The following is a 72,089-nucleotide window of genomic DNA, read 5'->3' as shown; positions in this document are numbered from 1 at the left end:
TATACTGTCTGATGTAGTTATATTTAACCTGTAATCTATAAAATATACTGTCTGATGTAGTTATATTTAACCTGTAATCTATAAAATATACTGTCTGATGTAGTTATATTTAACCTGTAATCTATAAAATATACTGTCTGATGTAGTTATATTTAACCTGTAATCTATAAAATATACTGTCTGATGTAGTTATATTTAACCTGTAATCTATAAAATATACTGTCTGATGTAGTTATATTTAACCTGTAATCTATAAAATATACTGTCTGATGTAGTTATATTTAACCTGTAATCTATAAAATATACTGTCTGATGTAGTTATATTTAACCTGTAATCTATAAAATATACTGTCTGGTGTAGTTATATTTAACCTGTAATCTATAAAATATACTGTCTGATGTAGTTATATTTAACCTGTAATCTATAAAATATACTGTCTGATGTAGTTATATTTAACCTGTAATCTATAAAATATACTGTCTGATGTAGTTATATTTAACCTGTAATATATAAAATATACTGTCTAATGTAGTTATATTTAACCTGTAATATATAAAATATACTGTCTGATGTAGTTATATTTAACCTGTAATCTATAAAATATACTGTCTGATGTAGTTATATTTAACCTGTAATCTATAAAATATACTGTCTGATGTAGTTATATTTAACCTGTAATATATAAAATATACTGTCTGATGTAGTTATATTTAACCTGTAATCTATAAAATATACTGTCTGATGTAGTTATATTTAACCTGTAATCTATAAAATATACTGTCTGATGTAGTTATATTTAACCTGTAATCTATAAAATATACTGTCTGATGTAGTTATATTTAACCTGTAATATATAAAATATACTGTCTAATGTAGTTATATTTAACCTGTAATCTATAAAATATACTGTCTGATGTAGTTATATTTAACCTGTAATATATAAAATATACTGTCTGATGTAGTTATATTTAACCTGTAATATATAAAATATACTGTCTGATGTAGTTATATTTAACCTGTAATATATAAAATATACTGTCTGATGTAGTTATATTTAACCTGTAATATATAAAATATACTGTCTGATGTAGTTATATTTAACCTGTAATATATAAAATATACTGTCTGATGTAGTTATATTTAACCTGTAATCTATAAAATATACTGTCTGATGTAGTTATATTTAACCTGTAATATATAAAATATACTGTCTGATGTAGTTATATTTAACCTGTAATATATAAAATATACTGTCTGATGTAGTTATATTTAACCTGTAATCTATAAAATATACTGTCTGATGTAGTTATATTTAACCTGTAATCTATAAAATATACTGTCTGATGTAGTTATATTTAACCTGTAATCTATAAAATATACTGTCTGATGTAGTTATATTTAACCTGTAATCTATAAAATATACTGTCTGATGTAGTTATATTTAACCTGTAATCTATAAAATATACTGTCTGATGTAGTTATATTTAACCTGTAATCTATAAAATATACTGTCTGATGTAGTTATATTTAACCTGTAATCTATAAAATATACTGTCTGATGTAGTTATATTTAACCTGTAAAATATACTGTCTGATGTAGTTATATTTAACCTGTAATCTATAAAATATACTGTCTGATGTAGTTATATTTAACCTGTAATCTATAAAATATACTGTCTGATGTAGTTATATTTAACCTGTAATATATAAAATATACTGTCTGAAGTAGTTATATTTAACCTGTAATCTATAAAATATACTGTCTGATGTAGTTATATTTAACCTGTAATCTATAAAATATACTGTCTGATGTAGTTATATTTAACCTGTAATCTATAAAATATACTGTCTGATGTAGTTATATTTAACCTGTAATCTATAAAATATACTGTCTGATGTAGTTATATTTAACCTGTAATCTATAAAATATACTGTCTGATGTAGTTATATTTAACCTGTAATCTATAAAATATACTGTCTGATGTAGTTATATTTAACCTGTAAAATATACTGTCTGATGTAGTTATATTTAACCTGTAATCTATAAAATATACTGTCTGATGTAGTTATATTTAACCTGTAATCTATAAAATATACTGTCTGATGTAGTTATATTTAACCTGTAATCTATAAAATATACTGTCTGATGTAGTTATATTTAACCTGTAATCTATAAAATATACTGTCTGATGTAGTTATATTTAACCTGTAATCTATAAAATATACTGTCTGATGTAGTTATATTTAACCTGTAATCTATAAAATATACTGTCTGATGTAGTTATATTTAACCTGTAATCTATAAAATATACTGTCTGATGTAGTTATATTTAACCTGTAATCTATAAAATATACTGTCTGATGTAGTTATATTTAACCTGTAATCTATAAAATATACTGTCTGATGTAGTTATATTTAACCTGTAATCTATAAAATATACTGTCTGATGTAGTTATATTTAACCTGTAATCTATAAAATATACTGTCTGATGTAGTTATATTTAACCTGTAATCTATAAAATATACTGTCTGATGTAGTTATATTTAACCTGTAATCTATAAAATATACTGTCTGATGTAGTTATATTTAACCTGTAATCTATAAATATACTGTCTGATGTAGTTATATTTAACCTGTAATCTATAAAATATACTGTCTGATGTAGTTATATTTAATCTATAAAATATACTGTCTGATGTAGTTATATTTAACCTGTAATCTATAAAATATACTGTCTGATGTAGTTATATTTAACCTGTAAAATATAAAATATACTGTCTGATGTAGTTATATTTAACCTGTAATCTATAAAATATACTGTCTGATGTAGTTATATTTAACCTGTAATCTATAAAATATACTGTCTGATGTAGTTATATTTAACCTGTAATCTATAAAATATACTGTCTGATGTAGTTATATTTAACCTGTAAAATATAAAATATACTGTCTGATGTAGTTATATTTAACCTGTAATCTATAAAATATACTGTCTGATGTAGTTATATTTAACCTGTAAAATATACTGTCTGATGTAGTTATATTTAACCTGTAATCTATAAAATATACTGTCTGATGTAGTTATATTTAACCTGTAAAATATACTGTCTGATGTAGTTATATTTAACCTGTAATCTATAAAATATACTGTCTGATGTAGTTATATTTAACCTGTAATCTATAAAATATACTGTCTGATGTAGTTATATTTAACCTGTAATCTATAAAATATACTGTCTGATGTAGTTATATTTAACCTGTAAAATATACTGTCTGATGTAGTTATATTTAACCTGTAATCTATAAAATATACTGTCTGATGTAGTTATATTTAACCTGTAAAATATACTGTCTGATGTAGTTATATTTAACCTGTAATCTATAAAATATGAAACCTGCTTCTTTTGCTTCTTGTGTTGTGTGTCGAGACTTTGTCCATTTTGTCTAAAATCCATTTTCCAATCCTAATAAATGTGAACCGTGTGACTCTAATCCTGTACCTCTGTGGGTCCTCGAGCAGGGGCCGTCCGTTGTTCCAGAGATGGTCCAGCGACTCCGAGGCCCCGTGTCTCTGGACAGCACCAGATCATTGTTGTCGTTGATGTGCAGGTACAGAGTCTGTCCTTTCAGTGTGAGCAGTGTGTTATTACTGCACTCCCACTGCTGGAGGAGGCTCTTCTCATCACAGTCAGAATACACCAGCGTACTACCCTCTGTCTTCCCAGAAACCCCAGCACACTTCCTGTTGTTGGTGTAGTAGAGACGTCCACCTGACACCCAGCGTGCCAGGTCCTGTCTAATGCCACTTTCTGCATTGAAGAGGTTGAAGGGACCGTCTACAAAGAAAAATTACAACAATCACTAACCAGCATTGACATAATAGGCAAACATTTGAACACTTTAATTGAACCTTCTATCATAAGGACTTTTTAACAGTCGTAGGGCTACATAACACTGTTATAGAGCTATATTACACTGTCATAGGGCTACATAACACTGTCATAGAGCTATATAAAACACTGTCATGGGGCTACATAACACTGTTATAGAGCTATACACCACTGTCATAGGGCTACATAACACTGTCATAGAGCTATATAAAACACTGTCATAGGGCTACATAACACTGTCATAGAGCTATATACACCACTGTCATAGGGCTACATAACACTGTCATAGGGCTACATAACACTGTCATAGAGCTATATAAAACACTGTCATGGGGCGACACTACACATTTAAAAATAGATCAGCAAATGGTTATGACATTAAGCTGCCAGTACAAGACAGGACAGGAGTTAGAGATAAAGGTCCTCTGCGTCCTAGGATCCTGCCTTTCTAGGGAGGTTTGATTGATGAACAACATACCTGTTTCAGGTGTAAACTAATAACCAATGAGATGAACAACATACCTGTTTCAGGTGTAAACTAATAACCAATGAGATGAACAACATACCTGTTTCAGGTGTAAACTAATAACCAATGAGATGAACAACATACCTGTTTCAGGTGTAAACTAATAACCAATGAGATGAACAACATACCTGTTTCAGGTGTAAACTAATAACCAATGAGATGAACAACATACCTGTTTCAGGTGTAAACTAATAACCGATGAGATGAACAACATTCCTGTTTCAGGTGTAAACTAATAACCAATGAGATGAACAACATACCTGTTTCAGGTGTAAAGTAATAACCAATGAGATGAACAACATACCTGTTTCAGGTGTAAACTAATAACCAATGAGATGAACAACATACCTGTTTCAGGTGTAAACTAATAACCAATGAGATGAACAACATACCTGTTTCAGGTGTAAACTAATAACCAATGAGATGAACAACATACCTGTTTCAGGAGCCCCCAGGGAGGTTTGATTGATGAACAACATTCCTGTTTCAGGTGTAAACTAATAACCAATGAGATGAACAACATACCTGTTTCAGGTGTAAACTAATAACCAATGAGATGAACAACATACCTGTTTCAGGTGTAAACCAATAACCAATGAGATGAACAACATACCTGTTTCAGGTGTAAACCAATAACCAATGAGATGAACAACATACCTGTTTCAGGTGTAAACTAATAACCAATGAGATGAACAACATACCTGTTTCAGGTGTAAACTAATAACCAATGAGATGAGCAACATACCTGTTTCAGGTGTAAACTAATAACCTATTCCAATTGAACTACTGAAAGAGCTGATTCCTGTACTTGGACCTCCTATGTTGAACGTAATAATGTGTACAAAACTCACTTTTGAAAAACCAAAAAATGAATCTGCCTACATCGAATATTCCATTCCTCTCAAACATTTTTGAAAAAGCTGTTGCGCAGCAACTCACTGCCTTCCTGAAGACAAACAATGTATACGAAATGCTTCAGTCTGGTTTTAGACCCCATCATAGCACTGAGACTGCACTTGTGAAGGTGGTAAATTACATTTTAATATCATCGGACCGAGGCTCTGCATCTGTCCTCGTGCTCCTAGACCTTAGTGCTGCTTTTGGTACCATCGATCACCACATTCTTTTGGAGAGATTGGACCCTAATTCGTCTACGTGGACAAGTTCTGGCCTGGTTTAGATCTTATCTGTCGGAAATAATCAGTTCGTCTCTGTGGATGGTTTGTCCTCTGACAAATCAACTGTAGATTTCGGTGTTCCTCAAGGTTCCGTTTTATGACCAATATTGTTTTCACTATATATTTTACCTCTTGGTGATGTCATTTGGAAACATAATGTTAATTTTCACTGCTATGCGGACGATACACAGCTGTACATTTAGTGGAACATGGTGAAGCCCCAAAATGTACCTCCCTGGAAGCCTGTGTTTCAGACATAAGGAAGTGGATGGCGGCAAATGTTTTACTTTTAAACTCGAACAAAACAGAGATGCTAGTTCTAGGTCCCAAGAAACAAAGAGATCTTCTGTTGGATCTGGCAATCTTGATGGTTGTACAGTCGTCTCAAATAAAACTGAAGGACCTCGGCGTTACTCTGGACCCTGATCTCTCTTTTGACGAACATATCAAGAATAATTCAAGGACAGATTTTTTTCCATCTTTGTAACATTGCAAAAATCAGAAACGTTTTGTCCAGAAATGATGCAGAAAATTAGATTAGACTACTGCAATGCTCTACTTTCTGACTATATTACTCCAGTGCTAGACTCTCTGCACTGGCTTCCTGTTAAGGCAAGGGCTAATTTCAAGGATTTACTGTTAGCTTACAAAGCATTACATGGGCTTGCTCCTACCTATCTCTCCGATTTGGTCCTGCCGTACATACCTACATGTACACTACGGACACAAGACGCAGGCTTCCTTATTGTCCCTAGCATTTCTAAGCAGACATCTGCAGGCAGGGCTTTACTGAAGACTGATCTCTTCAGCAGGTCCTATGATTGAGTGTTGTCTGGTCCAGGGATGCGAAAGTGAACGGAAAGGCACTGGAGCGACGAACCGCCCTTGTCTCTGCCTGTCTGGTTCCCCTCTCTCCGCTGGGATTATTTGCCTCTGACCCTATTACAGGGGCTGAGTCACTGGTTTACTAGTGCTCTTCCATGCTGTCCCTAGGAGGGTTGCATCATTTGAGTGGGTTGAGTCACTGACTCCTTGCTGTCCCCAGTCCACCTGGTCGTGCTGCTGCTCCAATTTCAACTGTTCTGCCTGTGGCTATGGAAGCTTGACCTGTTCACTGGATGTGCTACCTTGTCCCGGACCTGCTGTTTTTGACTCTCTCTCTACCATACCTGCTGTCTATAACTCTGAATGCTCTGCTATGAAAAGCCAACTGACATTTATTCCTGAGGTTCTGACCTGTTGCACCCTCTACAACCACTGTGATTATTATTATTATTATTTGACCCTGTTGGTAATTTATGAACATTTGAACATCTTGGCCATGTTCTGTTATAATCTCAATCTAGCACAGCCAGAAGAGGCCTTTCTAGGGAGTTTTTCCTAGCCACCGTGCTTCTATGTCGCTTGCTGTTGGGGTTTTAGGCTGGATTTCTGTATATCACTTTGTGACATTGGCTGATTGAAAAGGGCTTTATAAATACGTTTGATTGATGATCAACATTCCTGTTTCAGGTGTAAACTAATAACCAATGAGATGAACAACATACCTGTTTCAGGTGTAAACCAATAACCAATGAGATGAACAACATACCTGTTTCAGGTGTAAACTAATAACCAATGAGATGAACAACATACCTGTTTCAGGTGTAAACTAATAACCAATGAGATGAACAACATACCTGTTTCAGGTGTAAACTAATAACCAATGAGATGAACAACATACCTGTTTCAGGTGTAAATTAATAACCAATGAGATGAACAACATACCTGTTTCAGGTGTAAACTAATAACCAATGAGATGAACAACATACCTGTTTCAGGTGTAAACTAATAACCAATGAGATGAACAACATACCTGTTTCAGGTGTAAACGAATAACCAATGAGATGAACAACATACCTGTTTCAGGTGTAAACTAATAACCAATGAGATGAACAACATACCTGTTTCAGGTGTAAACTAATAACCAATGAGATGAACAACATACCTGTTTCAGGTGTAAACTAATAACCAATGAGATGAACAACATACCTGTTTCAGGTGTAAACTAATAACCAATGAGATGAACAACATACCTGTTTCAGGTGTAAACTAATAACCAATGAGATGAACAACATACCTGTTTCAGGTGTAAACTAATAACCAATGAGATGAACAACATACCTGTTTCAGGTGTAAACTAATAACCAATGAGATGAACAACATACCTGTTTCAGGTGTAAACTAATAACCAATGAGATGAACAACATACCTGTTTCAGGTGTAAACGAATAACCAATGAGATGAACAACATACCTGTTTCAGGTGTAAACTAATAACCAATGAGATGAACAACATACCTGTTTCAGGTGTAAACTAATAACCAATGAGATGAACAACATACCTGTTTCAGGTGTAAACGAATAACCAATGAGATGAACAACATTCCTGTTTCAGGTGTAAACTAATAACCAATGAGATGAACAACATACCTGTTTCAGGTGTAAACTAATAACCAATGAGATGAACAACATACATGTTTCAGGTGTAAACTAATAACCAATGAGATGAACAACATACCTGTTTCAGGTGTAAACTAATAACCAATGAGATGAACAACATACCTGTTTCAGGTGTAAACTAATAACCAATGAGATGAACAACATACCTGTTTCAGGTGTAAACTAATAACCAATGAGATGAACAACATACCTGTTTCAGGTGTAAACCAATAACCAATGAGATGAACAACATACCTGTTTCAGGTGTAAACTAATAACCAATGAGATGAACAACATACATGTTTCAGGTGTAAACTAATAACCAATGAGATGAACAACATTCCTGTTTCAGGTGTAAACCAATAACCAATGAGATGAACAACATACCTGTTTCAGGTGTAAACTAATAACCAATGAGATGAACAACATACCTGTTTCAGGTGTAAACTAATAACCAATGAGATGAACAACATACCTGTTTCAGGTGTAAACCAATAACCAATGAGATGAACAACATACCTGTTTCAGGTGTAAACTAATAACCAATGAGATGAACAACATACCTGTTTCAGGTGTAAACTAATAACCAATGAGATGAACAACATACCTGTTTCAGGTGTAAACTAATAACCAATGAGATGAACAACATACCTGTTTCAGGTGTAAACTAATAACCAATGAGATGAACAACATACCTGTTTCAGGTGTAAACTAATAACCAATGAGATGAACAACATTCCTGTTTCAGGTGTAAACTAATAACCAATGAGATGAACAACATACCTGTTTCAGGTGTAAACTAATAACCAATGAGATGAACAACATACCTGTTTCAGGAGCCCCCAGGGTGGTTTGAATGAAGAGCATCAGTACTGTTATCATGATGGTTGTCATGGTCCCAGTTGGGTTGTGACTGACATACAGACGTCCTGCAGCAGAGTGGAGTGTTCTGTACGACTGGGTCTGCTATTTAATAACATGACAGTCTCTGTCACATGACAGCTTTTTTTTCTCTATCAACGACATTTCAACACTTTTCTAGTGAATGGGAGGTGCACTGACACATTCGATCAGCCAAGATGTACTCACTATGTCAGGGTTTACAATTCGCAGAAAACACTGTGGTGTTTAAAAAATATATGTTCTGTGTATTTTACGCGAACCACAAGTCATGAGACAATAGTCAATGTCTGAGCCCCAAATAGCATCATATTCCGATATAGAACCCTGTGGGCCCTGGTTAAAAGTAGGGCACCACAAAGGGCCCTGGTTGAAAGTAGGGCACCACAAAGGGCCCTGGTTGAAAGTAGGGCACTACAAAGGGCCCTGGTTAAAAGTAGGGCACTACAAAGGGCCCTGGTTAAAAGTAGGGCACTACAAAGGGCCCTGGTTAAAAGTAGGGCACCACAAAGGGCCCTGGTTAAAAGTAGGGCAATACAAAGGGCCCTGGTTAAAAGTAGGGCACTACAAAGGGCCCTGGTTAAAAGTAGGGCAATACAAAGGGCCCTGGTTGAAAGTAGGGCACCACAAAGGGCCCTGGTTGAAAGTAGGGCACTACAAAGGGCCCTAGTTAAAAGTAGGGCACTACAAAGGGCCCTGGTTAAAAGTAGGGCACTACAAAGGGCCCTGGTTAAAAGTAGGGCACCACAAAGGGCCCTGGTTGAAAGTAGGGCACTACAAAGGGACCTGGTTAAAAGTAGAGCACTACAAAGGGCCCTGGTTAAAAGTAGGGCACTACAAAGGGCCAAAGGGCCCTGGTTAAAAGTAGGGCAATACAAAGGACCCTGGTTAAAAGTAGGGCAATACAAAGGACCCTGGTTAAAAGTAGGGCACCACAAAGGGCCCTGGTTAAAAGTAGGGCACTACAAAGGGCCCTGGTTAAAAGTAGGGCACTACAAAGGGCCTTGGTTAAAAGTAGGGCACTACAAAGGGCCCTGGTTGAAAGTAGGGCACTACAAAGGGCCCTGGTTGAAAGTAGGGCACTACAAAGGGCCCTGGTTGAAAGTAGGGCACTACAAAGGGCCCTGGTTAAAAGTAGGGCACTACAAAGGGCCCTGGTTGAAAGTAGGGCACTACAAAGGGCCCTGGTTGAAAGTAGGGCACTACAAAGGGCCCTGGTTGAAAGTAGGGCAATACAAAGGGCCCTGGTTAACAGTAGGGCACTACAAAGGACCGTGGTTAAAAGTAGGGCACTACAAAGGACCCTGGTTGAAAGTAGGGCACTACAAAGGGCCCTGGTTAAAAGTAGGGCACTACAAAGGGCCCTGGTTGAAAGTAGGGCACCACAAAGGACCCTGGTTGAAAGTAGGGCACTACAAAGGGCCCTGGTTAAAAGTAGGGCACTACAAAGGGCCCTGGTTGAAAGTAGGGCAATACAAAGGGCCCTGGTTAAAAGTAGGGCACTACAAAGGGCCCTGGTTAAAAGTAGGGCACTACAAAGGGCCCTGGTTGAAAGTAGGGCACTACAAAGGGCCCTGGTTGAAAGTAGGGCACTACAAAGGGCCCTGGTTAAAAGTAGGGCACCACAAAGGGCCCTGGTTAAAAGTAGGGCAATACAAAGGGCCCTGGTTAAAAGTAGGGCACTACAAAGGGCCCTGGTTGAAAGTAGTGCACCACAAAGGGCCCTGGTTAAAAGTAGGGCAATACAAAGGGCCCTGGTTAAAAGTAGGGCAATACAAAGGGCCCTGGTTAAAAGTAGAGCACTACAAAGGGCCCTGGTTAAAAGTAGGGCACTACAAAGGACCCTGGTTAAAAGTGGGGCAATACAAAGGGCCCTGGTTAAAAGTAGGGCACTACAAAGGGCCCTGGTTAAAAGTAGGGCACTACAAAGGGCCCTGGTTAAAAGTAGGGCACTACAAAGGGCCCTGGTTAAAAGTAGGGCACTACAAAGGGCCCTGGTTAAAAGTAGGGCACTACAAAGGGCCCTGGTTAAAAGTAGGGCACTACAAAGGGCCCTGGTTAAAAGTAGGGCACTTCAAAGGGCCCTGGTTAAAAGTAGGGCACCACAAAGGGCCCTGGTTAAAAGTAGGGCAATACAAAGGGCCCTGGTTAAAAGTAGGGCAATACAAAGGACCCTGGTTAAAAGTAGGGCACCACAAAGGGCCCTGGTTAAAAGTAGGGCACTACAAAGGGCCCTGGTTAAAAGTAGGGCACTACAAAGGGCCTTGGTTAAAAGTAGGGCACTACAAAGGGCCCTGGTTGAAAGTAGGGCACTACAAAGGGCCCTGGTTGAAAGTAGGGCACTACAAAGGGCCCTGGTTAAAAGTAGGGCACTACAAAGGGCCCTGGTTAAAAGTAGGGCACTACAAAGGGCCCTGGTTAAAAGTAGGGCACTACAAAGGGCCCTGGTTGAAAGTAGGGCACTACAAAGGGCCCTGGTTGAAAGTAGGGCACTACAAAGGGCCCTGGTTGAAAGTAGGGCAATACAAAGGGCCCTGGTTAAAAGTAGGGCACCACAAAGGACCCTGGTTAAAAGTAGGGCACCACAAAGGGCCCTGGTTAAAAGTAGGGCACTACAAAGGGCCCTGGTTAAAAGTAGGGCACTACAAAGGGCCCTGGTTAAAAGTAGGGCACTACAAAGGGCCCTGGTTGAAAGTAGGGCACTACAAAGGGCCCTGGTTAAAAGTAGGGCACTACAAAGGGCCCTGGTTGAAAGTAGGGCACTACAAAGGGCCCTGGTTGAAAGTAGGGCACTACAAAGGGCCCTGGTTGAAAGTAGGGCACTACAAAGGGCCCTGGTTGAAAGTAGGGCAATACAAAGGGCCCTGGTTAAAAGTAGGGCACCACAAAGGACCCTGGTTAAAAGTAGGGCACCACAAAGGGCCCTGGTTAAAAGTGGGGCACTACAAAGGGCCCTGGTTAAAAGTAGGGCACTACAAAGGGCCCTGGTTAAAAGTAGGGCACTACAAAGGGCCCTGGTTGAAAGTAGGGCACTACAAAGGGCCCTGGTTGAAAGTAGGGCACTACAAAGGGCCCTGGTTAAAAGTAGGGCACCACAAAGGGCCCTGGTTGAAAGTAGGGCACCACAAAGGGCCCTGGTTAAAAGTAGGGCAATACAAAGGGCCCTGGTTAAAAGTAGGGCACTACAAAGGGCCCTGGTTAAAAGTAGGGCACTACAAAGGGCCCTGGTTAAAAGTAGGGCAATACAAAGGGCCCTGGTTAAAAGTAGGGCACTACAAAGGGCCCTGGTTAAAAGTAGGGCACTACAAAGGGCCCTGGTTAAAAGTAGGGCAATACAAAGGGCCCTGGTTAAAAGTAGGGCACTACAAAGGGCCCTGGTTAAATGTAGGCAGACTACCTGGCTAACGGCTGGCTGTCAGACTACCTGGCTAACGGCTGGCTGTCAGACTACCTGGCTAACGGGTAGCTGTCAGACTATACCTGGCTAACGGCTGGCTGTCAGACTACCTGGCTACCGGCTAGCTGTCAGACTATACCTGGCTACCCGCTAGCTGTCAGACTATACCTGGCTACCGGCTAGCTGTGAGACTATACCTGGCTAACGGCTAGCTGTCATACTATACCTGGCTAACGGCTGGCTGTCAGACTACCTGGCTAACGGCTGGCTGTCAGACTATACCTGGCTACCGGCTAGCTGTCAGACTATACCTGGCTAACGGCTAGCTGTCAGACTATACCTGGCTAACGGCTGGCTGTCAGACTACCTGGCTAACGGCTAGCTGTCAGACTATACCTGGCTAACGGCTAGCTGTCAGACTATACCTGGCTAACGGCTAGTTGTGAGACTATACCTGGCTAACGGCTAGCTGTCAGACTATACCTGGCTAACGGCTAGCTGTGAGACTATACCTGGCTAACGGCTAGCTGTCAGACTATACTTGGCTAACGACTAGCTGTCAGATTATACCTGGCTAACGGCTAGCTGTCAGACTACCTGGCTAACGGCTAGCTGTCAGACTATACCTGGCTAACGGCTGGCTGTCAGACTACCTGGCTAACGGCTGGCTGTCAGACTACCTGGCTAACGGCTAGCTGTCAGACTATACCTGGCTAACGGCTAACTGTCTGTTAAATAATTCATACTCTTTCAGGAACACACACTTGACCCTGACCCCAGGGAGTGAATTTAGTCTGCTGTGAAAACACAATGCGAATGCTCTGATTCATCCTTGAGCACACAGAAAGAGAGGGATGTGTGTGTGAGAAAGAAGAAGTGGTACCATGGGGCCCCAGGGAGCTATGGCCTTCACCACCCTGCACCCTTGAAGACGGGAAGGACAGAGGGGACGTGATTCACCAGAACACAGGAAGTACCTGGCTGAGTGCCAAGGAAGACAAAGACCAGCTAGGTGTACTATCCTACTGGAACCAATAGGCCAGCTAGGTCTACTATCCTACTGGAAGCTATAGACCTACAGCTAGGTCTACTATCCTACTGGAACCTATAGACCAGCTAGGTCTACTATCCTACTGGAACCTATAGACCAGCTAGGTCTACTATCCTACTGGAACCTATAGACCAGCTAGGTCTACTATCCTACTGGAACCTATAGACCTACAGCTATGTCTACTATCCTACTGGAACCTATAGACCTACAGCTAGGTCTACTATCCTACTGGAACCTATAGACCTACATCTAGGTCTACTATCCTACTGGAACCTATAGACCAGCTAGGTCTACTATCCTACTGGAACCTATAGACCAGCTAGGTCTACTATCCTACTGGAACCTATAGACCAGCTAGGTCTACTATCCTACTGGTACCTATAGACCTACAGCTAGGTCTACTATCCTACTGGAACCTATAGACCAGCTAGGTCTACTATCCTACTGGAACCTATAGACCTACAGCTAGGTCTACTATCCTACTGTAACCTATAGACCTACAGCTAGGTCTACTATCGTACTGGTACCTATAGAGCAGCTAGGTCTACTATCCTACTGCAACCTATAGACCAGCTAGGTGTACTATCCTACTGGAACATATAGACCAGCTAGGTCTACTATCCTACTGGTACCTATAGACCTACAGCTAGGTCTACTATCCTACTGGAACCTATAGACCTACAGCTAGGTCTACTATCCTACTGGAACCTATAGACCAGCTAGGTCTACTATCCTACTGGAACCTATAGACCAGCTAGGTCTACTATCCTACTGGAACCTATAGACCAGCTAGGTCTACTATCCTACAGGCACTTATAGACCAGCTAGGTCTACTATCCTACTGGTAAATATAGACCAGCTAGGTCTACTATCCTACTGGTAAATATAGACCAGCTAGGTCTACTATCCTACTGGTAAATATAGACCAGCGAGGTCTACTATCCTACTGGAACCTTCCCAGTAACATAAATAAGATACCTACCGAAAAAGCAGGGTCCAGGGTATTGATAGAGTGATAGATTGGTTTTGATTAATTGATAGATTGGTACTGATTCATTGCTTTAATGCCTACGATGCACAAAAACAGAGCTGCATTATCATCAAAACCACAGTTGGGCAATATTCAGGCAGACACAATTCTCAGAACAACCAATAACACGAGTTCCCCACCCACCAAGCAGAGAAATTCAGAGGAAATGCATGATTCTCTGTCATCTATCAGAATCACTTTCCTGTATGTTTTGTCTGATTTCCCACTGCGTTATAGGTTGTTCTTAGAATTGTGTCTGCCTGAATATTGCCTAACTGTGATATGGACGATGATGCAGCTCTGTCTTTGTGCATCGTAAGCATTGCGGTGGACACATAACATCAGTACTGGAGACACCACATCCTGATATGGGATTGACAGTTGTTGCTGATACCTCTAAGTCAGTAGGTAGAGGACAGCTAACCTGACTGATACCTCTAAGTCAGTAGGTAGAGGACAGCTAACCTGACTGATACCTCTAAGTTAGCTTTGGGAAACAACAACACAGTCTGTGTATTGGTTGGACTCCCTGGGTTGTGCATCATTCTGGCAACGGAAAATAACCCTCCCACAACATAGCCTCTACAACAATAAAATGTTTCTTGCCAACAAAGGCATATGTATAATCTCCAGGAGCTCTTCTTACCAGATGTAAAGTGAAATGTGTCCATCACTATCAAATCAAACAGATCAAGAGATATAATTTGCCCGTTATAGCGCCGCCGTGTGGTCGATGTGAATATGTCAGTTCTTGACAGTGTTTGGAACATGTGTACCAAGTTTTGTTACAATACTGTTTGATTTATATGCATTTATGTAGCAGGTCACGCCAATCTGAATGTTCATTGGTCAATATTGTTGTATGTCTGGAAAATGTTGAGAGACATTGGTCCATAGATGCGATACCAAGTATTATTTTATTAGGATCTCCATTAGCTGTTGCAAAAGCAGCAGCTACTCTTCCTGGGGTCCACACAAAACATGACATAATACAGAACATTAATAGACAGGAACAGCTAAAGGACAGAACTACATACATTTTAAAAAAGGCACACGTGGCCTACATATCAATACATACACACACACTATCTGGGTCCAATAGGGGAGAGGCGTTGTGCCGTGAGGTGTTGCTTTATCTGTTTTTTGAAACCAGGTTTGCTGTTTATTTGAGCAATTTGAGATGGAAGGAAGTTCCATGCAAAAAAAAGAACTCTATACTTTTTTGGTTTAACCTTTATTTAACTAGGCACGTCAGTTAAGAACAATGACGGCCTAGGAACAGTGGGTTAACTGCCTTGTTCAGGGGTAGAACGACAGTCTTTTCCTTGTCAGCTCGGGGATTTGATTTAGCAACCTTTCGGTTACTGGCCCAAAGCTCTAACCACTACCTGCCACCCCAGCATATAATACTGTACGCTTCCTTTAATTTGTTCTGGATTTGGGGACTGTGAAAAGACCCCTGGTGGCATGTCTGGTGGGGTCAGTGTGTGTGTCAGAGCTGTGTGTAAGTTGACTATGCAAACAATTTGGGATTTTCAACACATTAAATGTTTCTTATATAAAGAAGAAGTGATGCAGTCAGTCTCTCCTCAACTCTTAGCCAAGAGAGACTGTCAGGCATAGTATTTATATCAGCCCTCTGATTACAATGAAGAGCAAAACGTGTCGCTCTGTTCTGGACCAGCTGCAGCTTAACTAGGTCTCTCCTTGCAGCACTGGACCACACGACTGGACAATAATCAATATTAGGCAAAACTAGAGCCTGCAGAACTTGCTTTGTGCGGTGTCAAAAAAGCAGAGCATCTCTTTATTACGGCTAGAACCCATCTTTACAACCATTGAATCTAAACTCAGCAAAAAAAGAAATGTCATCTCACTGTCAATTGTGTTTATTTTCAGCAAACTTAACATGTGTAAATATTACGTTCCTATGAAGTTCTTGGCTCTTTCCAGAACAGCTACCTTGTCCTTGAACCTCAGGAGCTTGACGGCCTGTGACCTGGGCCGGTCTTCCAGTCCTGTGGGCTCCACCTCAATCTTCCTGTGGTCCATCTTCAGTTTCTCCCAGATCATTTCCCTCACTTTGTCCTCAGACTCCATCCAGGTCTCATGTAGAGATTCTGCATTTTCGTCCACAACCATGTTGTTCTGCCTTGATTGTACCTCGAGATAATCTGATTTTTCCCTCATTGTTATCATGGATTCACACACAGAACTGATGTCCTCTTTCAATGACTTACAGATTGCTGTCATCTTGCCGTTCTCCTGTTTCAACTCATCGAGCTGACACTGGGAGAAGTGCAAACTGTTCTTCAGGTCCTGGACCTCTCTGGTCAGATCGTCCATTCTTTTATTAGTAGAATCCACAAGTATTTGGGCAAAGCACTTGAAGCTATTTTCTTGTTGTTGTTGCTTGTAAGATCTATTTTTGTTCGTTTAAAAAGATCCTTCAGGTGTGATAGAGACACACGACTGTCCTCAACAGTACGCCCGCCAGCTTTGGTCTTTGTCATGGTAGCTAGGTAGGTGCATGAAATCTAAGGAGTCTCTAGATTTTGCCTGAAGTAGAGTATCTCATGATAAGCTGTAAGACCACACTACTTGCCTAGAGAGTTTTCTTCTATATTTTTCGTGGCTGTTTATTTACCACCACAGACAGATGCTGGCACTAAGACCGCACTCAGTCAGCTGTATGAGAAAATAAGCAAACAAGAAACTGCTCACCCAGAGGCGGTGCTCCTAGTGGCCGGGGATTTTAATGCAGAGAAACAAATCAGTTTTACCTAATTTCTATTAGCATGTTAAATGCGCAACCAGAGGGAAAACAATCTATATCACACAGAGACGCATAAATGTCTGCCCAGAAGCACAAGATTTAACTTCACCTTCTTTGACACTGTCAATGTTTCACTCTACTGTGGGAATTGTGCTCAAATCAACACAATATTAGCCACTTTCAATGTAACATTCCGAAACAAAACAAACTATGCAAGATTTGTATGCAAAACTAACTGTGCAAGAGATGTTCTTGTAGAAAGAGCGCATTGGATTCTATTAACAGGCAGGACTCAGCCTGTACTCTACAGACCGGTGCCCAATTACCAATCAGAGCTGCAGTAGGCCTATATGCAAATAGCCATTGCCATATATGGATCCCTGCCGTTCACTGTGTTCAGGCTACAGTACGAGCGGTCGGGAGTAGATTATCTTGTTCTGAGATCAAAGTGAGAGCTACTTGTAGCCACCTGTGTATGTTTTGCTAGTTAGATAGTTATTAGCCCAGTTATAGCTACTTTCTAGTGAACAATGGGGGAGTGGTTGCTTCCTACAAAAGTACAAAAAGTGTACATTTCTAGCCCTCTTTGAAAAGCCAGTCAGGTAAAGAGCTTTTTTATGTTTTAAAGGGACGGTGTTGTATTTTCAGACTGGCTTGAATAAGCTAAGTAGCCAATAGGCAGAGCGTTGCATAATTTGTCTGATTCTATGTAATAATTGTACGGGAATAATGATGAATTTTAATTTCCTTTTAGTGGTTTCTTGCATCAAACAACACATTCAGTCACCTCCTTGTCTGAAGGACAAGTGGATCAACAGGTTAAAGGTCAAGCCCTGCATGTGTTTTTCATAAGTCTCATGGAATGTAGGCCTATATTGAACACATTGGCTGCTACTGTAGACTGAACGATAGAACATCTATTTCCATGTTAAAATGTTATGAGATGCATTTTTCTCCATTGTTTTTGATGGAAGGCCACTCTAATAGGCCTACATTATGGGCCACAGGGTCAAATAATAATCACAGTGGTTGTAGAGGGTGCAACCTCAGGAGTAAATGTCAGTTGGCTTTTCACAGCATTCAGCATTCAGAGGTTGAGACAGCAGTTGCGGTAGAGAGAGAAAGAGAGTCGAAAACAGCAGGTCTGAAACAAGTCAGGGTTCCACAGCCGCAGGCAGAACAGTTGAAACTGGAGCAGCAGCACAACCAGGTGGACTGGGGACAGCAAGTGGAAATCTTGGACTGGGAAATCTTTTTGTATCCAAATCCGGCTTTAAACTTCTTCACAACAGTATCTCGGACCTGCCTGGTGTGTTCCTTGTTCTTCATGATGCTCTCTGCGCTTTTAACGGACCTCTGCGACTATCACAGTGCAGGTGCATTTATACGGAGACTTGATTACACACAGGTGGATTGTATTTATCATCAGTCATTTAGGTCAACATTGGATCATTCAGAGATCCTCACTGAACTTCTGGAGAGAGTTTGCTGCACTGAAAGTAAAGGGGCTGAATAATTTTGCACGCCCAATTTTTCAGTTTTTGATTTGTTAAAAAAGTTTGAAATATCCAATAAATGTCGTTCCACTTCATGATTGTGTCCCACTTGTTGTTGATTCTTCACAAAAAAATACAGTTTTATATCTTTATGTTTGAAGCCTGAAATGTGGCAAAAGGTCGCAAAGTTCAAGGGGGCCAAATACTTTCGCAATGCACTGTAGTCTCTTTGTTCCCTGTAGCAGGGTCGTGGTCTGTTTGTTCCCTGTAGGAGGGTCGTGGTCTGTTTGTTCCCTGTAGCAGGGTCGTGGTCTGTTTGTTCCCTGTAGCAGGGTCGTGGTCTGTTTGTTCCCTGTAGCAGGGTCGTGGTCAGTTTGTTCCCTGTAGCAGGGTCGTATTCTGTTTGTTCCCTGTAGCAGGGTCGTGGTCTGTTTGTTCCCTGTAGCAGGGTCGTGGTCAGTTTGTTCCCTGTAGCAGGGTCGTGGTCTGTTTGTTCCCTGTAGCAGGGTCGTGGTCTGTTTGTTCCCTGTAGCAGGGTCGAGGTCTGTTTGTTCCCTGTAGCAGGGTCGTGGTCTGTTTGTTCCCTGTAGCAGGGTCGTGGTCTGTTTGTTCCCTGTAGCAGGGTCGTGGTCTGTTTGTTCCCTGTAGCAGGGTCGTGGTCTGTTTGTTCCCTGTAGCAGGGTCGTATTCTGTTTGTCCCCTGTAGGAGGCCATCACAGATGGGCTGGAAATAGCCGTGTCTCCCAGAAGCCTCCACAGTGAGCTGATGTGTCCCGTCTGTCATGGTCTGTTTGTCCCCTGTAGGAGGCTATCACAGATGGGCTGGAGATAGCCGTGTCTCCCAGGAGCCTCCACAGTGAGCTGATGTGTCCCATCTGTCTGCAAGAAGGTCCCTTGGAAATCTGGATTCCCAATTAAAAACCATTGAAAAGAGATTATATCTTTATGTTTGAAGCCTGAAATGTGGCAAAAGGTCGCAAAGTTCAAGGGGTCCGAATACTTTCGCAAGGCACTGTAACTGCACTAGACATGAGTCTACAGGATTCTCTCCAGTCCTTCCGTATCCCTGTTGACCTGCTGTTCGGGTTGATACTGACCTCATCTCCCTGTTGCCTTGCTAAGAGACCTGCTGTTCAGGTTGATACTGACCTCATCTCCCTGTTGACCTGCTAAGAGACCTGCTGTTCAGGTTGATACTGACCTCCTCTCCCTGTTGACCTGCTAAGAGACCCGCTGTTCAGGTTGATACTGACCTCATCTCCCTGTTGACCTGCTAAGAGACCTGCTGTTCAGGTTGATCACAGATGAAGGGACTATACAGAACAAAAATATAAAACTTTTACTGAGTTACAGTTAGGTATGGGGTATGGATCAGAACCAGTCAGTATCTGGTGTGACCATCATGCAGCTCAACATCTCCTTCACATAGAGTTGATCAGGCTGCTGATTGTGGCCTGTGGAATGTTGTCCCACTCCTCTTCAATGGCTGTGTGAAGTTGATGGATATTTAAAAAATATCTATATATTTTACCTTCATTAAACTAGGCAAGTCAGTTAAGAACAAATTCTTATTTTCAATGACGGACTAAGAACAGTGGGTTAATGCCTTGTTCAGGGGGAGAACAACAGATGTTTACCTTATCAGTTCGGGGAGTCGATCTTGCAACCTTTCGATTACAAGTCCAACGCTCTAACCACTACCTGTCTACCTCCTACCTGCCCAGATTCTGAGGGGAACTGAAACACGCTGCCGTACACCTCAATCCAGAGCATACCAAACATGCTCAATATGTGACATGTCTGGTGAGTACGCTGGCCATGAAAGAACTGGGCCATTTTCAGCTTCCAGTAATTGGGTACAGATCCTTGCGACATGGGGCCGTGCATTATCATGCTGAAACATGAGGTTATGGCGGTGGATGAATGGCACGACAATGGGCCTCAAGATCTCGTCACGGTATCTCTGGGCATTCAAGTTACCATCGTTAAAATGCTATTTTGCTTGTTGTCCGTAGCCTATACTTGCCCATATCATAACCCCACCACGGGCCACTCTGTTCACAACGTTGACACCAGCAAACCCCTCGCCCACACGACGCCATACACGTTGTCTGCGGTTGTGAGGCCAGTTGGACATAATGCCAAATTCTCTAAAATGATGGTGGAGGTGGCTTATGGTAGAGAAATTAACATTAAATTCTCTGGCAACAGCTCGCAAACAAGGATGTAAACAAACAGCTTTTCGTGCCTATGGAACATTTCTGGGTTCTTTTATTTCAGCTCATGAAACATGGGACCAACAGTTTACCAAAATGTAATATTGTGTACCTTAGTAGCGCTTCCCTTTCTCCTCTTTCTACTAGTTTTCATGTTGTGTTTATATTTTTTGTTCAATTTAGTTCACCGAGAGAAATGGGCAGACCGGATGACTGAAGAATATAAACAGTAATCAGATTCCAGAAACACGGCCTGCTACAACAAGCAAGGGGTGTAGTTCTTCAGTCTGTGAAAGAGGTGGTCTGCGTAAACATACTGGGAGAGGAACAGCTACATAAGTCAGAGAACAAAAGTTGTTGACAACCTGATCTCCCTCTCCGTCAGTTAATAAAATCAGCCCAGAGACCAGCGAAGGTAGATCGAGGACGCTCCATCGAAACCCGTTTCTCCTTGTAAACGACGTACCTCCACGTCAAAGCTGCGCCAACGAAGCAACGTAGAGAACAAAATATTGTCCTCCCTCATTAACTGCACTGACTGCCACACTCCCAAGTCGCACAACACCCCACCCCACCGTACTCCAATACATCACCCCACCGTACTCCAATACATCACCCCACCGTACTCCAATACATCCCCGCCACCCTACCGTACTCCAATACATCACGCCACCCCACCGTACTCCAATACATCACCTCACCGTACTCCAATACATCACCTCACCCCACCGTACTCCAATACATCACCTCACCGTACTCCAATACATCACCCCACCCTACAGGACTCCAATACATCACCCCACCCCACTGTACTCCAATACATCACCTCACCGTACTCCAATACATCACCTCACCCCACCGTACTCCAATACATCACCTCCCCGTACTCCAATACATCACCCCACCCTACCGTACTCCAATACATCACCCCACCCCACCGTACTCCAATACATCACCTCACCGTACTCCAATACATTACCCCACCGTACTCCAATACATCACCTCACCGTACTCCAATACATCACCCCACCGTACTCCAATACATCACCCCACCCCACCGTACTCCAATACATCACCTCACCGTACTCCAATACATCACCCCACCGTACTCCAATACATCACCCCACCCCACCGTACTTCAATACATCACCTCACCCCACCGTACTCCAATACATCACCTCACCTCACCGTACTCCAATACATCACCCCACCCCACCGCACTCCAATACATCACCCCACCCCACCGTACTCCAATACATCACCCCACCCCACCGTACTCCAATACATCACCCCACCCCACCGTACTCCAATACATCACCCCACCTCACCGTACTCCAATACATCACCTCACCGTACTCCAATACATCACCCCACCGTACTCCAATACATCACCTCACCCCACCGTACTCCAATACATCACCCCACCTCACCGTACTCCAAAACATCACCCCACCGTACTCCAATACATCACCCCACCGTACTCCAATACATCACCCCACCGTACTCCAATACATCACCTCACCTCACTGTACTCCAATACATCACCTCACCGTACTCCAATACATCACCCCACCGTACTCCAATACATCACCTCACCGTACTCCAATACATCATCCCACCCCACCGTACTCCAATACATCACCTCACCGTACTCCAATACATCACCCCACCCCACCGTACTCCAATACATCACCCCACCTCATCGTACTCCAATACATCACCCCAACCCACCGTACTCCAATACATCACCCCACCCCACTCCAATACATCACCCCACCCCATTCCAATACATCACCCCACCCCACCGTACTCCAATACATCACCCCACCCCACTCCAATACATCACCCCACCCCACCGTACTCTAATACATCACCCCACCCCACCCTACTCCAATACATCACCCCAACGTACTCCAATACATCACCCCACCCCACGGTACTCTAATACATCACCCCACCCCACCCTACTCCAATACATCACCCCAACGTACTCCAATACATCACCCCACCCCACCGTACTCCAATACATCACCCCACCCCACCGTACTCCAATACATCACCAAACCCCACCGTACTCCAATACATCACCCACCTCACCGTACTCCAATACATCACCCCACCTCACCGTACTCCAATACCCCACCTCACCGTACTCCAATACCCCACCTCAACGTACTCCAATACATCACCCCACCCCACCGTACTCCAATACATCACCTCACCCCACCGTACTCCAATACATCACCCCACCTCACCGTACTCCAATACATCGACCCACCCCACTCCAATACATCACCCCACCGTACTCCAATACATCACCCCACCCCACCGTACTCCAATACATCACCCCACCCCACCGTACTCCAATACATCACCCCACCCCACTCCAATACATCACCCCACCCCACCGTACTCCAATACATCCCCCCACCGTACTCCAATACATCCCCCCACCCTACTCCAATACATCACCTCACCCCACCGTACTCCAATACATCACCTCACCCCACCGTACTCCAATACATCACCTCACCGTACTCCAATACATCACCTCACCCCACCGTACTCCAATACATCACCTCACCCCACCGTACTCCAATACATCACCTCACCGTACTCCAATACATCACCCCACCCCACTCCAATACATCACCCCAACCCACCATACTCCAATACATCACCTCACCGTACTCCAATACATCACCCCAACGTACTCCAATACATCACCCCACCGTACTACAATACATCACCCCACCGTACTCCAATACATCACCCCACCGTACTCCAATACATCACCCCACCGTACTCCAATACATCACCCCACCGTACTCCAATACATCACCCCACCGTACTCCAATACATCACCCCACCGTACTCCAATACATCACCCCACCGTACTCCAATACATCACCCCACCGTACTCCAATACATCACCCCACCGTACTCCAATACATCACGCCACCGTACTCCAATACATCACCCCACCGTACTCCAATACATCACCCCACCCCACCGTACTCCAATACATCACCCCACCCCACCGTACTCCAATACATCACCCCACCCCACCGTACTCCAATACATCACCCCACCCCACCGTACTCCAATACATCACCTCACCCCATTCCAATACATCACCTCACCGTACTCCAATACATCACCCCACCCCACCCCACTCCAATACATCACCTCACCCCACCGTACTCCAATACATCACCCCACCTCACCGTACTCCAATACATCACCCCACCGTACTCCAATACATCACCCCACCCCACCGTACTCCAATACATCACCCCACCCCACCGTACTCCAATACATCACCCCACCCCACCGTACTCCAATACATCACCCCACCCCACCGTACTCCAATACATCACCTCACCGTACTCCAATACATCACCCCACCCCACCGTACTCCAATACATCACCTCAACGTACTCCAATACATCACCCCACCCCACTCCAATACATCACCCCAACCCACCGTACTCCAATACATCACCCCACCGTACTCCAATACATCACCTCACCCTACCGTACTCCAATACATCGACCCACCGTACTCCAATACATCACCCCACCCCACTCCAATACATCACCCCACCCCACCGTACTCCAATACATCACCCCACCCCACTCCAATACATCACCCCACCCCACCGTACTCCAATACATCCCCCCACCGTACTCCAATACATCCCCCCACCGTACTCCAATACATCACCCCACCTCACCGTACTCCAATACATCACCCCACCGTACTCCAATACATCACCTCACCGTACTCCAATACATCACCCCACCCCACGGTACTCCAATACATCACCCCACCGTATTCCAATACATCACCCCACCGTACTCCAATACATCACCCCACCTCACCGTACTCCAATACATCACCCCACCTCACCGTACTCCAATACATCACCCCACCTCACCGTACTCCAATACATAACCCCACCTCACCGTACTCCAATACATCACCTCACCCCACCGTACTCCAATACATCACCTCACCGTACTCCAATACATCACCCCACCTCACCGTACTCCAATACATCACCTCACCCCACCGTACTCCAATACATCACCCCACCGTACTCCAATACATCACCCCACCACACCGTACTCCAATACATCACCCCACCTCACCGTACTCCAATACATCACCCCACCTCACCGTACTCCAATACATCACCTCACCCCACCGTACTCCAATACATCACCCCACCGTACTCCAATACATCACCCCACCACACCGTACTCCAATACATCACCCCACCTCACCGTACTCCAATACATCACCCCACCGTACTCCAATACATCACCCCACCTCACCGTACTCCAATACATCACCCCACCTCACCGTACTCCAATACATCACCCCACCCCACAGTACTCCAATACATCACCCCACCCCACAGTACTCCAATACATCACCCCACCGTACTCCAATACATCACCCCACCGTACTCCAATACATCACCCCACCCCACCGTACTCCAATACATCACCCCACCCCACCATACTCCAATACATCACCCCACCCCACCGTACTCCAATACATCACCCCACCGTACTCCAATACATCACCCCACCCCACCGTACTCCAATACATCACCCCACCTCACCGTACTCCAATACATCCCCTCACCGTACTCCAATACATCACCCCACCCCACCGTACTCCAATACATCACCCCACCCCACCGTACTCCAATACATCACCCCACCCCACCGTACTCCAATACATCACCCCACCTCACCGTACTCCAATACATCACCCCACCTCACCGTACTCCAATACATCACCCCACCTCACCGTACTCCAATACATCACCTCACCGTACTCCAATACATCACCCCACCGTACTCCAATACATCACCTCACCCCACTCCAATACATCACCTCACCTCACCGTACTCCAATACATCACCCCACCCCACTCCAATACATCACCCCACCCCACTCCAATACATCACCCCACCCCACCGTACTCCAATACATCACCCCACCGTACTCCAATACATCACCCCATCGTACTCCAATACATCACCTCACCCCACCGTACTCCAATACATCACCTCACCGTACTCCAATACATCACCCCACCCCACCGTACTCCAATACATCACCCCACCCTACCGTACTCCAATACATCACCCCACCCTACCGCACTCCAATACATCACCTCACAGTACTCCAATACATCACCCCACCCCACTCCAATACATCACCCCACCCCACCGTACTCCAATACATCACCCCACCTCACCGTACTCCAATACATCACCCCACCTCACCGTACTCCAATACATCACCCCACCCCACCGTACTCCAATACATCACCCCACCCCACCGTACTCCAATACATCACCCCACCTCACCGTACTCCAATACATCACCCCACCCCACCGTACTCCAATACACCACCCCACCCCATCGTACTCCAATACATCACCTCACCGTACTCCAATACATCACCTCACCCCACCGTACTCCAATACATCACCCCACCTCACCGTACTCCAATACATCACCCCACCCCACCGTACTCCAATACATCACCTCACCGTACTCCAATACATCACCTCACCCCACCGTACTCCAATACATTCATTACACCTCACCCCACATACTCCAATACATTCATTAGGCCCTAATCTATGGATTTCACATGACCGGAAATACATTCATTAGGCCCTAATCTATGGATTTCACATGACTGGAAATACATTCATTAGGCCCTAATCTATGGATTTCTCATGACTGGAAATACATTCATTAGGCCCCAATCTATGGATGTCACATGACTGGGAATACATTCATTAGGCCCTAATCTATGGATTTCACATGACTGGAAATACATTCATTAGGCCCCAATCTATGGATGTCACATGACTGGGAATACATTCATTAGGCCCTAATCTATGGATTTCACATGACTGGGAATACATTCATTAGGCCCTAATCTATGGATTTCACATGACTGGGAATACATTCATTAGGCCCTAATCTATGGATTTCACATGACCGGAAATACATTCATTAGGCCCTAATCTATGGATTTCACATGACTGGAAATACATTCATTAGGCCCTAATCTATGGATTTCACATGACTGGAAATACATTCATTAGGCCCCAATCTATGGATGTCACATGACTGGGAATACATTCATTAGGCCCTAATCTATGGATGTCACATGACTGGGAATACATTCATTAGGCCCTAATCTATGGATTTCACACGACTGGGAATACATTCATTAGGCCCTAATCTATGGATTTCACATGACTGGGAATACATTCATTAGGCCCTAATCTATGGATTTCACATGACTGGGAATACATTCATTAGGCCCTAATCTATGGATTTCACATGACTGGGAATACATTCATTAGGCCCTAATCTATGGATTTCACATGACCGGAAATACATTCATTAGGGCCTAATCTATGGATTTCACATGACCGGAAATACATTCATTAGGGCCTAATCTATGGATTTCACATGACTGGAAATACATTCATTAGGCCCTAATCTATGGATGTCACATGACTGGGAATACATTCATTAGGCCCTAATCTATGGATTTCACATGACCGGGAATACATTCATTAGGCCCTAATCTATGGATTTCACATGACCGGAAATACATTTATTAGGCCCTAATCTATGGATTTCACATGACTGGGAATACATTTATTAGGCCCTAATCTATGGATTTCACATGACTGGGAATATATTCATTAGGCCCTAATCTATGGATTTCACGACTGGGAATATATTCATTAGGCCCTAATCTATGGATTTCACATGACTGGGAATACATTCATTAGGCCCTAATCTATGGATTTCACATGACTGGGAATACATTCATTAGGCCCTAATCTATGGATTTCACGACTGGGAATACATTCATTAGGCCCTAATCTATGGATTTCACGACTGGGAATACATTCATTAGGCCCTAATCTATGGATTTCACGACTGGGAATACATTCATTAGGCCCTAATCTATGGATTTCACGACTGGGAATACATTCATTAGGCCCTAATCTATGGATTTCACATGACTGGGAATACATTCATTAGGCCCTAATCTATGGATTTCACATGACTGGGAATACATTCATTAGGCCCTAATCTATGGATTTCACATGACTGGGAATACATTCATTAGGCCCTAATCTATGGATTTCACGACTGGGAATACATTCATTAGGCCCTAATCTATGGATTTCACGACTGGGAATACATTCATTAGGCCCTAATCTATGGATTCCACGACTGGGAATACAGATTGATCTGTTGATCACAGATCTTTTTTTTGTTTTGTTGTAAATGTAGGGGCTTGGATCAGAAAACCAGTCAGTATCTGGTATGCATCGTGCAGCGTGACATCTCCTTCACACAGAGTTGATCAGGCTGTGGATTTTTGTCCCACTCCTCTTCAATGGCTGTGCGAAGTTGGAAATTGGCGGGAACTTGAACATGCTGTCGATCCAGAGCATCCAAAACGAGGGTGACCCTACCAGCTGTCAAATCCTTGCTTCCTCCGTCCTCGTCTCCTCCAATGCTCTTTGAGAGGGAGGTGAGGAATGGGAAATGGAAGAATCAGGACAGAGGATTCAATAATTAAGGCTAGTAATGTTTGCAGATCCAGCCTTAAAAGTACCACAAAGATTTTGGAAACCTCCCCCCCCTGAACGTTTTACCTCTAAACACACCCCTGAAGAGGTGGTGGTGAAAAATGGTGTTGGGTGAAGTTGCTCCATAGATGCTGATCTTGGGTCAGTTTGACATTTTCCCCACTAATGGTTAGGGGAAGGACTGGGGAAGGGAAAGCTGATCCTAGATCAGTACCTAGGGGAAACTTCACACCGGAGCATTGAGATATCATGACTCGTGGGTCCCATGTTTTACACACATTGTTGTTGTTTATTTTCCAAACAGTTTGCAGTTTTCCCAAACAAAAACTGATATTTATGCAAAGAAAATTTAAAAAAAATAATAATAACCGAACATGCTTTTAAAAGGTATATTTGTAAATGTTTCTTCCATGGTATCATCATTTTTTGGGGGGGGGGGGGAGAAAACACCATTTGGGTCCCTGCACACACACACACACACACACACACACACAGTGTTCATTAAGCTTGAAGGTGATGAATAGAGCTGGTTGGTTTATGTACACAGACAGATAACGTGCATACAGTGTAGGTGTGTTGGGGTCAGAGTGATACATTCCTGGTTGAGATGAATGAACGAAGGGTGTTACTACTATACCATGTTGTACTGAACTAGACCTGCTGAGATAAATCACACGTCAGTGTGACACAGGGCTGGGCTCAGTTTCATCCTTACTCATTCCACTCTTAGTTTTCTATGAGTGCTTTTGGAAGAACTTCTGGCTTCTTAAAGATGTCCCAGGAGAGGTCCTCCTCACGAGACAGAAGGTACAGAGATTATTCCACAGCCTGAAGAGGACCCCAACCCTGCTGTAAATGATAACCATCTCTAGGACGACAGAATGAGAGCCAACCAGACTAGAGAGAAGGGTAATAATGAGATGAAGTCTGTCTAATAGAATGTCGTTAGGTCATATCAGATGTTTTCCATGACTACAAGATGAGTAAGGTAGCAGCCACATGATTAAATATCCCAAAGGGAAATATTTTCCCTATATATAGTGCACTACTTTAGACCAGAGCCCTATTCCCTATATAGTGCACTACTTTAGACCAGAGCCCTATTCCCTATATAGTGCACTATTATAGACCAGAACCCTATTCCCTATATAGTGTACTACTATAGACCAGAACCCAATTCCCTATATAGTGCACTACTTTAGACCAGAGCCCTATTCCCTATATAGTGCACTACTATAGACCATAGCCCTATTCCCTATATAGTGCACTACTATAGACCATAGCCCTATTCCCTATATAGTGCACTATTATAGACCAGAGCCATATTCCCTATATAGTGCACTACTTTAGACCAGGGCCCTATTCCCTATATAGTGCACTACTTTAGACCAGAACTCTATTCCCTATATAGTGCACTACTTTAGACCAGAGCCCTGTTCCCTATATAGTGCACTACTATAGACCAGAGCCCTGTTCCCTATTTAGTGCACTACTATAGACCAGAGCCCTGTTCCCTATTTAGTGCACTACTATAGACCAGAGCCCTATTCCCTATATAGTGCACTACTTTAGACCAGAACCCTGTGCATTGCACTTAACAGGGAACAGGCTACCAATTGATACACATCCAATGTCAACAGACACAACAGGATCCCGGGTTAACAGAAAACAAGCTTGTTGATATTCCAAACCATGGTGTCAGTTAACAGATTAAATAACAGAAGCCCTGGTACGTATACCTGTATACAGTGGTAATAGATCTTCCAAAGCCTCCCACCCTGTCCCATCACCAACCCAGCTCCCCGTAAACCCAGATACAAAAAGACAATCCAAGGTCCCAAAAGAAGCCAGTTATCCAGAGCAGGTAGAAGGTAGACAGCCCTGGAACTAGCAGGTACTAACTCAGTAAGAGGACCCGACAACAGGGGCTATGTGACCGGAAAACTGGCTAGCCACAACACCTTCAGACAGCAAGACATAATACATTCAGGTTATCCCAAATGGCCCCCTACTCCATATGCAGTGCACTACTTTAGACCAGGGTCTGTAGGGCTGTGATCCAAGCAGTCCACTACATAGAGAATAAGCAGACATTTGGGACCTAGTTTCAGAGTTTAGTCAGGTGGTATGAACTGCCACTGGTCAACACCAGGGATGTGTTTAGTAGGGTGCAACACTGAACACCACCCCGGGCGCTGCCCTCCTGAACACCACCCGGGCGCTGCCCTCCTGAACACCACCCGGGCGCTGCCCTCCCGAACACCACCACTGCAGTTACATCCCCAGTAATGCTTATGAAGATGCTGATGGATGAGTCAGGTTTTCCTTGTGTAGGCCCCATATACTAACATGTTACCAACTAATATACACCAGACATGGTTAAACAGAGGTGGAGATAGCAGAGAAAGATCAGAAAGGGGGAGAGATGGAGGGAGAGATCAGAAAAGGGGAGAGACAGAGAGGGAGAGATCAGAAAAGGGGAGAGACAGAGAGGGAGAGATCAGAAAAGGGGAGAGACAGAGAGGGAGAGATCAGAAAAGGGGAGAGACAGAGAGGGAGAGATCAGAAAAGGGGAGAGACGGAGAGGGAGAGATCAGAAAAGGGGAGAGACAGAGAGGGAGAGATCAGAAAAGGGGAGAGACAGAGAGGGAGAGATCAGAAAAGGGGAGAGACAGAGAGGGAGAGATCAGAAAAGGGGAGAGACAGAGAGGGAGAGATCAGAAAAGGGGAGAGACAGAGAGGGAGAGATCAGAAAAGGGGAGAGACAGAGGGAGAGATCAGAAAAGGGGAGAGACAGAGAGGGAGAGATCAGAAAAGGGGAGAGACAGAGAGGGAGAGATCAGAAAAGGGGAGAGGTGGAGGGAGAGATCAGAAAAGGGGAGAGACAGAGGGAGAGATCAGAAAAGGGGAGAGACAGAGAGGGAGATATCAGAAAAGGGGAGAGACAGAGAGGGAGAGATCAGAAAAGGGGAGAGACAGAGGGAGAGATCAGAAAAGGGGAGAGACAGAGGGAGAGATCAGAAAAGGGGAGAGACGGAGGGAGAGATCAGAAAAGGGGAGAGACAGAGGGAGAGATCAGAAAAGGGGAGAGATGGAGGGAGAGATCAGAAAAGGGGAGAGACGGAGGGAGAGATCAGAAAAGGGGAGAGACAGAGAGGGAGAGATCAGAAAAGGGGAGAGACGGAGAGGGAGAGATCAGAAAAGGGGAGAGACGGAGGGAGAGATCAGAAAAGGAGAGAGACGGAGAGGGAGATCAGAAAAGGGGAGAGACAGAGAGGGAGAGATCAGAAAAGGGGAGAGACGGAGGGAGAGATCAGAAAAGGGGAGAGACGGAGAGGGAGAGATCAGAAAAGGGGAGAGACAGAGAGGGAGAGATCAGAAAAGGGGAGAGACAGAGGGAGAGATCAGAAAAGGGGAGAGACAGAGAGGGAGAGATCAGAAAAGGGGAGAGGTGGAGGGAGAGATCAGAAAAGGGGAGAGACAGAGGGAGAGATCAGAAAAGGGGAGAGACAGAGAGGGAGAGATCAGAAAAGGGGAGAGACAGAGAGGGAGAGATCAGAAAAGGGGAGAGAGAGAGGGAGAGATCAGAAAAGGGGAGAGGTGGAGGGAGAGATCAGAAAAGGGGAGAGACAGAGGGAGAGATCAGAAAAGGGGAGAGACAGAGAGGGAGATATCAGAAAAGGGGAGAGACAGAGAGGGAGAGATCAGAAAAGGGGAGAGACGGAGAGGGAGAGATCAGAAAAGGGGAGAGACAGAGAGGGAGAGATCAGAAAAGGGGAGAGACAGAGAGGGAGAGATCAGAAAAGGGGAGAGACAGAGAGGGAGAGATCAGAAAAGGGGAGAGACAGAGAGGGAGAGATCAGAAAAGGGGAGAGACAGAGGGAGAGATCAGAAAAGGGGAGAGACAGAGAGGGAGAGATCAGAAAAGGGGAGAGACAGAGAGGGAGAGATCAGAAAAGGGGAGAGGTGGAGGGAGAGATCAGAAAAGGGGAGAGACAGAGGGAGAGATCAGAAAAGGGGAGAGACAGAGAGGGAGATATCAGAAAAGGGGAGAGACAGAGAGGGAGAGATCAGAAAAGGGGAGAGACAGAGGGAGAGATCAGAAAAGGGGAGAGACAGAGGGAGAGATCAGAAAAGGGGAGAGACGGAGGGAGAGATCAGAAAAGGGGAGAGACAGAGGGAGAGATCAGAAAAGGGGAGAGATGGAGGGAGAGATCAGAAAAGGGGAGAGACGGAGGGAGAGATCAGAAAAGGGGAGAGACAGAGAGGGAGAGATCAGAAAAGGGGAGAGACGGAGAGGGAGAGATCAGAAAAGGGGAGAGACGGAGGGAGAGATCAGAAAAGGAGAGAGACGGAGAGGGAGATCAGAAAAGGGGAGAGACAGAGAGGGAGAGATCAGAAAAGGGGAGAGACGGAGGGAGAGATCAGAAAAGGGGAGAGACGGAGAGGGAGAGATCAGAAAAGGGGAGAGACAGAGAGGGAGAGATCAGAAAAGGGGAGAGACAGAGGGAGAGATCAGAAAAGGGGAGAGACAGAGAGGGAGAGATCAGAAAAGGGGAGAGGTGGAGGGAGAGATCAGAAAAGGGGAGAGACAGAGGGAGAGATCAGAAAAGGGGAGAGACAGAGAGGGAGAGATCAGAAAAGGGGAGAGACAGAGAGGGAGAGATCAGAAAAGGGGAGAGAGAGAGGGAGAGATCAGAAAAGGGGAGAGGTGGAGGGAGAGATCAGAAAAGGGGAGAGACAGAGGGAGAGATCAGAAAAGGGGAGAGACAGAGAGGGAGATATCAGAAAAGGGGAGAGACAGAGAGGGAGAGATCAGAAAAGGGGAGAGACGGAGAGGGAGAGATCAGAAAAGGGGAGAGACAGAGAGGGAGAGATCAGAAAAGGGGAGAGACAGAGAGGGAGAGATCAGAAAAGGGGAGAGACGGAGAGTGTGAGTCCATAGTGTCCATTAGACACCTAGTCCTCCTGGCAGGTCTCATCCAAATGGAAACCTATTCCCTCCTGACACTACCCTGGGACACTACCCTGGGACACTACCCTGGGACACTACCCAGGGACATAGGGAATACGGTATCATTCGGTCTACCTCCCCCCGGCGTACTCCAGGCGGTCTACCCCCCCCCGGCGTACTCCAGGCGGTCTACCCCCCCAGGCGTACTCCAGGCGGTCTACCCCCCCAGGCGTACTCCAGGCGGTCTACCCCCCCAGGCGTACTCCAGGCGGTCTACCCCCCCAGGCGTACTCCAGGCGGTCTACCCCCCCAGGCGTACTCCAGGCGGTCTACCCCCCCAGGCGTACTCCAGGCGGTCTACCCCCCCAGGTGTACTCCAGGCGGTCTACCCCCCCAGGCGTACTCCAGGCGGTCTACCCCCCCAGGCGTACTCCAGGCGGTCTACCCCCCCAGGCGTACTCCAGGCGGTCTACCCCCCCAGGCGTACTCCAGGCGGTCTACCCCCCCAGGCGTACTCCAGGCGGTTTACCCCCCCAGGCGTACTCCAGGCGGTCTACCCCCCCAGGCGTACTCCAGGCGGTCTACCCCCCCAGGTGTACTCCAGGCGGTCTACCCCCCCAGGTGTACTCCAGGCGGTCTACCCCCCAGGTGTACTCCAGGCGGTCTACCCCCCAGGTGTACTCCAGGCGGTCTACCCCCCAGGTGTACTCCAGGCGGTCTACCCCCCAGGTGTACTCCAGGCGGTCTACCCCCCAGGTGTACTCCAGGCGGTCTACCCCCCAGGTGTACTCCAGGCGGTCTACCCCCCAGGTGTACTCCAGGCGGTCTACCCCCCAGGTGTACTCCAGGCGGTCTACTTGTGCTCCTTGGTGGGGGCGAAGTACAGCTCCATGGGCTTGTTCACCTTCCAGTACTTCTCACTGACAAGCTCCAGAGAAAAAGACCCGTTCAGCACCTAGAGGACCGACAGAGAGCATTGACTGATTTATTGTCTTTCAGGAAGACATTCTTTCCACACTTTATTAGTTGCATTATATACACAAGCTCACCTGGGTGACCAGTGATTAGACGCAACACTAGGCTAAAGGTCACCTGGGTGACCAGTGATTAGACGCAACACTAGGCTAAAGGTCACCTGGGTGACCAGTGATTAGACGCAACACTAGGCTAAAGGTCACCTGGGTGACCAGTGATTAGACGCAACACTAGGCTAAAGCTCACTTGGGTGACCAGTGATTAGACGCAACACTAGGCTAAAGCTCACCTGGGTGACCAGTGATTAGACGCAACACTAGGCTAAAGGTCACCTGGGTGACCAGTGATTAGACGCAACACTAGGCTAAAGGTCACCTGGGTGACAACTAGTGTGTGTGCCTATTTGAAATTCGTCTTGTGACCGTCTAATTAGTATAGCATCGTATAGAATTAGCATAACATTGAATTAGTACAGTATATAATTAGCATAGTATAGAATAAAAGCATAGCATTAGTATAGTATAGAATTAGTATAGAATTAGCATAGTACAGAATTAGTATAGCACATAATTAGTATAGTATTAGTTTAGAATTAGCATAGCATAGCTTTAGCATAGCATTAGCACAGTATAGTATTCGTAGATTATATAATTAGTATAGTATTAATATCGAATTAGCATAGTATAAAATTATAGCATAGAATTTGTACAGAATTAGTATAGTATAGAATTAGCACAGCGGAGTATCAGTAGAGTATTAGTATAGTATATAATTAGTATAGCATTAGAATATAATTAGTATAGTATAGAATTAGCACAGCATTGTATTGTTAGAGGGTTAGTATAGTATATAATTAGTATAGTATAGAATTACCATAGCATAGTATTAGTGGAGTATTAGTATAGAATTAGTACCGTATTAGTATAGCATTAGAATATAATTAGTATAGCACTAGTACAGTATAAAATTAGTATGGTACATGTATAGTATTAGTATAGCAAAGAATTATTATAGTATAGAGTTAGTATAGTGTTAGTAGTGCTGGTGTAGTATAGAATTTGCATAGAATTAGTACTAGTATAGTATGAGCGTAGATTTAGCATAGTATTAGCATCGTATTAGCATAGTGTTAGTGTGGCATCGCATGGTATTAGTATAGTATTGGTATAGTATGGAAATTGTATAGTATTTGTGTAGTAGTACACAGTAGTACATAGCAGTAGTATAGTATGAGTTTAGTATCATATTAGTATAGTAAAGTATTCATATGGTATTAGTATAGCATAAGTATAATATTAGTATAGTATTGGTATTAGTATAGTATAAGTGTAGTATAGCATAGCACTAGTATAGTGGCCATATAGTATAGTATTAGCGTAGTATAGTATCAGTGTAGTATAGTATGTATTTGTGTGGTATAGCATAGCATATTATGGTGTTAGTGCAGTATAGCATAGTATAGTATTAGCATAGTACTGTATAGTCTAGCATTTGTGTAGTATAGCATCGTGTAGTATTAGTATAGTATTAGTGTGGTGTAGTATGGTATGGTATAGTATTAATGTAGTTTTAGTATAATATTGGTATTAGTATGGTATTAGAATAGTATCAGTGCAGCATTAGTATAGTGTTAGTGTAGTATTAGTATAGCACTGGTACAGTATTGGTATAGCGTGGTATAGTATTAGCATACTACTAGAATAGTACTTGTACATTATTAGTACAGTATAAGTATCAGTACAGTATTAGTTTAGAATAGCAGTAGCATAGTATTAGTATAAGTATAGTGATATCATGGTATTCGTATAGTATTAGCACAGTTCTAGTATAGAATATTATTAGTAGTAGCATAAGTATGGTATTAGCATAGTACTAGTATAGTACAAGTATAGTATTAGGATAGTCGAGGTATAGTATTAGCATGGTATTAGTATAGTAAGCATGGTATTAGTATGGTATTAGCATAGCATTAGTATAGTATTAGCATAGAATAGTATTAGCACAGTATTAGCATGGTATAAGTATAGTATTAGTATGGTATAGTATTAGCATAGTTTAAGTATAGTATTAGAATGGTATAGTATTAACATAGTTTAAGTATAGTATTAGTATGGTATAGTATTAGCATAGTTTAAGTATAGTATTAGTATGGTACAGTATTAGCATAGTATACGTATAGTATTAGTTTTAGTACAGTATTAGTATAGTATAATTATAGTATTAGTATGGTATATTATTAGCATAGTATAAGTATAGTATTAGCATGGTATAGTATTAGTACAGTATAAGTATAGTATTAGCATGGCATAGTATTAGTACAGTATAAGTATAGTATTAGTATGGTATAGTATTAGCATAGTATTAGTATAGAATAGTATTATCACAGTATTAGCATAGTATAAGTATAGTATTAGTATGGTATAGCATTAGTATAGTATTAGTATGGTATAGTATTCGCATAGTATTAGTATGGTACAGTATTAGCATAGTATGAGTATAGAATAGTATTAGCACAGTATTAGTATAGTATTAGCACAGTATAAGTATAGTATTAGCATGGTACAGTATTAGTATAAGTATAGTATTAGTATGGTATAGTATTAGTATACGTATAGTATTGGTATGGTATAGTATTAGTACAGTATTATCATAGTTTAAGTATAGTATAGTATTAGTACAGTATCAGCATAGTATAAGTATAGTATTAGTATGGTATAGTATTAGTATGGTATTAGTATTAGCATAGTATTAGTATGGCATAGTATTAGCATGGTACAAGCATAGTATTAGTATGGCATAGTATTGGTATGGTATAGTATTAGTATAGTATAAGTATAGTATTAGCATGGTATAGTATTAGCAAAGCATTAGTATAGTATTAGCATAGAATAGTATTAGCATACTATACGTATAGTATTAGTATGGTATAGTATTAGCGTAGTATAAGTATAGTATTAGTATGGTATAGTATTAGCATAGTATTAGTATGGCATAGTATTAGCATAGTATAGGTACAGTATTAGTATGGCATATTATTAGCATAGTATAAGTATGGTATAGTATTAGCATGGTATAGTACTAGTATAGTATTAGCATTGTATAGTATTAGCATAGTATAAGTATAGTATTTGTATGGTATAGTATTAGTATAGTATAAGTATAGTATTAGCATGGTATAGTATTAGCAAAGCATTAGTATAGTATTAGCATAGAATAGTATTAGCATAGTATTAGCATACTATAAGTATAGTATTAGTACGGTATAGTATTAGCATAGCATTAGTATAGTATTAGCATAGAATAGTATTAGTACAGTATTAGCATAGAATAGTATTAGTACAGTATTAGCATAGTATAAGTATAGTATTAGTATGGTACAGTATTAGCATAGTTCAAGTATAGTATTAGTATGGTACAGTATTAGCATAGTATAAGTACAGTATTAGCATAGTATAAGTATAGTATTAGTATGGTATAAGCATAGTATAAGTATAGTATTAGTATGGTATAGTATTAGCATAGCATTAGTATAGTATCAGCATAGAATAGTATTAGCAGTATTAGCATAGTATTAGTATGGCATAGTATTAGCATAGCATTAGTACAGTATTAGCATAGAATAGTATTAGTACAGTATTAGCATAGAATAGTATTCGTACAGTATTAGAATAGCATAAGTATGGTATAGTATTAGCATAGTTTAAGTATAGTATTAGTATGATATAGTATTAGCATAGTATTAGTATAGTATAAGTATAGTAAAGTATTAGTGTATAGTATAAGCATAGTTTTCTGCCCGTTCCCAAAATCGTTTGGCTATTTGGCGTGCGTAAAGTTAGCCGCTAAAGCTTGGACTGCCAGAAGGCCTAAAATAAAGAACAACCTCCATGTAGCCTATAGACATTAATTGCAAAATAATTATTTATGGTCTGAAGGTATTGTTTTCTCGTCATTGTAGTAGTAGTAATATATCGTATCATTACCCATGAACTGGCCGTTGGCTGTAGGGATATAAATGGTGTATTGTCGTAGTATTTGTAGTAATATATTGTATCATTACCGTGAACTGGCCGTTGGCTGTAGGGATATAAATGGTGTATTGTTTCTCTGAGGCAGCGTCTACATTGACAGGGCTGGCCTCTCCGTTCTTCCTCAGTTCCTCCAGAGCCAGACGCACAGCCAGGTACTTAGACAGGTGGTCCACTGTGGCGTTACCCGACGTCTTGATGTACCTGGGAACAAACTCAACACTACCACACACAGAGTTGCATTAGTAGCCTTATGATGAAACTGGGCACTAACTCAATAGCACAACACATTACCTGAGGCCTAGAAAGATATACACACACATACACTTTCACTATCGAAACTTTCCCCATATAAACATCCACAAGTAGTCGCACTGTTTTTCAGATAGGATTCAAATACACAGGCCTACGCAGATTAGAAGACACAGGCCTACGCAGATTAGAAGACCCGGGCCTACGCAGATTAGAAGACCCAGGCCTACGCAGATTAGAAGACCCAGGCCTACGCAGATTAGAAGACCCAGGCCTACGCAGATTAGAAGACCCAGGCCTACGCAGATTAGAAGACCCAGGCCTACGCAGATTAGAAGACCCAGGCCTACGCAGATTAGAAGACCCGGGCCTACGCAGATTAGAAGACCCAGGCCTACGCAGATTAGAAGACCCGGGCCTACGCAGATTAGAAGACCCGGGCCTACGCAGATTAGAAGACCCAGGCCTACGCAGATTAGAAGACCCAGGCCTACGCAGATTAGAAGAGACAGGCCTACGCAGATTAGAAGACCCAGGCCTACGCAGATTAGAAGACCCAGGCCTACGCAGATTAGAAGACACAGGCCTACGCAGATTGGAAGACCCAGGCCTACGCAGATTAGAAGACCCAGGCCTACGCAGATTAGAAGACCTAGGCCTACGCAGATTAGAAGACCTAGGCCTACGCAGATTAGAAGACCCGGGCCTACGCAGATTAGAAGACCCGGGCCTACGCAGATTATAACACCCGGGCCTACGCAGATTAGAAGACCCGGGCCTACGCAGATTATAACACCCGGGCCTACGCAGATTATAACACCCGGGCCTACGCAGATTATAACACCCGGGCCTACGCAGATTATAACACCCGGGCCTACGCAGATTATAACACCCGGGCCTACGCAGATTATAACACCCGGGCCTACGCAGATTAGAAGACCCAGGCCTACGCAGATTAGAAGACCCGGGCCTACGCAGATTATAACACCCGGGCCTACGCAGATTATAACACCCGGGCCTACGCAGATTATAACACCCGGGCCTACGCAGATTAGAAGACCCAGGCCTACGCAGATTAGAAGACCCAGGCCTACGCAGATTATAACACCTGGGCCTACGCAGATTATAACACCCGGGCCTACGCAGATTATAACACCCGGGCCTACGCAGATTATAACACCCGGGCCTACGCAGATTATAACACCCGGGCCTACGCAGATTATAACACCCGGGCCTACGCAGATTAGAAGACCAACACTACTTCAGTCATTCTAAATATGTAAAGGTGCACTAAACAGAAATCGCTCTGCCAATAATTGGTTGCTAAAAATTCTAATAGTTAATCTCATTTCAGTTTGTAGCATCTAAACTGCTGTGAAATATCTTTTCCATAAGCTAAAATATTGCATTTTCAGCAGTTTGAAGCTGGTGTACAAAATCGAAAATAACAGACAAAATACAAAATTTAACGAGAAGCATAGAAATAGAGCACATAGAACACATCTACCGCTTCTCAGACTTGCTTTCATTGAGACTTTTGGTCGCCCAAAAATGTACATAATGCAGATTCTGCACCTGGAACAAACCACCTATCCTGTATCCCACTCAGCCTCAGAGACCCACCTGGTCTGCACGGTGTCCTCCTTGTCCATGAGCGTAGGATGAGGACAGAACACCAGTTCTATCTCGCTGGCTCCGTCCATGGCCACGTCCCCTCCCCCTCCGTTCTCTGTAGCGTTGTCCATGTCCAGACCAGAGTCATCTGACGTCTTGGTACGCTTGATGCTTGGCCCCGCCTCCTGCTTTGATTGAGAGGATTATTTTAATTGGGGGGGGGGGGGGGAGATGCGCTGAACACAACCCAGGGCATAAAATGTTAAAGTGATGAGATGCTTTAACGAGGAAAGACACACTGACTGGATATCCTGCTGTTATATTCCTGGTGTCATTTACTCAACCAAATGGACATTTGTATGCATTTACAGCCCCACGTTACAACAAAACATCTATACCCCCCGCTTCACAAAGGAAGAGATCTGAAATGGAAAATGAAAAGTATATAACACGCAACATATACACAATACATGACTATTACCCTGCACGCTGCCCATGTCATATACACAATACATTACTTTTACCCATCCCATATACACAATACATGACTATTACCCTGCACGCTGCCCATGTCATATACACAATACATTACTTTTACCCATCCCATATACACAATACATTACTATTACCCTGCACATTACCCATCCCATATACACAATACATTACTATTACCCTGCACATTACCCATCCCATATACACAATACATTACTATTACCCTGCACATTACCCATCCCATATACACAATACATTACTATTACCCATCCCATATTCACAATACATTACTAACACCCTGCACATTACCCATCCCATATTCACAATACATTACTAACACCCTGCACATTACCCATCCCATATACACAATACATTACTATTACCCTGCACGCTGCCCATCCCATGTATACAATACATTACTATTACCCTGCACATTACCCATCCCATATACACAATACATTACTATTACCCTGCACATTACCCATCCCATATACACAATACATTACTATTACCCATCCCATATACACAATACATTACTATTACCCTGCACATTACCCATCCCATATACACAATACATTACTAACACCCTGCACATTACCCATCCCATATACACAATACATTACTATTACCCTGCACATTACCCATCCCATATACACAATACATTACTATTACCCATCCCATATTCACAATACATTACTAACACCCTGCACATTACCCATCCCATATACACAATACATTACTATTACCCCGCACATTACCCATCCCATATACACAATACATTACTATTACCCTGCACATTACCCATCCCATATACACAATACATTACTATTACCCATCCCATATTCACAATACATTACTAACACCCTGCACATTACCCATCCCATATACACAATACATTACTATTACCCATCCCATATTCACAATACATTACTAACACCCTGCACATTACCCATCCCATATACACAATACATTACTATTACCCTGCACGCTGCCCATGTCATAGACATTGTACACGTCTCATACAGACACATACATCCTACCCTTACACATTCTGTCAGTGGCCTGCTAACACAACTCCGCTTCACTGTTTGGGTATTTGATAGACATTGGAATATGATTGTACGAATCCAGTCAGGTTTTCAATCAATCCTGGTTGGAGGAATCCATATTGCCTGCTTTTTCCTGATACCAGGAATTTTCCAACCAGGATTTCAGATAAACCTGGGAATTCTGGGGACGTTACTGGCATTCTGCAACCCTACATGGGAATGTATTGTTTATTTCCTTTAACCTTTATTTAACTAGGCACGTCAGTTAAGAACAAATTCTTATTTACAATGACGGCCTACTGGGAAACAGTGGGTTAACTGCCTTGTTCAGGGGCAGAACGACTGGGGCAGATGAAGGAATGAAGGAGTGCTCATACCTGGTTGGAGTGGACGGAGGCATTGCTGCAGTGGGAGGAGTCACCATTGTCCTCCGCCCCGCTGCCGTTTTCCAGCTGGTGCTTCTTCCCTCGCTGCAGCCTGCAGTGACACCCAGTGGTGGGAGGAGGTCAGATTTAAATTCCATTTTATAAAGTAACATTCAATTTGACCATAGTTCTAGAAACATGTTTTAAATCATAGGGTAAGTTGTTCTGACCTTTGTGAGAAGACACCTAAATGGGAAAATGTTATTCCAATGAGATTAGCAGTGTAGTCACTGGTGGTGGTGGTGTATCTTGAGGCCCTCCTCGATGCTGTGGGTTAAGGGTTAGGGGTCAGGAGTTAAAGGTCAGAAGTCAGAGTACAGTACCTGTTCTTGGCTTGTATCTTGAGGCCCTCCTCGATGCTGTGGGACAGGGCCTGCTGGTTGTTGTGTTTGGAGATGCGGGCCAGAACCCTCTCCTGGTGGGCCTCGTACTCATCTCTGCTGGGGTAGATCTTACTGATGAGGGCATCAAAGTTAGGGTCCGGCCGCAGGGACCGCTTAGACACCAGCTTCTTCCTGCACGTAGGGCATTCCTTGTTGCTAGGGGGAACAGACAGACAGAGGTTAGAACTTCACCTGAGGTAATGATGTCCTGTGTCCTAAAGTGATCAGCAGTTGATCATGACGTTTGATATGGTTAGTAGACATAGACAACTGCAATACACCACAACTGGGATAGTCAACAGTAGCATGTGGTGGTGGTGGTGGTGTCAACAGTAGCATGTGGTGGTGGTGTCAACAGTAGCATGTGGTGGTGGTGTTGTTGTGTCAACAGTAGCATGTGGTGGTGGTGGTGTTGTGTCAACAGTAGCATGTGGTGGTGGTGTTGTGTCAACAGTAGCATGTGGTGGTGGTGTCAACAGTAGCATGTGGTGGTGGTGTCAACAGTAGCATGTGGTGGTGGTGTCAACAGTAGCATGTGGTGGTGGTGTCAACAGTAGCATGTGGTGGTGGTGTCAACAGTAGCATGTGGTGGTGGTGTCAACAGTAGCATGTGGTGGTGGTGTCAACAGTAGCATGTGGTGGTGGTGTCAACAGTAGCATGTGGTGGTGGTGTCAACAGTAGCATGTGGTGGTGGTGTCAACAGTAGCATGTGGTGGTGGTGGTGTTGTGTCAACAGTAGCATGTGGTGGTGGTGGTGTTGTGTCAACAGTAGCATGTGGTGGTGGTGGTGTTGTGTCAACAGTAGCATGTGGTGGTGGTGGTGGTGTGTCAACAGTAGCATGTGGTGGTGGTGTCAACAGCAGCATGTGGTGGTGGTGGTGATGTTGTGTCAACAGTAGCATGTGGTGGTGGTGATGTTGTGTCAACAGTAGCATGTGGTGGTGGTGGTGGTGTGTCAACAGTAGCATGTGGTGGTGGTGGTGTTGTGTCAACAGTAGCATGTGGTGGTGGTGGTGATGTGTCAACAGTAGCATGTGGTGGTGGTGATGTTGTGTCAACAGTAGCATGTGGTGGTGGTTGTGGTGTGTCAACAGTAGCATGTGGTGGTGGTGGTGTTGTGTCAACAGTAGCATGTGGTGGTGGTGGTGGTGTGTCAACAGTAGCATGTGGTGGTGGTGGTGTTGTGTCAACAGTAGCATGTGGTGGTGGTGGTGTTGTGTCAACAGTAGCATGTGGTGGTGGTGGTGTTGTGTCAACAGTAGCATGTGGTGGTGGTGTCAACAGCAGCATGTGGTGGTGGTGTCAACAGTAGAATGTGGTGGTGGTGTCAACAGTAGCATGTGGTGGTGGTGGTGGTGTGTCAACAGTAGCATGTGGTGGTGGTGGTGTGTCAACAGTAGTATGTGGTGGTGGTGTTGTGTCAACAGTAGCATGTGGTGGTGGTGGTGGTGTCAACAGTAGCATGTGGTGGTGGTGGTGTGTCAACAGTAGCATGTGGTGGTGGTGGTGTGTCAACAGTAGCATGTGGTGGTGGTGGTGTGTCAACAGTAGCATGTGGTGGTGGTGTCAACAGTAGCATGTGGTGGTGGTGGTGTGTCAACAGTAGCATGTGGTGGTGGTGTCAACAGTAGCATGTGGTGGTGGTGTTGTGTCAACAGTAGCATGTGGTGGTGGTGTCAACAGTAGCATGTGGTGGAGGTGTTGTGTCAACAGTAGCATGTGGTGGTGGTGGTGGTGTGTCAACAGTAGCATGTGGTGGTGGTGTTGTGTCAACAGTAGAATGTGGTGGTGGTGTTGTGTCAACAGTAGCATGTGGTGGTGGTGTCAACAGTAGCATGTGGTGGTGGTGTCAACAGTAGCATGTGGTGGTGGTGTGTCAACAGTAGCATGTGGTGGTGGTGTGTCAACAGTAGCATGTGGTGGTGGTGGGTCAACAGTAGCATGTGGTGGTGGTGTTGTGTCAACAGTAGCATGTGGTGGTGGGTCAACAGTAGCATTTGGTGGTGGTGGTGTTGTGTCAACAGTAGCATGTGGTGGTGGTGTCAACAGTAGCATGTGGTGGTGGTGTTGTGTCAAAAGTAGCATGTGGTGGTGGTGTCAACAGTAGCATGTGGTGGTGGTGGTAGTGTTGTGTCAACAGTAGCAAGTGGTGGTGGTGGTGGTGTTGTGTCAACAGTAGCATGTGGTGGTGGTGGTGTTGTGTCAACAGTAGCATGTGGTGGTGGTGGTGTTGTGTCAACAGTAGCATGTGGTGGTGGTGGTGTTGTGTCAACAGTAGCATGTGGTGGTGGTGGTGGTGGTGTCAACAGTAGCATGTGGTGTTGTGTCAACAGTAGCATGTGGTGGTGGTGGTGTTGTGTCAACAGTAGCATGTGGTGGTGGTGGTGTTGTGTCAACAGTAGCATGTGGTGGTGGTGGTGTTGTGTCAACAGTAGCATGTGGTGGTGGTGATGTTGTGTCAACAGTAGCATGTGGTGGTGGTGATGTTGTGTCAACAGTAGCATGTGGTGGTGGTGGTGGTGTGTCAACAGTAGCATGTGGTGGTGGTGGTGTTGTGTCAACAGTAGCATGTGGTGGTGGTGGTGTTGTGTCAACAGTAGCATGTGGTGGTGGTGGTGTTGTGTCAACAGTAGCATGTGGTGGTGGTGTTGTGTCAACAGTAGCATGTGGTGGTGGTGTCAACAGCAGCATGTGGTGGTGGTGTCAACAGTAGCATGTGGTGGTGGTGTCAACAGTAGCATGTGGTGGTGGTGGTGGTGTGTCAACAGTAGCATGTGGTGGTGGTGGTGTGTCAACAGTAGTATGTGGTGGTGGTGTTGTGTCAACAGTAGCATGTGGCGGTGGTGGTGGTGTCAACAGTAGCATGTGGTGGTGGTGGTGTGTCAACAGTAGCATGTGGTGGTGGTGTCAACAGTAGCATGTGGTGGTGGTGTTGTGTCAACAGTAGCATGTGGTGGTGGTGTCAACAGTAGCATGTGGTGGAGGTGTTGTGTCAACAGTAGCATGTGGTGGTGGTGGTGGTGTGTCAACAGTAGCATGTGGTGGTGGTGTTGTGTCAACAGTAGAATGTGGTGGTGGTGTTGTGTCAACAGTAGCATGTGGTGGTGGTGTCAACAGTAGCATGTGGTGGTGGTGTGTCAACAGTAGCATATGGTGGTGGTGGGTCAACAGTAGCATGTGGTGGTGGTGGTGTTGTGTCAACAGTAGCATGTGGTGGTGGTGTTGTGGTGTCAACAGTAGCATGTGGTGGTGGTGGTGTTGTGTCAACAGTAGCATGTGGTGGTGGTGGTGTTGTGTCAACAGTAGCATGTGGTGGTGGTGGTGTTGTGTCAACAGTAGCATGTGGTGGTGGTGGTGTTGTGTCAACAGTAGCATGTGGTGGTGGTGTCAACAGTAGCATGTGGTGGTGGTGTCAACAGTAGCATGTGGTGGAGGTGTTGTGTCAACAGTAGCATGTGGTGGTGGTGGTGGTGTCAACAGTAGCATGTGGTGGTGGTGGTGGTGTGTCAACAGTAGCATGTGGTGGTGGTGGTGGTGTGTCAACAGTAGCATGTGGTGGTGGTGGTGGTGTGTCAACAGTAGCATGTGGTGGTGGTGGTGTTGTGTCAACAGTAGCATGTGGTGGTGGTGTTGTGTCAACAGTAGCATGTGGTGGTGGTGTTGGTGTGTCAACAGTAGCATGTGGTGGTGGTGTGTCAACAGTAGCATGTGGTGGTGGTGGTGGTGTGTCAACAGTAGCATGTGGTGGTGGTGGTGGTGTGTCAACAGTAGCATGTTGTGGTGGTGGTGGTGTCAACAGTAGCATGTGGTGGTGGTGGTGGTGTCAACAGTAGCATGTGGTGGTGGTGGTGGTGTGTCAACAGTAGCATGTGGTGGTGGTGGTGGTGTGTCAACAGTAGCATGTGGTGGTGGTGGTGGTGGTGTGTCAACAGTAGCATGTGGTGGTGGTGGTGTTGTGTCAACAGTAGCATGTGGTGGTGGTGTTGTGTCAACAGTAGCATGTGGTGGTGGTGTTGGTGTGTCAACAGTAGCATGTGGTGGTGGTGTGTCAACAGTAGCATGTGGTGGTGGTGGTGGTGTGTCAACAGTAGCATGTGGTGGTGGTGGTGGTGTGTCAACAGTAGCATGTTGTGGTGGTGGTGGTGTCAACAGTAGCATGTGGTGGTGGTGGTGTTGTGTCAACAGTAGCATGTGGTGGTGGTGGTGTTGTGTCAACAGTAGCATGTGGTGGTGGTGGTGTTGTGTCAACAGTAGCATGTGGTGGTGGTGGTGTTGTGTCAACAGTAGCATGTGGTGGTGGTGGTGTTGTGTCAACAGTAGCATGTGGTGGTGGTGGTGTTGTGTCAACAGTAGCATGTGGTGGTGGTGGTGTTGTGTCAACAGTAGCATGTGGTGGTGGTGGTGGTGTGTCAACAGTAGCTTGTGGTGGTGGTGGTGTTGTGTCAACAGTAGCATGTGGTGGTGGTGGTGTTGTGTCAACAGTAGCATGTGGTGGTGGTGTTGTGTCAACAGTAGCATGTGGTGGTGGTGTTGTGTCAACTGTAGCATGTGGTGGTGGTGTTGTGTCAACAGTAGCATGTGGTGGAAGTGGTGTGTCAAAAGTAGCATGTGGTGGTGGTGTTGTGTCAACAGTAGCATGTGGTGGTGGTGTCAACAGTAGCATGTGGTGGTGGTGTTGTGTGAACAGTAGCATGTGGTGGTGGTGGTGGTGTCAACAGTAGCATGTGGTGGTGGTGGTGGTGTCAACAGTAGCATGTGGTGGTGGTGGTGGTGGTGTCAACAGTAGCATGTGGTGGTGGTGGTGTCAACAGTAGCATGTGGTGGTGGTGGTGTCAACAGTAGCATGTGGTGGTGGTGGTGTCAACAGTAGCATGTGGTGGTGGTGGTGTTGTGTCAACAGTAGCATGTGGTGGTGGTGGTGGTGTCAACAGTAGCATGTGGTGGTGGTGTCAACAGTAGCATGTGGTGGTGGTGTCAACAGTAGCATGTGGTGGTGGTGGTGGTGTCAACAGTAGCATGTGGTGGTGGTGGTGGTGTCAACAGTAGCATGTGGTGGTGGTGTTGTGTCAACAGTAGCATGTGGTGGTGGTGTTGTGTCAACAGTAGCATGTGGTGGTGGTGTTGTGTCAACAGTAGCATGTGGTGGTGGTGTTGTGTCAACAGTAGCATGTGGTGGTGGTGGTGTGTCAACAGTAGCATGTGGTGGTGGTGGTGTGTCAACAGTAGCATGTGGTGGTGGTGGTGTGTCAACAGTAGCATGTGGTGGTGGTGGTGGTGTCAACAGTAGCATGTGGTGGTGGTGGTGGTGTCAACAGTAGCATGTGGTGGTGGTGTCAACAGTAGCATGTGGTGGTGGTGTCAACAGTAGCATGTGGTGGTGGTGTCAACAGTAGCATGTGGTGGTGGTGGTGGTGTCAACAGTAGCATGTGGTGGTGGTGGTAGTGTTGTGTCAACAGTAGCAAGTGGTGGTGGTGGTGGTGTTGTGTCAACAGTAGCATGTGGTGGTGGTGGTGTTGTGTCAACAGTAGCATGTGGTGGTGGTGGTGTTGTGTCAACAGTAGCATGTGGTGGTGGTGGTGTTGTGTCAACAGTAGCATGTGGTGGTGGTGGTGTTGTGTCAACAGTAGCATGTGGTGGTGGTGGTGGTGGTGTCAACAGTAGCATGTGGTGTTGTGTCAACAGTAGCATGTGGTGGTGGTGGTGTTGTGTCAACAGTAGCATGTGGTGGTGGTGGTGTTGTGTCAACAGTAGCATGTGGTGGTGGTGGTGTTGTGTCAACAGTAGCATGTGGTGGTGGTGATGTTGTGTCAACAGTAGCATGTGGTGGTGGTGATGTTGTGTCAACAGTAGCATGTGGTGGTGGTGGTGGTGTGTCAACAGTAGCATGTGGTGGTGGTGGTGTTGTGTCAACAGTAGCATGTGGTGGTGGTGGTGTTGTGTCAACAGTAGCATGTGGTGGTGGTGGTGTTGTGTCAACAGTAGCATGTGGTGGTGGTGTTGTGTCAACAGTAGCATGTGGTGGTGGTGTCAACAGCAGCATGTGGTGGTGGTGTTGTGTCAACAGTAGCATGTGGTGGTGGTGTCAACAGCAGCATGTGGTGGTGGTGTCAACAGTAGCATGTGGTGGTGGTGTCAACAGTAGCATGTGGTGGTGGTGGTGGTGTGTCAACAGTAGCATGTGGTGGTGTGTCAACAGTAGCATGTGGCGGTGGTGGTGGTGTCAACAGTAGCATGTGGTGGTGGTGGTGTGTCAACAGTAGCATGTGGTGGTGGTGTCAACAGTAGCATGTGGTGGTGGTGTTGTGTCAACAGTAGCATGTGGTGGTGGTGTCAACAGTAGCATGTGGTGGAGGTGTTGTGTCAACAGTAGCATGTGGTGGTGGTGGTGGTGTGTCAACAGTAGCATGTGGTGGTGGTGTTGTGTCAACAGTAGAATGTGGTGGTGGTGTTGTGTCAACAGTAGCATGTGGTGGTGGTGTCAACAGTAGCATGTGGTGTTGTGTCAACAGTAGCATGTGGTGGTGGTGGTGTTGTGTCAACAGTAGCATGTGGTGGTGGTGGTGTTGTGTCAACAGTAGCATGTGGTGGTGGTGGTGTTGTGTCAACAGTAGCATGTGGTGGTGGTGGTGTTGTGTCAACAGTAGCATGTGGTGGTGGTGGTGGTGTGTCAACAGTAGCTTGTGGTGGTGGTGGTGTTGTGTCAACAGTAGCTTGTGGTGGTGGTGGTGTTGTGTCAACAGTAGCATGTGGTGGTGGTGTTGTGTCAACAGTAGCATGTGGTGGTGGTGTTGTGTCAACTGTAGCATGTGGTGGTGGTGTTGTGTCAACAGTAGCATGTGGTGGTAGTGGTGTGTCAACAGTAGCATGTGGTGGTGGTGTTGTGTCAACAGTAGCATGTGGTGGTGGTGTCAACAGTAGCATGTGGTGGTGGTGTTGTGTCAACAGTAGCATGTGGTGGTGGTGGTGTGTCAACAGTAGCATGTGGTGGTGGTGGTGGTGTCAACAGTAGCATGTGGTGGTGGTGGTGGTGGTGTCAACAGTAGCATGTGGTGGTGGTGGTGTCAACAGTAGCATGTGGTGGTGGTGGTGTTGTGTCAACAGTAGCATGTGGTGGTGGTGGTGGTGTTGTGTCAACAGTAGCATGTGGTGGTGGTGGTGGTGGTGGTGTCAACAGTAGCATGTGGTGGTGGTGTCAACAGTAGCATGTGGTGGTGGTGTCAACAGTAGCATGTGGTGGTGGTGGTGGTGTCAACAGTAGCATGTGGTGGTGGTGGTGGTGTCAACAGTAGCATGTGGTGGTGGTGTTGTGTCAACAGTAGCATGTGGTGGTGGTGTTGTGTCAACAGTAGCATGTGGTGGTGGTGGTGGTGTCAACAGTAGCATGTGGTGGTGGTGGTGTGTCAACAGTAGCATGTGGTGGTGGTGGTGTCAACAGTAGCATGTGGTGGTGGTGGTGTGTCAACAGTAGCATGTGTGGTGGTGGTGGTGTCAACAGTAGCATGTGGTGGTGGTGAGGGGTAGACTACACAACATAATCATAACATACCCTGATCTGAGGGCAGTGATGATGGGTAGGTATGGATACTTTAGGGTAGGTTACTTTAGGGTAGGTTACTTTAGGGTGGGTGAGGTTACTTTAGGGTGGGTGAGGTTACTTTAGGGTGGGTGAGGTTACTTTAGGGTAGGTGTGGTTACTTTAGGGTAGGTTACTTTAAGGTAGGTTACTTTAGGGTAGGTTACTTTAGTGTAGGGGTACATACCCTGATCGGAGGGTGGTGATGATGGGTAGGTATGGTAACTTTAGGGTAGTTCTGGTTACTTTAGGGTAGGTTACTTTAGGGTAGGTTAGGGTAGGGGTACATACCCTGATCGGAGGGTGGTGATGATGGGTAGGTATGGTTACTTTAGGGTAGGTTACTTTAGGGTAGGGGTACATACCCTGATCGGAGGGCGGTGATGATGGGTAGGTATGGTTACTTTAGGGTAGGGGTACGTACCCTGATCGGAGGGCGGTGATGATGGGTAGGGTAGGTATGGTTACTTTAGGGTAGGTTAGGGTAGGGGTACATACCCTGATCGGAGGGTGGTGATGATGGGTAGGTATGGTTACTTTAGGGTAGGTTACTTTAGGGTAGGGGTACATACCCTGATCGGAGGGCGGTGATGATGGGTAGGATAGGTTACTTTAGGGTAGGTTACTTTAGGGTAGGGGTACATACCCTGATCGGAGGGCGGTGATGATGGGTAGGATAGGTTACTTTAGGGTAGGTTGGGGTAGGGGGTACATACCCTGATCGGAGGGCGTTGATGGGTAGGGTAGGTTACTTTAGGGTAGGGGTACATACCCTGATCGGAGGGCGTTGATGATGGATAGGGTAGGTTACTTTAGGGTAGGGGTACATACCCTGATCGGAGGGCGTTGATGATGGATAGGGTAGGTTACTTTAGGGTAGGGGTACAAACCCTGATCGGAGGGCGGTGATGATGCAGTCGGCACAGAAACGGTGCAGACATTCCTTGGTTGTCATGGTGTTCTTCAGCATATCCAGACAGATGGGACACATCAGCTCACTGTGGAGGCTCCTGGGAGACACGGCTATCTCCAGCCCATCTGTGATAGCCTCCTACAGGGGACAAACAGACCATGACAGACGGGACACATCAGCTCACTGTGGAGGCTTCTGGGAGACACGGCTATTTCCAGCCCATCTGTGATGGCCTCCTACAGGGGACAAACAGAATACGACCCTGCTACAGGGAACAAACAGACCACGACCCTGCTACAGGGAACAAACAGACCACGACCCTGCTACAGGGAACAAACAGACCACGACCCTGCTACAGGGAACAAACAGACCACGACCCTCCTACAGGGAACAAACTGACCAAGACCCTGCTACAGGGAACAAACAGACCAAGACCCTGCTACAGGGAACAAACAGACCAAGACCCTGCTACAGGGAACAAACAGACCAAGACCCTGCTACAGGGAACAAACAGACCAAGACCCTGCTACAGGGAACAAACACCCCATGACCCTCCTACAGGGAACAAACAGACCACGACCCTCCTACAGGGAACAAACAGACCACGACCCTCCTACAGGGAACAAACAGACCACGACTCTGCTACAGGGAACAAACAGACCACGACCCTCCTAGAGGGAACAAAGAGACTACAGTGCATTGCGAAAGTATTTGGCCCCCTTGAACTTTGCGACCTTTTGCCACATTTCAGGCTTCAAACATAAAGATATAAAAAGTGGGACACAATCATGAAGTGGAACGACATTTATTGGATATTTCAAACTTTTTTAACAAATCAAAAACTGAAAAATTGGGCGTGCAAAATTATTCAGCCCCTTTACTTTCAGTGCAGCAAACTCTCCAGAGGCTCAGTGAGGATCTCTGAATGATCCAATGTTGACCTAAATGACTAATGATGATAAATACAATCCACCTGTGTGTAATCAAGTCTCTGTATATATGCACCTTCACTGTGATAGTCTCAGAGGTCCGTTAAAAGCGCAGAGAGCATCATGAAGAACAAGGAACACACCAGGCAGGTCCGAGATACTATTGTGAAGAAGTTTAAAGCCGGATTTGGATACAAAAATATTTCCCAAGCTTTAAACATCCCAAGGAGCACTGTGCAACTGATAATATTGAAATGGAAGGAGTATCAGACCACTGCAAATCTACCAAGACCTGGCCGTCCCTCTAAACTTTCAGCTCATACAAGGAGAAGACTGATCAGAGATGCAGCCAAGAGGCCCATGATCACTCTGGATGAACTGCAGAGATCTACAGCTGAGGTGGGAGACTCTGTCCATAGGACAACAATTAGTTGTATATTGCACAAATCTGGCCTTTATGGAAGAGTGGCAAGAAGAAAGCCATTTCTCAAAGATATCCATAAAAAGTGTTGTTTAAAGTTTGCCACAAGCCACCTGGGAGACACACCAAACATGTGGAAGAAGGTGCTCTGGTCAGATGAAACCAAAATTGAACTTTTTGGCAACAATGCAAAACGTTATGTTGGGCGTAAAAGCAACACAGCTCATCACCCTGAACACACCATCCCCACTGTCAAACATGGTGGTGGCAGCATCATGGTTTGGGCCTGCTTTTCTTCAGCAGGGACAGGGAAGATGGTTAAAATTGATGGGAAGATGGATGGAGCCAAATACAGGACCATTCTGGAAGAAAACCTGATGGAGTCTGCAAAAGACCTGAGACTGGGATGGAGATTTGTCTTCCAACAAGACAATGATCCAAAACATAAAGCAAAATCTACAATGGAATGGTTCAAAAATAAACATATCCAGGTGTTAGAATGGCCAAGTCAAAGTCCAGACCTGAATCCAATCGAGAATCTGTGGAAAGAACTGAAAACTGCTGTTCACAAATGCTCTCCATCCAACCTCACTGAGCTCGAGCTGTTTTGCAAGGAGGAATGGAAAAAAATGTCAGTCTCTCGATGTGCAAAACTGATAGACATACCCCAAGCGACTTACAGCTGTAATCGCAGCAAAAGGTGGCGCTACAAAGTATTAACTTAAGGGGGCTGAATAATTTTGCACGCCCAATTTTTCAGTTTTTGATTTGTTAAATATCCAATAAATGTCGTTCCACTTCATGATTGTGTCCCACTTGTTGTTGATTCTTCACAAAAAAATACAGTTTTATATCTTTATGTTTGAAGCCTGAAATGTGGCAAAAGGTCGCAAAGTTCAAGGGGGCTGAATACTTTCGCAAGGCACTGTACGACCCTGCTATACAGGGAACAAACAGACCCCGACCCTCCTACAGGGAACGAAGAGACCCCGACCCTGCTACAGGGAACGAAGAGACCCCGACCCTGCTACAGGGAACGAAGAGACCCCGACCCTGCTACAGGGAACGAAGAGACCCCGACCCTGCTACAGGGAACGAAGAGACCACGACCCTGCTACAGGGAACGAAGAGACCACGACCCTGCTACAGGGAACGAAGAGACCCCGACCCGGCTACAGGGAACGAAGAGACCCCGACCCTGCTACAGGGAACGAAGAGACCACGACCCTGCTACAGGGAACAAAGAGACCACGACCCTGCTACAGGGAACAAAGAGACCACGACCCTGCTACAGGGAACAAAGAGACCACGACCCTGCTACAGGGAACAAAGAGACCACGACCCTGCTACAGGGAACAAAGAGACCCCGACCCCCCTACAGGGAACAAAGAGACCACGACCCTGCTACAGGGAACAAAGAGACCCCGACCCCCCTACAGGGAACAAAGAGACCACAACCCTGCTACAGGGAACAAAGAGACCACGACCCTGCTACAGGGAACAAAGAGACCACGACCCTGCTACAGGGAACAAAGAGACCACGACCCTGCTACAGGGAACAAAGAGACCCCGACCCCCCTACAGGGAACAAACGTATTACCGCCCCCAGCCCTACCGCTGATTAGACCGTATTACCACCCTACCGCTGATTAGACCGTATTACCACCCTACCGCTGGTTAGACAGTATTACCACCCTACCGCTGGTTAGACCGTATTACCACCCTACCGCTGATTAGACCGTATTACCACCCTACCGCTGGTTAGACAGTATTACCACCCTACCACTGATTAGACCGTATTACCGCCCTACCACTGATTAGACCGTATTACCACCCTACCACTGATTAGACCGTATTACCACCCTACCACTGATTAGACTGTATTACCACCCTACCGCTGGTTAGACCGTATTACCGCCCTACCGCTGGTTAGACAGTATTACCACCCTACCACTGATTAGACAGTATTACCACCCTACCGCTGGTTAGACCGTATTACCACCCTACCGCTGGTTAGACCGTATTACCACCATACCACTGATTAGACAGTATTACCACCCTACCGCTGGTTAGACCGTATTACCACCCTACCACTGATTAGACAGTATTACCACCCTACCGCTGGTTAGACAGTATTACCACCCTACCACTGATTAGACCGTATTACCACCCTACCGCTGGTTAGACCGTATTACCACCCTACCGCTGATTAGACCGTATTACCACCCTACCGCTGGTTAGACCGTATTACCACCCTACCGCTGGTTAGACCGTATTACCACCCTACCGCTGATTAGACCGTATTACCACCCTACCGCTGATTAGACAGTATTACCACCCTACCGCTGGTTAGACCGTATTACCACCCTACCGCTGATTAGACAGTATTACCACCCTACCGCTGATTAGACAGTAATACCACCCTACCGCTGGTTAGACAGTATTACCACCCTACCGCTGGTTAGACCGTATTACCACCATACCGCTGATTAGACCGTATTACCACCCTACCGCTGGTTAGACCGTATTACCACCCTACCGCTGGTTAGACAGTATTACCACCCTACCACTGATTAGACCGTATTACCACCCTACCGCTGGTTAGACAGTATTACCACCCTACCACTGATTAGACCGTATTACCACCCTACCGCTGGTTAGACAGTATTACCACCCTACCGCTGGTTAGACCGTATTACCACCCTACTGCTGGTTAGACCGTATTACCACCCTACCGCTGGTTAGACCGTATTACCACCCTACCGCTGGTTAGACCGTATTACCACCCTACCGCTGGTTAGACAGTATTACCACCCTACCGCTGGTTAGACCGTATTACCACCCTACCGCTGGTTAGACAGTATTACCACCCTACCACTGGTTAGACCGTATTACCGCCCTACCACTGGTTAGACCGTATTACCACCCTACCGCTGGTTAGACAGTATTACCACCCTACCGCTGGTTAGACCGTATTACCACCCTACCGCTGATTAGACCGTATTACCACCCTACCGCTGGTTAGACCGTATTACCACCCTACCGCTGGTTAGACCGTATTACCACCCTACCGCTGGTTAGACCGTATTACCACCCTACCACTGGTTAGACCGTATTACCACCCTACCGCTGGTTAGACCGTATTACCACCCTACCACTGGTTAGACCGTATTACCACCCTACCGCTGGTTAGACCGTATTACCACCCTACCGCTGGTTAGACCGTATTACCACCCTACCGCTGGTTAGACAGTATTACCACCCTACCGCTGGTTAGACCGTATTACCACCCTACCGCTGGTTAGACAGTATTACCACCCTACCGCTGGTTAGACCGTATTACCACCCTACCGCTGGTTAGACCGTATTACCACCCTACCGCTGATTAGACCGTATTACCACCCTACCGCTGGTTAGACCGTATTACCGCCCTACCGCTGGTTAGACCGTATTACCACCCTACCACTGGTTAGACCGTATTACCACCCTACCGCTGGTTAGACCGTATTACCACCCTACCGCTGGTTAGACCGTATTACCACCCTACCACTGATTAGACCGTATTACCACCCTACCGCTGGTTAGACCGTATTACCGCCCGACCGATGATTAGACCGTATTACCGCCCTACCGCTGATTAGACTGTATTACCGCCCTACCGCTGATTAGACCGTATTACCACCCTACCGCTGGTTAGACCGTATTACCACCCTACCGCTGGTTAGACGGTATTACCACCCTACCGCTGATTAGACCGTATTACCGCCCCAGGCCTACCGATGGTTAGACCGTATTACCGCCCCAGGCCTACCTCGGGAAGTATCCAGACCCATTGACTTGTTCCACATTGTTACATTTTGTTAGACACATTTAGTTAGAGTAACAGCCTTATTCTAAAATTGATTAAATTGCACCCCCCCCTGCATCACTCTATACACAATAACCCATAATGACAAAGAAAAAACAGGTTATTAGAAAAAAAATGTGCAAACGTATTAAAGATTTATAAACTGAAATAACATTTATATAAGTATTCAGACCCTTTACTGAGTACTTTGTTGAAGCATCTTTGGCAGTGATTACAGTCTCGGTCTTCTTTGGTACGACGCGACAAGCTTGGTACACCTGTATTCGGGGAGTTTCTCTGCAGATCCACTCAAGCTCTGTCAGGTTGGATCGGGAGCGTCGCTATTTTCAGGTCTCTCCAGAGATGTTCGATTGGGTTCAGGTCCGGGCCCTGACTGGGCCACTCAAAATCATTCAGAAACTAGTCCCGAAGCCACTCCTGCGTTGTCTTGGATGTGTGCTTAGGGTCGTTGACCTGTTAGAAGGTGAACCTTCGCCCCAGTCTGAGCGCATTGGAGCAGGTTTTCATCAAGGATCTCTCTGTACATTGCTCTGTTCATCTTTCCCTCGATCCTGACTAGTCTCCCAGTCCCTGCCTCTGAAAAACACACCCACAGCATGATGCTGCCACCACCATGCTTCACCGGAGGGAAGGTGCCAGGTTTCCTACAGATGTGACGCGTGACATTCAGGGCAAAGAGTTCAATCTTGGTTTCAACAGACCAGAGAATCTTGTATCTCATGGTCAGAGTCCTTTAGGTGCCTTTTGGCAAACTCCAAGTGGACTGTCATGTGCCTTTTACTGAAGAGTGGCTTCCGTCTGGCCACTTTACCATGAATGCCTGGTTGGTGGAGTGCTGCAGAGATGGGAGAATCTTCCACAAGGACAACCATCTCCACAGAGAAACTCTTGGTCACCTCGGGTTCTTGGTCACCTCCCTGACAACGGCCCTTCTATTGCTCTGTTTAGCCGGGTAGACAGCTATAGGAAGAGTCTTGGTGGCTCCAAACTTCTTCCATTTAAGAATGATGGAGGCCGCTGTGTTCTTGGGAACCTTCAATGCTGCAGACATTTTTTTTGGTACCCTTCCCCAGACACAATCCTGTCTCGGAGCACTATGGACAATTCCTTCAACCTCATGGCTTGGTTTTTGCTCTGACATGCACTGTCAACTGTGGGACCTTATGTGTGCCTTTTCCAAATCATGCCCAATCAATTGAACTTACCACAGGTGGACTCCAAGTTGTAGAAACATCAAGGATCATCAATGGAAACAGGATGCATCTGAGCTCAATTTCGAGTCTCAAAGTAAAGGGTTTGATACATAGTATCTCTTTTTTTTATTTTGAATACTTAGCAAAAATGTCTAAAAAACAGTTGTTGCTTTGTCATTATGGGGTATTGTGATGTCATTATGGGGTATTGTGATGTCATTATGGGGTATTGTGATGTCATTATGGGGTATTGTGGGTAGATTGATGAGGGACGTAAAAAATGTATATACATTTTATAATAGGGCTGTAACATAACTAAATGTGGAAAAAGTCAAGGGGTCTGAATACTTTCCGAATGCACTGTATGAACCCTGATCTGTGACAAACTCTCACATCTACATTATGAACTTTAGTTTAAAGTTCATAACTACCTGTGGAATCCTCTGTAGCTCATACAGACTGAGGTGTTACATTAAATGTGGTCCCTACCTGTGGAGTCCTCTGTAGCTCATACAGACTGAGGTGTTACATTAAATGTGGTCCCTACCTGTGGAATCCTCTGTAACTCATACAGACTGAGGTGTTACATTAAATGTGGTCCCTACCTGTGGAGTCCTCTGTAGCTCATACAGACTGAGGTGTTACATTAAATGTGGTCCCTACCTGTGGAGTCCTCTGTAGCTCATACAGACTGAGGTGTTACATTAAATGTGGTCCCTACCTGTGGAATCCTCTGTAACTCATACAGACTGAGGTGTTACATTAAATGTGGTCCCTACCTGTGGAATCCTCTGTAGCTCATACAGACTGAGGTGTTACATTAAATGTGGTCCCTACCTGTGGAGTCCTCTGTAACTCATACAGACTGAGGTGTTAACATTAAATGTGGTCCCTACCCGTGGAGTCCTCTGTAACTCATACAGACTGAGGTGTTACATTAAATGTGGTCCCTACCTGTGGAGTCCTCTGTAACTCATACAGACTGAGGTGTTACATTAAATGTGGTCCCTACCTGTGGAGTCCTCTGTAACTCATACAGACTGAGTTCCCAGGTCTTACTGAGGGGTTGCACCCCGTTCGTCTGCACTGTCTGCGTCATAGTCCCAATCTGGAATTAAAAAAAACATTATCATAATTAAAATGGATCAAAAACACATCCGTCTCTCTCTCTCTCTCCCCGTCCCTCTTACAGACGCTTACTTTTGGTCAGCACTGTTTAACTAAATGTTTTGATTTCATGTGCAGAAAAGAGAAACAGAGAAGCCAGATAAGATAGGTAAATTAGATCATCCGGGGACTGGAAAACAAAAATAACTTAAACATTGCAGTGATGTCAAATCCCTGTTTTGTTGCAGATGCAAAGTTTGATAACAGAATGACGGAACCAACAGCATAAACTCTCATTATTTATGTTACCAAACATTGGATCTGCACTGTTCGTGAAATGTGATTTTGTTAAATTTTCTGTGGAAATTTTTAAAAAGAGGTCAATGTACAATGAGTTGTGCTTAGGCTTTGGCTTAAATTTGCCATCATTGGTTTGAGTTTGACATACCCTTTTAAAGAGAAAAATCTGAGTCTCAGCATCACTCTGTTACCATGGAATTTCCCTTCGACAGCATCTGGTTTGACAGTTAGCTAGGATTCATATCTATATATATCCATATATATATTTATTTTTTTGCCTCCAAAAGCATATTAAATTAGCTAGCAACCCGGAGTACAATCATACCAATGAATACTTTAATCTATTTTGGGAGGCAACGGTCTTAAAAATGAATGTATTTTATATATCCAGTTGTATGTCCCAGACAGTGGAACATTACAATATTAGCTTGCTAGCACAGCATTAGCACAGCATTAGCACAGCATTAGCACAGCATTAGCAGAGCTAGCAGAGCATTAGCAGAGCATTAGCAGAGCTAGCAGAGCATTAGCACAGCATTAGCAGAGCATTAGCAGAGCATTAGCAGAGCTAGCAGAGCATTAGCACAGCATTAGCAGAGCTAGCAGAGCATTAGCAGAGCATTAGCAGAGCTAGCAGAGCATTAGCACAGCATTAGCAGAGCATTAGCAGAGCATTTGTCTTTGTGTTGAATTATAGCTGCTAACGTTACAGATGTGCGCATACAGAATCGCCTGGATAAAAAGCTACTATATAGCCCTGAACTTTTGATTTTTGTTTTACTTCTAATCATATCTATGCATAATGCCTATGCGCAACAAGATATGTTGTTTTATGTATATTATTCTGCACTCTCACTAGAACCCCCCCCCCCCCCCAACATAAAGACAGGTTATCCGGCTAACTAAAGGTTAGCTACAGTAGCTACAACGGAGCCTCACCACCAATCAACGATGCACTGATATACGATCTATTCTTCAGATGTACCATTAGCTAATTCACCCGTTTTATCGTTACTGTGGTCGTCTAGCTATGAAGCTGAAAAAAAACAATCAAATATCACCGAAACGTGTTTTGTTTATGTACTTACATGCTGTGTTGTGGATACAGACTATGCAGCCAGCGCGTTCCCGTTCTGGCGATTTCAATATGGCGGATGTTTTTGCCTTCGCAGTGGGTTTCGGGAAATGTAGGCAAACTGGCCAACAAAAAATAATCATAAAATTTGCCCCTCGAATTCTTGTTCCGCGAAACGAGAGGGATAGCTGGGCTACAAAATCTGTCTTCTCCAGCAGGCGACTTTTTTTTTCTTCTTTCCGCTCATCAAGCGATTCGTTTTTGTATGGAGGTCAATGAGAGAGCACCGAGTTTTATCGACAAAATAATGTACGGGCTTATTTGATCAAATATACGTTTCGTTATGCTTAGGTTGTTACAAGTGTACCGATATAAGTAGGACACGTGATATCCTGGCAACTTTGAGAACAAATACTTTATATCGGAGTTTTGCCTGTTGTTCACAGCATATCCGATTTATCCTTTGCTGGAATTGTCCCAGTTGAAGCTCCAGATTGCCTTCTATTTTTGAATATATTTATTTTCATTAGCTAGGTTTCCAAATCATTTGCGACAGATATTCATACGAATATTCAAACATCTGCATAACACAATATGCACATTTTTTCAATAGAGATGTTTCCATCAAACTGACTTTTTGCGATAAAAGGTGGTGCGTGATGACGTAGTGCACATAAATATACATTTTAAATTCCCATGTATCAAATTAAAAATACAAATTAAATGTATTGCCATGTCATTGTTAACTCTACTGACGGTTTGTCAGTGATACTTCACCCTCCTTCACTTCCATTTCTCCTCCTGTCTTCAAGCTCCCTCCTGCTTAAACTTTCTACCATTCTTCTTTAACAAACATCTCCCTTTCTTCCGCCATTTTTAACTGACTCAAGCTCACCCTCTCTCTCTCTCTCTCTCTCTCTGACCTCCTGCCTCTCTCTCTCTTAGACCTCCTCTGCCTCTCTTTTTCCCTCCATTCCTCTTCCGCATACAAAGTATACATCTCATGATAATACTGCACTTCTCCAGACAACATCTCACTTATAAAGCAGCTGCTTTGTCTTGACGTTATTCAAAGTTTTTCCTTCCTCATCATCATTTATTTCATCTGTTGCTTAATAAACTGCATGGTTTCCCTGAGTCATAGTGGGAGGACCACACACCAGATCTGTAGCCTAATAAACTGCATGGTTCCCTGAGTCATAGTGGGAGGACCACACTACATATCATTGTGTGACTCAAAGTTTACTTTGATATGATGGTTATTATACTGAGCAAAAAATATAAAAACGCAACATTCAACAATTTCATTCAAAAACATTCGACCCTCCCATGGCTACACCCCTGCCCTCCCAGACCCTCCCATGGCTGACCTCCCAGACCCTCCCATGGCTACACCCCTGCCCTCCCAGACCATCCCATGGCTACATCCCCAGACCCTCCCATGGCTACACCCCCAGACCCTCCCATGGCTACACCCCTGCCCTCCCATGGCTACACCCCTGCCCTCCCATGGCTACACCCCCAGACCCTCCCATGGCTACACCCCTGCCCTCCCAGACCATCCCATGGCTACATCCCCAGACCCTCCCATGGCTACACCCCCAGACCCTCCCATGGCTACCCTCCCATGGGCGGGCAGGGGTGTAGCCATGGGAGGGCAGGGGTGTAGCCATGGGAGGGCAGGGGTGTAACCATGGGAGGGCAGGGGTGTAGCCATGGGAGGGCAGGGGTGTAGCCATGGGAGGGCAGGGGTGTAGCCATGGGAGGGCAGGGGTGTAGCCATGGGAGGGCAGGGGTGCAGCCATGGGAGGGCAGGGGTGCAGCCATGGGAGGGCAGGGGTGCAGCCATGGGAGGGCAGGGGTGCAGCCATGGGAGGGCAGGGGTGCAGCCATGGGAGGGCAGGGGTGCAGCCATGGGAGGGCCTGGGAGGGCGTAGGTCCAAGTGCATTTATTTTATTTAACCAGGAAAATACCATTCAGACCCAGAGTCTGTTTTACAAGGGAGACCTGGCCAAGGCAGCAGCAATAATCAATACATTAAATCATTAAAACATGATCCACCTAGCAGACCGGGTATGGTAACTGCTGGTGGGGAAGGAGACCAGACTACAGTGGTAAAGAGGGAGTTTACCTGCTGGTGGTGAAGGAGACCAGACTACAGAGGTAAAGAGGGAGTTTACCTGCTGGTGGTGAAGGAGACCAGACTACAGAGGTAAAGAGGGAGTTTCCCTGCTGGTGGGGAAGGAGACCAGACTACAGAGGTAAAGAGGGAGTTTACCTAAAGGGCTTTGTAGTTGAACACATACAAATGCATCTTTCTGAGCATATAATGTGAGGTCCAACCTACCATTTGGTACAAGGTGCAATGGTGGGTGAGTGACATGGCATTTGTAATAAGGCGCAAGAATGCACTCGTTTGTTTACCGCCCAATAGGTCCACTGACGACGCAATCGCCATCACACTGCCCTATCCCATCTGGACAAGAGGAATACCTATGTAAGATGCTGTTCATTGACTACAGCTCAGCATTTAACACCATAGTACCCTCCAAACTCGTCATTAAGCTTGAGAACCTGGGTCACGACCCCGCCCTGTGCCACTGGGTCCCGGACATTGACGGGCCGCCCCCAGGTGGTGAAGGTAGGAAACAACATCTCCACCCCTCTGATCCTCAACACTAGGGCCCCACAGGGTGCATTCTCAGCCCTCTCCTGTACTCCATGTTCACCTATGACTGCGTGGCCATGCACGCCTCCAACTCAATCGTCAAGTTTGCAGACGACACAACAGTAGTGGGCCTGATTACCAACAACGACGAGACGGCCTACAGGGAGGAGGTGAGGGCCCTCGGAGTGTGGTGTCAGGAAAATAACCTCTCACTCAACATCAACAAAACAAAGGAGATGATCGTGGACTTCAGGAAACAGCAGACAGAGGAGCCCCCTATCCACATCGACGGGACAGTCGTGGAGAAGGTGGAAAGTTAAGTTCCTCGGCGTACACATGGACAAACTGAAATGGTCCACCCACACAGACAGCGTGGTGAAGGAGAAATGGGGAGGCTTGGGCAAAATGCTTATTGAAATCCTCAATTATCGTGGATTTATCGGTGGTGACAGTGTTTCCTAGCCTCAGTGCAGTGGGAAGCTGTGAGGACAATTAGCATATTCTTATAAAATGTGTCAATTTAATATCACTCTTTTGAGTTGCTTTGCCTATGGGAGAAGTTGGGTGAAGTTTAGCTTTGCCAGGCCTCAGGAGTGGCACAGCGGTCTAAGGCACTGCGCAGTGCTAGCTGTGTTACTACAGACCCTGGTTCGAAACCAGGCGGTGTCGCAGCCGGCCGTGACCGGGAGACCCATGAGCCAACACACAATTGGCCCAGCGTCATCCGGGTTAGAGGAGGGTTTGGTCGGCTGGGATGTCCTTGTCTCATCGCCCTCTAGCACGGTCGCCAGGTATACGGCGTTTCCTCCGACATATTGGCTGGCTTCCGGGTTAAGTGGGCATTGTGTCAAGAAGCAGTGCGGCTTGGCGGGGTTGTGTTTCGGAGGACGCATGGCTCTCGACCTTTGCCTCTCCTCAGTCCGTACGGGAGTTGCAGCGATGGGACAAGACAAACTATCAATATGACAAAATTGGGGAGAAAAAGGGGGTATTTGTTTACTGTGGTAGTGTCACACGGCTGCTGAGCTTTCAGGTGCAAGGCTTTTTTACTGTGTCACACAGCTGCTGAGCTTTCGTTTTTCCACCTGGAAGGATACAATTACTAGCTCGCTCTCTTGTTTGGCTCAACCCACTTTTTATTTTATTTATTTATTTAACTAGGCAAGTCAGTTAAGAACAAAATTATTCTTTAAAATGAAGGCAAAAGGCTGTGGGGACGAGGGATTAAAAATACATTCATTTAAAATATAGAACAAAACACACAAATATAGAACAAAACACACATAAATATAGAACAAAACACACATAAATATAGAACAAAACACACAAATATAGGACAAAACACACATCAATATAGGACAAAACACACATCAATATAGGACAAGAGAGACCTAAGACAACAACATAGCATGGCAGCAACACATGACAACACAGCATGGTAGCAACACAACATGACAGCAACATGGTAGCAGCACAAAACATGCTACAAACATTAGGCACAGACAAGAGCACAGAGTGCAAGGTAGACAACAACACATCACGCAAAGCAGCCACAACTGTCAGTAAGAGTGTCCATGATTGAGTCTTTTAATGAAGAGATGGAGATAAAATTGTCCAGTTTGAGTGTTTGTTGCAGCTCGTTCCAGTCACTAGCTGCAGCGAACTGAAAAGAGGAGCGACCCAGGGATGTGTGTGCTTTGGGGACCCTTTAACAGAATGTGACTGGCAGAACGGGTGTTGTATGTGGAGGATGAGGGCTGCAGTAGATATCTCGGTTAGGGGGGAGTGAGGCCTAAGAGGGTTTTATAAATAAGTATCAACCAGTGGGTCTTGCGACGGGTATACAGAGATGACCAGTTTACAGAGGAGTATAGAGTGCAGTGATGTGTCCTGTAAGGAGCATTGGTGGCAAATCTGATGGCCGAATGGTAAAGAACATCTAGCCACTCGAGAGCACCCTTACCTGCTGATCTATAAATTATGTCTCCGTAATCTAGCATGGGTAGGATGGTCATCTGAATCAGGGTTTGGCAGCTGTGGTGAAAGAGGAGCGATTACGATAGAGGAAACCAAGTCTGCAGCTTTGATATGTGCTGCGAGAAGGACAGTGTACTATCTAGCCATACTCCCAAGTACTTGTATGAGGTGACTACCTCAAGCTCTAAACCCTCAGAGGTAGTCATCACACCCGTGGGGAGAGAGGCATTCTTCTTACTAAACCACATGACCTTTGTTTTGGAGGTGTTCAGAACAAGGTTAACGGCAGAGAAAGCTTGTTGGACACTAAGAAAGCTTTGTTGTAGAGCATTTAACACAAAATCCAGGGAGTAGCCAGCTGAGAATAAGACTGTATCATCTGCATATAAATGGATGAGAGCTTCCTACTGCCTGAGCTATGTTGTTGATGTAAATTGAGAAAAGCATGGGGCTTAGGATCGAGCCTTGGGGTACTCCCGTGGCGACAGGCAGTGTTTGAGGCAGCATATGTTCTGACTTTATACACTGCACTCTCTGAGGTAGTTAGCAAACCAGGCCAAAGACCCTTCAGAGACACCAATACTCCTTAGCCGGCCCACAGGAATGGAATGGTCTACCATATCAAAAGCTTTGGCCAAGTCAATAAAAATAGCATCACAATATTGCTTAGAATCAAGGGCAATGGTGACATCATTGAGGACCTTTAACGTTGCAGTGACACATCCATAACCTGAGCTGAAAACCTGACTGCATATCAGAGAAAACGAGACATCAACAAAGCCAGTCAGTTGATTATTGACAAGTTTTTTCAACACTTTTGATAAACTGGGCAAAATAGAAATAGGCCTATAACAGTTAGGATCAGCTTGATCTTCCCCTTTAAATAAAGGATGAACCGTGGCTGCCTTCCAAGCAATGGAACCTCTCCAGAAAGGAGAGACTAAAAGGTCAGAAAGGAGAGGTTAAAAAGGTCAGAGATAGGCTTGGCGATGTTAGGGGCAACAACCTTAAAGAAGAAAGGGTCTAAACCATCTGACCCAGTTTAAGGAGCTCCTTTAGGACCTTAGACTCAGTGACCGCCTGCAGGGAGAAACTTTGTAGCAGGGCAGGGGAAAAAGAGAGAGAAGCATCAGGGACAGTCACATTAGAAGGGGTGGGAGATTAGGAAATGTTGGATGGGCAAGGAGGCATGGATGAGTCAAATAGGAATCCTGACTAAATGAAGTAGTGATTAAAGAGCTCAGCCATGTGCTCCTTGTCAGTAACAACCACATCACCAACATTAATGGACATGGGCAGCTGTGGAGGAGGGTTGATTCTCCAGGTCTTTAACTGTTTTCCAGAACTTCTTGTGATTAGACCCACAGAGAGAGAACTGCTCCTTAAAGTAACTAACTTTGGCCCTCCGGATAGCCCGAGTGCACTTATTTCTAATTTGCCTGAACGATAGCCAGTCAGCCTGAGTATGCGTTTGCCGAGCCTGTCGCCAAATGCAATTCTTGAGGTGGAGTAACTCTGCCAGATCACGGTCAAACCAGGGGCTGAACCTGTTTTGAATTCACATTTTCTTTATGGGAGCGTGTTTGTTAACAATACCACTGAAAACATTAAAAAAAGAAGGTCCAAGCGTCTTCGAAAGAGGTGATCAAGCTGATTCTATACCATTCTATAGAGGTTATGAAGGAAGACTTGCTCATTAAGGTTTTTTTTTAGCAAGCGTCTATGACAAATCAGGACAGGTCGTTTGACTGAGCAGCACTTTCGTGATGCGTCGACTACACCGGCTGTCCTAGCTTCACTGCTTATCGGTTGAGAGCCACGCTTTTCTTCGCCGCAAGACCAACATAGTGCTAGCTTCCTTTGGCTAACTTTGTGCTAACCAGCTAGGCTACTAGCCCAAGTGGCGAACGCTACCTACGTTTCACTTTTTTTTTTTTTTTAGGAGCAATGGCGCCTGCTAGCTCAGCCCATGGGGTACCGAGCAAGGCCCCAGCCGCAGCAAGGCCCCAGCAAGGCCCCAGAACCCAGCAAGGCCCCAGCAAGGCCCCAGAACCCAGCAAGGCCTCAGCAAGGCCCCAGAACCCAGCAAGGCCTCAACAAGGCCCCAGAACCCAGCAAGGCCTCAACAAGGCCCCAGCTCCAGCAAGGCCCCGCCCCAGCAAGGCCCCGGCTCAGCAAGGCCCCGGCTCAGCAAGGCTCCGGCTCCAGCCCCAGCGAGGCCCCGGCCCCAGCAAGGCCCCGGCCCCAGCAAGGCCCCGGCCCCAGCGAGGCTCCGGCCCCAGCGAGGCTCCGGCCCCAGCAAGGCCCCAGAACCCAGCAAGGCTTCAGCAAGGCCCCAGAACCCATTAAGGCCTCGCCCCAGCAAGGCCCCGGCTCCAGCAAGGCCCCGGCCCCAGCCCCAGCAAGGCTGGTCCACCATAACCTACATCTCAGCATGTTTATGTTATAAACATTTTACATTATCATTATAATTACACACGCATTGATGTCAGACATGCACCTACCCCAATGCTCTGTTTCTGATGACTGGGAGGAATGCAGGAGTAGATTTCAGGAGCAGGACCAGACACCTTTTTGACAGATGACTGATTTAAGGGCATGTACGTGATAGGCCTATCTGGTTTATATGATTATGATGGTCATAATGCTTCTTGAAAGTGTCATGAAGTGCGTTTCCTTCGTCCAAGTGAAGTGACACAGGATGTTCTTACTGTTTCATGACAACTTCATAAAGTGTATTTAAAAGTTAAAAGATTTAAAAAAAAATGTTTAAAGAACTCAAAACAAAGGGTTAACTAACTTAACGTTCAAACGAAAAGAAACGTCTTGGTCCGGAATTTTGGTTGTTGTTGAATAAATGTGGGTTAACACATCATAGACAGCCATAAAATGCATGACAGTGTAATTGACCATATTAAAAGATCATCAAGGACAACAACCACGCGAGCCACTGCCCTATATCATCCAGAAGGAGAGGTCAGTACAGGTGCATCAAAGCTGGGACCGAGAGACTGAAGAACAGCTTCTATCTCAAGGCCATCAGACTGTTAAACAGCCACCAGTAACTCAGAGAGGCTGCTGCCAACATTGAGACCTGATCACTGGACACTTTAATAAATGGATCACTAGTCACTTTAAATAATGCCACTTTAATAATGTTTACATATCTTATATTACATGTATATACTGTATTTTATACCATCTATTGCACCTTTGCCATCGCTCATCCATATACTTATATGTATATATTCTCATTCACCCCTTTAGATGTGTGTACACGGTAGTTGTTGTGAATTTGTTAGATTACTTGTTAGATATTACTGCATTGTCGGAACCAGAAGCACAAAGCATTTCGCTATACTCGCACTAACATCTGCTAACCCATGTGTATGTGACCAATCAAATTTGATTTGACCACAGGTTATGACAGGTAATGTTAGCCGTTCTCATCATCACGATGATAGCCGTGGCACAAATGGCACCCTTACTGTGACAGTGGGTCTCAACTATACATTTAAAATAAATTTAAAAAATACACTTTTCATGTCTGTGAGTCACCAGAGATTTTAACAGGTTGAGAATGCTCATCAATTAAGAACATTTACAAAAACATATGCAAGCCTAAAACATGTTTCACATTTCAAAATGAGACAATCGTTAAACATTTTTTTTTTAAATGGCACAAATGATCACTTCCAAGTGACTGACTTGGACCAGCAACATTAAAACCCATTGACACTTGGGGCTTGTCCCAAAACAGCACCCATTTACCTTTTAGTGAACTACTTTTGACCAGGACCTGTGTGATTTAGGTCATTAGTGCAAAATATTGGCAGTAGGGTGCCATTTGGGTCACACAGGTTTTATAGAGGCTACCTGTAGTTATACAACCGTACTGGTTCACTACTTTCAGACATCGGCCGGGTGTAGAAATGATCCTACATCTGCCTTTATTTCTGTTTGTCGATGTTAAACTTTAATCCCAGAATTCCATGTACTTTTTTTCCCCTCTAAAGTGCAATTTTAAAGAGATTAAATATTTGTTTATCTTCATTCTGCTATCTCTCCCGCCCGCCACAGTACCTGAGAGCAGCCACTGTCCGTCACCAGCCATCCATCCATCCCCGTCCATCCATCCATCCATCCCCATCCATCCATCCATCCATGTCCATCCCCATCCATCCATCCATGTCCATCCATCCATGTCCATCCATCCATCCATGTCCATCCATCCCCATCCATCCATCCATCCATGTCCAGCCATCCATGTCCATCCATCCATGTCCATCCATCCAGCCATGTCCATCCATCCATCCATCCAGCCATGTCCATCCATCCATCCAGCCATGTCCATCCAGCCATCCATGTCCATCCATCCATCCAGCCATGTCCATCCATCCAGCCATGTCCATCCATCCATCCATCCATGTCCATCCATCCATCCAGCCATGTCCATCCATCCAGCCATGTCCATCCATCCATGTCCATCCATCCATCCAGCCATCCATCCAGCCATCCATCCAGCCACGTGCATCCATCCAGCCATGTCCATCCAGCCATGTCCATCCATCCATCCAGCCATCCATCCAGCCATGTGCATCCATCCAGCCATGTCCAGCCATCCATCCATCCATGTCCATGTCCATCCATCCATGTCCATCCATCCATCCATCCATTCTTCCATGTCCATCCATCCATGTCCATGTCCATCCATCCATGTCCATCCATCCATCCATGTCCATCCATCCATGTCCATCCATCCATCCATCCATCCATGTCCATCCATCCATCCATCCATCCATGTCCATGTCCATCCATGTCCATCCATCCATCCATGTCCATCCATCCATCCATCCATCCATCCATCCATGTCCATCCATGTCCATGTCCATCCATCCATGTCCATCCATCCATCCATGTCCATCCATCCATCCATGTCCATCCATCCATCCATCCATCCATCCCCATCCATCCATCCATCCATCCATCCATGTCCATCCATGTCCATCCATCCATCCATGTCCATCCATCCATGTCCATCCATCCATCCATCCATCCATCCCCATCCATCCATCCATCCATCCCCATCCATCCATCTATCCATCCATCCATCCATGTCCATCCATCCATGTCCATCCATCCATGTCCATGTCCATCCATCCATGTCCATGTCCATCCATCCATGTCCATCCATCCATCCATCCATGTCCATCCATCCATCCATGTCCATCCATCCATCCATGTATCCATCCATCCATCCATGTCCATCCATCCATGTCCATCCATCCATGTCCATCCATCCATGTCCATCCATCCATCCATGTCCATCCATCCATCCATCCATCCATCCATCCATCCATCCATCCATGTCCATCCATGTCCATCCATCCATGTCCATCCATCCATGTCCATCCATCCATCCATCCATCCATCCATCCATGTCCATCCATCCATGTCCATCCATCCATGTCCATCCATCCATCCATCCATCCATCCATCCATCCATCCATGTCCATCCATCCATCCATCCATCCATCCATCCATCCATCCATCCATCGGAAATAAGAGAAAACAGAATGAAATAAAGAAAAATATGTGTTTCCTGAAGACGCTCTAATGAAGTTCCAGTGTTCAACAACTCGGTGGGTTTCAAAACGTAATTTTAAAAAACAAAAAGGAAGCAGTATTCATGGTAATGTTTCTTCTGGTTCTGGTGTACACGCATTTCCCTATTTCTGTTATACTGGAGCTGTGATCAGAAACGACTTGGTGAATGGAGCATGTATCACTCACTCTTCATGTGTTACAGTCGTCTGTTTCTCTGTCCTCCAGTTCAGAACGTTCATATGGAATACAGTTTTCAACAGTCTTTCTGTCCTCCAATAATCTCGCAGGTCTTTTCTGGCTCTCTCTCCATCCATCCGTCCATTTTTTCATTCATCAGTCCGTTATGAGGGTTATCTTTCCGCCAAGCACACAGACAATCATGGTTCTGGCCCGTTGGGTCCTGCCTGCCTGTCTGTCTGCACAAGGCAGGTCATCACAGCAGGCGTTAGTCTGTGTTGTAGTACTGCAGGAGGGTCAACAGGGAGCGCTCTAACTGTACAAAGAGAGAGATAGCAGGGTGTAGAGCACACAGCTCAATTTCAGCACTGCTTTCCTCCCATTAGTCAGTCTGTGCTGTTCCCTTTGCTGTTCCTCTCCCCTTCACTAGTGTCTCTGGAGGCCTCTCCCCTTCACTAGTGTCGCCTGGAGGCCTCTCCCCTTCACTAGTGTCTCTGGAGGCTTCTCCCCTTCACCAGTGTCTCTGGAGGCCTCTCCCCTTCACCAGTGTCTCTGGAGGCCTCTCCCCTTCACTAGTGTCGCCTGGAGGCCTCTCCCCTTCACCAGTGTCGCCTGGAGGCCTCTCCCCTTCACCAGTGTCTCTGGAGGCCTCTCCCCTTCACTAGTGTCTCTGGAGGCCTCTCCCCTTCACTAGTGTCTCTGGAGGCCTCTCCCCTTCACCAGTGTCGCCTGGAGGCCTCTCCCCTTCACTAGTGTCTCTGGAGGCCTCTCCCCTTCACCAGTGTTGCCTGGAGGCCTCTCCCCTTCACTAGTGTCTCTGGAGGCCTCTCCCCTTCACCAGTGTCGCCTGGAGGCCTCTCCCCTTCACTAGTGTTGCCTGGAGGCCTCTCCCCTTCACTAGTGTCTCTGGAGGCCTCTCCCCTTCACTAGTGTCTCTGGAGGCCTCTCCCCTTCACTAGTGTCTCTGGAGGCCTCTCCCCTTCACTAGTGTCTCTGGAGGCCTCTCCCCTTCACTAGTGTCTCTGGAGGCCTCTCCCCTTCACTAGTGTCTCTGGAGGCCTCTCCCCTTCACCAGTGTCTCTGGAGGCCTCTCCCCTTCACCAGTGTCGCCTGGAGGCCTCTCCTCTTCACTAGTGTCTCTGGAGGCCTCTCCCCTTCACTAGTGTCGCCTGGAGGCCTCTCCCCTTCACTAGTGTCGCCTGGAGGCCTCTCCCCTTCACTAGTGTCGCCTGGAGGCCTCTCCCCTTCACTAGTGTCGCCTGGAGGCCTCTCCCCTTCAACCGGTGTCGCCTGGAGGCCTCTCCTCTTCACTAGTGTCTCTGGAGGCCTCTCCCCTTCAGTAGTGTCGCCTGGAGGCCTCTCCCCTTCACTAGTGTCGCCTGGAGGCCTCTCCCCTTCACTAGTGTCGCCTGGAGGCCTCTCCCCTTCACTAGTGTCGCCTGGAGGCCTCTCCCCTTCAACCGGTGTCGCCTGGAGGCCTCTCCTCTTCACTAGTGTCTCTGGA

At 45.4% G+C, this 72,089-nt stretch overlaps 3 protein-coding genes across 7 annotated transcripts in view; all 3 read right to left on the bottom strand.

Moving 5' to 3' along the window:
* The window catches only part of LOC110508265 (macrophage mannose receptor 1), a 99,736-nt gene extending 90,515 nt beyond the window's left edge, over positions 1-9,221 (bottom strand). For both annotated transcript variants that reach the window (XM_036966149.1, XM_036966150.1), the window contains exons 1-2: positions 8,905-9,221; positions 3,504-3,839 (exon numbers count right to left, since the gene is read on the bottom strand). In XM_036966149.1, coding sequence (XP_036822044.1) covers positions 3,504-3,839; positions 8,905-8,971 — 403 coding nt within the window. In that variant the 5' untranslated portion in view covers positions 8,972-9,221. The remainder of the gene's footprint in view (positions 1-3,503; positions 3,840-8,904) is intronic.
* Positions 9,222-34,153: 24,932 nt separating this feature from the next.
* LOC110508264 (E3 ubiquitin-protein ligase RING2) lies at positions 34,154-60,308 on the bottom strand. Of its 2 annotated transcripts, none has more exons than XM_036966723.1 (8): positions 60,169-60,308; positions 58,686-58,781; positions 51,240-51,400; positions 42,715-42,930; positions 42,344-42,443; positions 40,435-40,610; positions 38,592-38,781; positions 34,154-34,511 (listed from the first exon to the last, which is right to left on the bottom strand). In XM_036966723.1, exons 2-8 carry the CDS (start codon positions 58,770-58,772, stop codon positions 34,410-34,412), a joined length of 1,032 nt encoding a protein of 343 aa, XP_036822618.1. In that variant the 5' UTR covers positions 58,773-58,781; positions 60,169-60,308; the 3' UTR covers positions 34,154-34,409. The 2 variants fall into 2 exon arrangements, with proteins under 2 accessions (XP_036822618.1, XP_036822617.1); XM_036966722.1 differs by having other exon boundaries at positions 34,155-34,511; positions 40,435-40,613; positions 60,169-60,307.
* An 11,154-nt stretch (positions 60,309-71,462) lies between these two features.
* The window catches only part of LOC110508263 (casein kinase I), a 50,871-nt gene continuing 50,244 nt past the window's right edge, over positions 71,463-72,089 (bottom strand). For all 3 annotated transcript variants that reach the window (XM_036966118.1, XM_036966120.1, XM_036966119.1), the window contains one exon: positions 71,463-72,089. This exon is cut by the window's right edge and continues 560 nt beyond it. The gene's annotated coding sequence lies outside the window, so the exon portion shown is untranslated.

This window comes from Oncorhynchus mykiss, chromosome 28, assembly GCF_013265735.2.
Source record: "Oncorhynchus mykiss isolate Arlee chromosome 28, USDA_OmykA_1.1, whole genome shotgun sequence".
Classification (NCBI taxonomy): Eukaryota; Metazoa; Chordata; class Actinopteri; order Salmoniformes; family Salmonidae; genus Oncorhynchus; species Oncorhynchus mykiss.
This window is presented reverse-complemented; position numbering and strand designations above follow the sequence as displayed.

Bases quoted from the DNA above. Each gene is read 5' to 3' on its own strand.
- LOC110508264 (XM_036966722.1), bottom strand. From the start codon at position 58,772: ATGACGCAGACAGTGCAGACGAACGGGGTGCAACCCCTCAGTAAGACC. The intron at 42,931-51,239 runs GTTTGTACCCCT...TGTTCCCCCTAG, and splicing joins ATCACCGCCCTCCGATCAGG to CAACAAGGAATGCCCTACGT. The intron at 42,444-42,714 runs GTACTGTACTCT...GTGTCACTGCAG, and splicing joins AAGATACAAGCCAAGAACAG to GCTGCAGCGAGGGAAGAAGC.